This window comes from Myzus persicae, unplaced genomic scaffold (genome assembly GCF_001856785.1).
Source record: "Myzus persicae strain clone G006 unplaced genomic scaffold, MPER_G0061.0, whole genome shotgun sequence".
Classification (NCBI taxonomy): Eukaryota; Metazoa; Arthropoda; class Insecta; order Hemiptera; family Aphididae; genus Myzus; species Myzus persicae.
This window is the reverse complement of record NW_019101091.1, coordinates 488,492-551,017: the sequence shown is the minus strand read 5'-3', so window position 1 is coordinate 551,017 and position 62,526 is coordinate 488,492. Positions and strand designations below refer to the sequence as shown.

Below are 62,526 nucleotides of genomic sequence, written 5' to 3'. Positions count from 1 at the left end.
GAGATTACTGAATATCTTTAAAATACCTATGATATCTACGATCTACCCATGTAGGTACCTACCCAAACGTTCGCTGATTTACCAGGTAAAATAAATATTATAAAATATCTTTTACTCGATGTGTCCAAACGTTCCGTCTATTTGTACCCACCAAAACCTTGTTGGCTTCTGGGCTTATATATACCTGCGCCCACATACACTGTAATACGACTGAGGTAAAACATCTTACATACCTACTAACTTATCTAAACTAGACCGGTATTTTATAAAATATACCTAGATGTTGTATACACAATAACAATATTAAATATTAATAAAATAACAAATTATAATTTACTGTTAACATGGCAAATTATGCTGAAAAAATTAAGGTGTAAATTACTTACTAGATAATTAGAAAATAGGTAAGATAATGTTAAAATTCTAAATCACGAAAAACTCAAAAACTTGTAAAACGTTTTGATTCTAACAATTAACGATAGATGCAAAACGTTTAAATCGTTTTAGCTCTAAACAGCGTTAGGTAAGTGCAAGACTTTAGACTTGTATGCCGTCTTATTATTTATAAATAATGATAAACTCAAAAAATTGTAATTGCAAATGACGTATCTAAAACGACATATTTTTTTCAAATGCGAGCACTGCATAAGTAACAACATAAAAACGAAGTCGATGTTAGGTCAAAAACTAGTTTTATACTTAAAATTCAAAGTTTTTCAAGACGTTCATGTAAGCTTCTGAGATTTTTTTACTCTGACCCCCAGAGTGCCAAATCGATTCACTTTCCTTCCAAAATATATTATGGTGAAGTAGTAGGTATATTGAAACATTTTTACTGCCCCAAGAGGCGATGACAGACACACAGAAGAAAACATCATTAACGTAATATCTCGTAAAATCACACATTCATCGCTCCGCTCAGAATATCAAAAATTCGATAATTCAAAATATATCTGTTCAGAAATGTTATCGAATTAATAAGTAAAATTTGTTAATACTTAAAAAAAAATAAAAACAAGTAATATTCATGTAGCTAGTTTTGAGCAATTGCCGTAAGGATTGACGATTGACGGACGGACGTGCATAGCGTATGGTTATTGGTTACACTACGATGGTTACGAGGTACAGCTCACCAGTCGCCATCAAATAATAAAAAATCCAGTCTGCAGGATGGGGTGTTGTGGTGAGAACGTTTCTGCATTCATACCATAACTGAGATAACCTAATAGTGCAAAAACCATTTAAATGGTATAATGATTGTACATTTTAATTAAATATTTGAAAAAACAACAATTATTGGTATGTTGTTATTTTTTCTAAGATTATCTTTTCTTATTTTACAAAAGTTTAGTTCACGATTTACCGAATAAATAATAATGTATTGAAATAACAATACTGTTTCATTGTTCTTATAAAACAATACATTTTTTAAATAACGGATATTAATTTGAGAACAAGTTTCAGGCAGTTTTGGTGAGAATTCATATCAAAAACATATTCATAATAATATTGTGTCATTAACATTTCAGTTGTTACTCTGAAAGAGTACTTTTTATTTCCTTTTTTAATTATATATTTATTACATATAAAATATATTTTTGATTTATGCCACTATAATTATTACTAGTGTACAATATCAATATGTAATTTTTTAAATTATAGAAAGATACTAAATTGTATTTTATACATACACATGCAAACAACTTTAAATGCAATTAAAATGCATACTTTCAACAGGATCACCAATAAAAAGTTTTAAAATGTGGCACGGTGTGCATTATATGTAAATATTTTAACCATTTTAATATTAAAATGATTAAAATCCATAAACTTTTTATGACTACACATGATATTCAAAATAAATGTTATCTTTATTATAAAGTTTGATACATAATAATAATTTTGTAAGTACCAAGTAATTACAATTGATGTGCATGCTGCAGTAACCATCTACATTATTATCTACATTATACATATTTATCTATAGTTGACATAGTATATTTTACCTAACTAACTAATTTAATACAACTAGTGAATTATATTGTATACAAAATAAACGTATATACTTATCAATACATGGTTAAAATATATTTGAATTAGGTAAGTTATATAATTTTCTTAGATATGTAATATAATGTATATCTAATTTTAAAAGCTATTAGAGAGAGAAAACTGTCGAAGAAGAGATTTCGGCTGTATTTAATAGCTGTTTCGTATCATTTAACAGGAACTTATAAACATTAATAGTAATACAATATGATTTAATAATAGGCAATAAGTAATTAACAAAATAAGTGTAACAGAAATACTGTAAGGAGACAATACACAATATAAGAAAATAAAACGCATTGTTAATACTGCGTGAGTAATTTGGTATTTTTAAGTACTAAATTTACATAGTTGAGCAACTCGTAGTATTGCAAAAATAAAAAAAAAACACAATTACATAAAAAGATAATAAGGTTAAGCCTAGTTTAAGACTAAGGAGACAGGACATTATGTGGACAAATGTTTGGGAATGCTTGTATCCCTATTATTATATATTTGATGGCACAAAACAATAACTTACATGCAAATAAAAAAAAAATACATTCCATTTATGCTATTTATGGACGGCGGACAAATTATTATAAGGGTGGTTTAAATTAATTGAAAACTTGGTGAGTAAAAATAAAACTAATTAGATAATCTTTTAAAGAAATAATATAAGAATTAGAACTTTTGTTTGTAGGTAGACAAATAATAATTTATATGTTGAGGAAGATAATTTCAACAATAATTTTCATTTATTACAACCTATTTATGGAAAATCATAACAAGAATAAAAATTACAAAAAGTATAAAAGAATGATAAACAATAATAATATATATGTGTGTTTTATAAAGTGGGCTAAGGTGTTTTCCTATAAGGTATTGGAAAAAAAGAGTATACATTTTTCATATAATATAATATGTTGATTTAAGGCACTCGTTTTACTTATGGTAAGTGATTTATTTAATTGTGTAACATTTTATATATGATGAACTTACATAACCTACATTCAACGATTGGATCACATCATATCACAGGAAAATTTAATTTAAAAAATAAAAATGTATCTGAACAATTATAAAATATTTAACAGCAATATTTAATAATCTGTATTTGATATATAATAAAATAATGTTTTAATAAATTTATCATTGCTCAAGCTCTTGAAACTTTTTTTCTTAACCTGATTGGCAAATAATTAAATACTATCTTTGTTCAAACGATAACCCAACTAAGAATTTAAATCAAATACAAAACATGTTTGTGAAGTAATAATCTCATAAAAGTTGAATTAATAATTTAAATAAATGGTTTGGGTTGAGATTTGTCAAAAATTTAGCATAGTATGTTTATAATAATATAAACGACAAAAGCATAAAAAAAAATGATCAATTAAAATATTACTGATGTGATTGAAATATTTACAAATATATGTAAATGTATGTATATAAATACAAAAAATGAGAAAATATACAATAGTTGTTTAAGAAAATAAAAAAACTTTTACGGTTACAATAAGTTGGTAAACATATTAAAGTAAAGGATTCAAATTAAGACTATGTGTGATGATGTAAATAATTAAAATAACCATGAGAAAACACTTTATAGAGGGGGGAATATTGCAACATGGTCAGTGTGTTAAAATTTAAAAAAAAGTAATTTATGTGAGATTAATAATAATTTTTATCAAATAATATTGTTCCTACAAGGAATATTGCATTAAATATCAGGACTTTTTATTATGTGTTTATTATCCCGAATGGTGACTTGGGTTATGTATGGTCCTTGTTGTGGAGAAGACCTTTGCTGTTGCTGTTGCTGTTGTTGTTGATGATGATTGTAATGATGGTACATACCACCGGTATAATTGTTGTTGTTTGTCGGCCCTCTGTGTTGGAGCTGCTGCTGAGGTGTACTGTTTTGGCTTTGAGAATCACTGCTTCCGTACAGTGCATAGTTGGGCGACTTGGTGGCTGGAACAGGATAATGATGCCGAGATAACGACTGTTGCTTTTGACTACGACCAGCACCATTTTTGTTGTTGTTCGTTGCTGCCACAGCCGCAGTTTGAGTAACACTGCCTACTAAACAGGGTAAGAGCGTGTGTGTGTAGGTGTGCGTGAGTGAGAGAGATTGAGTGACAGGCCGGCGGCTAAACATAAGTACGGAGGTTGGTGGGAGAGGGGGACAACTCACCTTGTCTAGTCAACGAGTTAGAATTGTTGTCCACCAGACGCGATGTGCCGCCGGTCGTGTATGGTAGAGATCTCATCACGCTTTCATATTCGTAATAATTAGAACTAGGTCGTGCAACAGTTTCCTTAGGGTCGCGTCTTTGAGAATGATAATGCAACTGTCTACGGCTACAGGAAAAAAAGAAAAAACACAATTAATAAAATTATCTTAATTAGTCATTAAATGTTCAAGCACCAAAAGCCCTAAATATTAAACGTTTAAACAAACTAAAAATAAAAATTTGTAAGTTTTAATAACAATAAAATGTTTTATTAAAGGTCCAAATATTATAAAAAAATTAACTCTATATAAATAGGTTTTGTAAAAATATAGAACATTAAAAATTATAAGAAATTACTTTTAGGATAAAATGTATTAAAAAAATGTGAGATATGTTTTTGGGCTGAGTACATTTTTTTCTTTGACTGTAGTCATTAACTTTGGGTTTTCACCAATAATAACAGATTTTGACAAGACCTGAAGAAAGACTGTCTAAAATGTCTATATAGATGCGCAAATAAATATTTAAATCTGTATATAAAATTGTGATGTCAGATGTACATAAGAATTTTCTAAAATGAGAATATTTACAACAAAGACCCTCAAAATATATTTATGATCATTGATTTTCAAATTCAGCAGCAAAAATATCAAGAAAAAAAACCCTGCTCAATTATATACTATTTCTATTATTAATCTATACAAACTCTATACAAATTCTTTACTTTTTTTTTTATATAATTAGTAATACATATAAATAAAAAAAGTTGTGGAATACCTACAAGTATAATCACACATTGTAAAGGTACACATCACAATCGCAACTAAATGAGTAATGGCATATAAAATTCATAACAGATCAGTCTTCTTATTACTATAATCATGTAAATTATATTATACACTTTTTTTTTTCCAAGAACAATATTTACTGTACAATGGAGCATTCAAGGCAAAACAAAGTGGCAATATGTTCAGTTCTTCAGTGGCTACAGATGTGTGCCAAGACTATGCAGGTTCTGCTAGAGCAACTTATATTTTTTATGCATTATTGAAACCAATGTATGTTATTCTTACTAAAATATTTTTGGATGTGGTGTACCATAATAAAAAACAACATAGCGAGAAATTTGTAAAAATGTATGTACTTTTTAAATGTTATATATTATGCATTGTAACTTTTATGTTTTTAATTATATATTATAATTTTAACTATGGAAATTTAATACATTTTTTGCAATCATCACAAGAAAACCTGGGTAATTTTTGGCTGGAACAATAACCTACCTTTCATCGTCGGTGTCATAATAGCAAGACACGGGTTTTTTTGTTTTGCCGTGATGTCGAAGCTTAACTCCGCGTATTTCATGCATCAAACTACAATCAAAAGTGCAAAGCATGCGTGACATGGAAGAAAAAAATATCAATTAACACCTTATTCGACACCACAATCTATGATTAGTGATGTCTAATCTTAGTTTGTGGTGTCTGACACACATCACCAATAGTTGTAAAAATTATTTATGAGAAAGATGTTCCAGAAGGACTTTTCCCAAACCTCAGTACATTCTTATAATCACAATCAAGTGAACTTATCAACCAACAAATGTGTAACATGCAAGTATGCAATATATATGTATATCATATTGAACAGTTATTGAGATTAAATATTTGAATGTACAAGTTATATTTAACACCATGCAAATGATAATTGTTCAAATCTTGTATAAATATTCAGAATTTTGAAAATATAAATTTAAAAACGCTCATTGATTACTAACATGCAAAACAAATAAACAAATGGTCAGCAAAAATAATGAAAATTCACAATATACATTTAGTGAAATAATAACAAACCTAAGATTCTGCTGTATTTCTTGGAAATTGACGTAATGGTTAAATCGAGAAGAATCAATTATACCTACACGACTGCCAGGTCGATTTATTGCATTTTGAGTATTACCAATGGGCTGAAAAGAATACAAAGTATTAAAATAAAATTCATAGTATTTATAATCAATAATAACATACCTGTCGAACATCAGATTCATAATGATTTTCTTCCCTCTCATCAGGAATAAACTTTCCGCTACGTTCCATGTGTCTTCTTTGATGTTCAGCTCTAAGTTGTTGGATACGATCCATACGAGATTGTTCAGGATTAGACGGTTTTGCAGGCACATTTGTATAATTAGCTGTACTATCATCTATAGCTATGTCTCTACAATGATTTTGTTCTTGCTATAATGTAAAGGTAGGTAATAATAAGTTACTAACATACAATAGTCAATAATAGTTAAATGTAATCATGCAAAATTATCAATTTGAATTCTTAAATATATCATACAGTGTATACATTTGAAAAAAATGTTATAACTATTAGGGCTGGGAGTTTGATGTAACATTTAGTGTGCTCAAGAATTTGCTTAGTTAATTGAAATTGCATTAGGGGATCTAATTGACCACCATTTTCATATTGGTAAATAATTGAAAAGGCGACAATTCATCAATTTTAGAGACTTAAATATTTTTAACTATCTTCTAAAAATAATTCAACATTGTATAACTTGTTTTTGTTTTAATATTTTTAATTTTTAGTAATTAAGTTATAAACGCATTTTATAATACATTGAAATATATAGAGTATACATACATTTTTGTTTATTGAAAAGCATTAAAATCCCATCTTTAGATTGATATTAATTATTTTTTTTATTGAATTAAAATAAATCATTTACATTAAAAATAATTTCAATTAATGATAGCACATTAAATTTTAAATTATCTAAGTTAATGATATATTCTTTAATAATAATTATAAATTAATAATATAAAAATGATAAATTTTACAATTTAATGAAAATGGTCAAAATAATCAAATGGCGAGGGGGTGGAAAATGGGGCAAGTACCCTAGGTAGCAAAAGTTGTAACATTTTAAAAAGCGGTAAGTGTTTCAATGTATATGTTTAATAATAGGGAATGCCAAATATTATTGCCCTGAGGCGCCAAATGAAAGTTTAAAGGGTACTGTAAATCATGTTTTCAGTTACATTGGTTAAGTTATATGTGCCACTTCTGCGACAGCACGTTTCCCTTGCTGGTATAGCGCAAATGAACATAATTGATGTAAACTTAAGACACACGCACACAATTAAATATGTCGCTAATGATATCATGCCCCCATGTGAAACTAGCCTTACGTGTTTTAAAAAGTAATATATCTTTTATCTGATTCGTTACTTTAAATACTATATTAATATTTTTAATAATGCTACATTAAATGACATGTTTAAACTTCATGAACACAATACCATTTCTGCCTGTCGCTGAATTAGTCTTTGGTATTGTTCTTGAATTCTAAGTTGTTCATCACGAGCATTTCTTCTAGCTATTTCTCGCTCACGATCAGCAGAATTATCTTCTTCTGAGCTTAAAGTACCGTTTAAATCTGGTCCCCGACGAGGTTTACTACCAAATCTAAAATATTAATATTAATTAAAAAAAAGAATTATTACTACATTAAAGTAATAACTAACCTAAACATGGAACCAATCCCTTTAAGTAGTCCTGGTTTTTTTTTGTTAACAACGACTGGTGGTGTATTTGGTGCTTTGTAATTTGTCGGAGAATGAAGTGAAGACTGTCTACGGCCAATTGGATGATCATCACTCTCCTTTCCATCTAAAATACATCATTATATACGAATAAATGATAGATTTGAATTTAATAAATTAAGTTAAAAATAATTTTTAACTATTTATGTTATATAATAAAAAAAGAAAAATGCTTATTTAAGTAAACGATAAGCAGTAGATTCTTATTACATCAAACTTTGATATCTCGAATTTCTGTAATTCAAACTCAATTTAAATTCCTTAGAAATAATTTACATTACAATAAAATTTGATATCTCAAATATCCTGTTGCAATTGAGTTTTAACATCCTGAGAGTTGACTGTTTAGACAACATGCATTGCAGCTCACAGGAAACTTAGAAAGACAAATCAATGAGAGTATTGAGTTGGAGGCATCACAAATTACCACTTTTTTATAAATATAAACAATATGGGAAATAGAGTTATGACAAATATAAAAATACTGTAATCAGTAATTATAATATAATGCTTGGATATACACTAAACAATCTTTAAATTGTATCATTTAACCTAACCTAATCAGGTACCTTAATGAAATACTTAAAAATATACATATTAATAAACAAACATGTTTCCAATCGAAGTTCATGTAAAGACAATGGACCATCTTTGTCGATTGCAGCTCTAAAACTTTCATCACATCCTCTACCACGCACTACTTTAACATTGCCCCGTTTTGATCCACCATCGGTCATTTGCACCTCTTGAACCATTGTTTGTAATGATTCCAGACTGGACGATTTTTTCAATCCTAGAGAGGGGCCAAGTTGGTGTTTTGACGGAAAACCATTGCCTAAATAAAATAATTAAGAATACAACTGCATAGACAATATTAATTTGTATTATACTAACGAATTTTGCCATCATCGCCACGCTCTTCACGTAATTTTTTATTTCTTTGATATGTATCAGTATTTTTGGCGTCTAACGTTGCATGTCGTTTTTCAGACATACTTTGCCGCCCAAATGCATCTCTTGAAAATCCTGAGTTGGCATTATCCAATGATAATCTGTATTAGAACAAAATACGCAATTTCATAAAAAATTTTTTTTTAATTTGTGTTATAAGATTAAACATACTGGCTAGCATAAGTAACATCAGTACTAGTTGAACCAGTTCTTGCTGGTGGAGATACAATTGGTGATGGTTTTTCTTCTTCTATTTTTTTCCGGCTAAACAAATAATTTACACAAAATATTCTGAATTAAAATTATAGATATAATAAATTATTTGATTTTACAATCATCTTACTATTTAAAACCAACCAAATATTTAATTTTATAGATCATTAATTCTGGATAACAGTAACCAAAAATATTTACCAGAATACAAGCACGCAACCGTCTTTTAGATGGTTAGAAAATAGTTTAATGTGTAATGAACTTTTTGAACATTCATAGAATATAGAAATCAGTTTAGAGTTGCGTCTAATTTTAGTTTATTACTTATTTTAAATGTCCAGTTAATATTTTGAATTTGTGAAAATTAATCAAAAACAATTTTAAAAGCCTATCTCTTAGACCAGGAAATGTGTACTCTTGGGTAACTCTCAAGACAGAACTAAAATTATAACTATAAAGTATAAAGAAATGATTAATAGTTGAAGGTTGGACAACGACCACTTTAATTTTTATAGAACTTCCCCCTCTTAAATGTTGAACTACTATGTTTTCATCTATATAACAATAAAGATATGTTCAAAAAGATAACAGAAAATATTTTAAATATTTGACTTTGAATTTGTGGTAATTTGTTTAATCTTCATCATTGAATATAATGCATAATAAATATAGACACCAAAAAATAAATTTACAATTCGGTTTTGTTAAAATTGAAATTAACATCAAATATTATACTACATTGATAATAGAACCAAAACATACATTTAAGACCCCAACATAGAACATAAATAAATATATTATTTTTAAACACGACCTAGACTATCAAATTAAGTTCAATTTACATTTAAGATTACATTAATAAAATAGTTATAAATGTATATTGTAAATGAAACTGATATGGATGTAATTTATAATCTAAATTGCTAATGACGAATAATACAAACCCTTACCTAACAGTATTATAAATTGGAGGGTCTTCTTCAATGATTAACATCTCTTCTGATGATGGGTTCACAGTAGGGCTATTCAATTTTTCTTCTTCTTTCAACATAATTGTTGTTTGATGCGTCGCCTGTAATTATTAGTTAATTTGTAATCAAATTACATTTGCAGTGAATTATTATATTTAAGTTTACCTTGTAATAACTTTCATTACGCAATGCATTATAACGATTTGTGTGTCCAGTTAACCTTTCCAAAACTGGATTACGAATTGCAATTCCATCTAAATAAATAATAATTTATTTATGTTAGAACATAATAATTACGTGATAATTAATAAATTAATTTTTAATTATACAAATATTTCTAAAATAATTTTAAAGTTACCTGGAGAAGTAGCTGAAGGTACTGTATTCCGTTTTGAACTCTCCGAACCTTGTCTTTGATGCATAAAGATAACAGTGGTATCAGAGTTTTCACTTGTTCCAGAATTTTCTGCCGTATTTTGAGTACTACTATCACTGCTTTCAGCTCGACTAAATGTTTCAGTGTTTGCTGTTTAAGAAATCATAGATAAATATGTATAATTTCTGTTTAAAATATAAAATATACAAAATAATAATAAATTAGTTACCTGATGAATCTGTAAGTAGACTTGACGAAGAGTCACGACTACGTCTTCTATCTAATGTTGGAGAACTATTACGTCGGCGGGCTACTATTAATGAGATAGCTCCTGGTACTGGCCCAGGGTCAACATTCATCATAGTTCTACGTAACGTTTCCATAGCTGCTGCATTAGTTTGACCAATTAATGACATACCATTTATATACAATAGCTGATCATTAGTTCGTAATCTACCATCCCTAAAATGCATACCAATTTGTTTACCTTAATATTATACAAATATTTATATTAATAAATACCTTGAAGCTGCACCGCCGTGAATAACATTTTTGATAAATATACCTAAGTCTTGAGAGAAATCTTTATCGTTAGAGTTGTTACTAGATGATGTTTTACCTTTAACACTAATACCTAAAAAAGAAATATTTATTAGCATGTAAAAATAATAAATTAAAAGTATTTTACCTAAACCTGCTTTTTCTGAATCATGCACAGGAATGTCAAAGGTCAATATTTCTTTATGTCTCCAAGGAAATGTTTGTGTTTCTTCTAAGCTTTTAACATACTCCTAATAAATAATTATGAATTAAATATACATTTAATTTATACAAACAAAAATTATAATAAATTAAAGAAATGTATCATTTTCAAGCATTTATTAACAATACCTGAACAGTATTACTGTTGGATTTTTCATTTGTTTCTACTGATTGATTGTCTGATGAAATCCCTACTTCTTGTTCATAATTTTCATCTAGATCCTTTAGAAAAGAACCAATTATCATAAAAAACATAAACTTATAAACCCATCACTCTCAGTTAACTCACTTGATTAGATTTCTGGCCAACTTGGCTAATTACTACATCTTCTTGCCTGGAAACAATAATTTTAACTTTTGCACCAGATGGAACTTTCCGCAATACAGCAACTGCTTCAGATTGAGTCTTGCCTGTCAATTCTGTACCATTAACTGCTAATAATCGATCACCTGGCCGTAATCGTCCATCTTCTACAGCAGCTCCCTAAAAAAGTTGAAATGAAATTAGTTAAATTTTTAGACTAACAATTTTTAAATATTACTTTTGGTAACACATTTTTGATGTAAATTGGACAATTTCCACCAGCTGGATTATCTCTTGTTGTTATACTAAATCCAAGCCCATGAGGTCCTTTAGTAAGTTCTAATTCCATTTTCTTTCCAATTTTTCTTGTGTTAGCTACCATCAAGATATTGGAAGCTGTATGTGTTGCAGCTGATATTTTTTTGGTTGGCGAAATGGTGGCAATTTTAGTATTTGAGTTGACTGTAACATTACACAAATAAGTACAAATCAATTTTGAGAACAAATTTTAAAAATGTTAAAATTAAATACTTTTATCTTTATCAGATGATCCTGCAGAGATATTTTCTTTATTACTATAAGTTGCAGTGGTGTTTGAAGATGGTTTAGGAAACACTGGTGGCGGTGGCTGTTTTTTGTTACCAGTAACCGTATTTTGACTAGTTTGAATGTCCATATTATTTTTATGTTTTACTACTCTAAGTCTGAGCTCTGAAGAGTGTAGTGAATCTCGAAATATTTCTTGTATTCTGTTAATGACAAATATTACTAACATTTATCTTAAATATCTATTATGTTTCTTAACTTACGCATTAAATGGTTGATCCAATAATGACCGGCCGTTGATTTCTACAATTCGATCATATACTTTCAATCTGCCATCACAGTGCACCCGACCACCAGGTTCAATTCCTTGAACCAGAAGACCACGTTCTTTGCCAAGAGCATTGTAATCTGGGACAACATGAATGCCTAATGATCCACCACCAGTGCTAAGCACTATAAATTCAGTGCTAACAAAGTAAAATTTTTTATTAATGCATTGTTTAAATTAAATTAGTTAAATTAAATACTTTTGTGATTCAGGTAAGTGACTAGGATTTGTATTAGCTTGGCCCAACGGTTCTTTTCTTCTGTGGTCTCTGGGTAATGATAACGATAAGGCTCGATTATTTGCCAAATCAGCAGCCTCTGCCCACCGAAATCCACTAATAATGTACAGATAAAATATAGTGATTTGTTTCAAATTTAAATAGTTATTAATAACAAAATTAAGATATAAAGTTCAAACCTTGATGACTCTCCTAAGAATTGCATCGATAAACGATTCGAAGAATCACGATGAAATGATGGTGCTAGAAAATGATTGCTAATTGGTGGTTTATCTTTGTCACCTAATTCTAATTCATCTTCATCTTCTTCAGAACACCTCCATTTGTCAGATAAACCAAAACCATTGATTTTTATGTAATCATCCTTAAATGTAAATCTTTAATTAGGTATATGATATAAATTATTAACTTTAAGTTAAACAAGTTCAATGAAATAGTTTTTTTATTTAAACTAAACATATTTAATAACATACGTCATCATTTTTTTATTTATTTTATTTTTATTTAATCAATTTTAAATTACATTAACATTAAAAATATCACATTAATACACATTTACACTTTTACTTCTAAGACACACGCAAACTTAAATTTAATATCAACTTTGAACTAGCATTAATGTGATATAGTTTGTCTGCATGAATGCTATTGTAAAAATATTACTCTGAGTAGAGCATTGATAATGAATATGTTTTAAAAATGTCATATTATAGATTTTATCATTGATTGTAAATTCTATTTAAGTAGATATAATAATGTTTTATTACTAAAAAAAAATATTTTTATTAATATAATTTATTAAAATTGTCATTACGGTTCTTAGTTTTTCTTTAGGGTCGTGAATCATAGGAGCTGCTGACCATCGTTTAGATTGACCCGATGCAGCAGGCCTAGTATTGCTATTTCTTTTGCCCAAATTGTTTGCTATACATATAAAAGAAAAAAAATTTAAAAATCTGAAATTTAAATGTCTTGGTATAGATTATACTTACGACATTCAAGTGGTAATTGATTAAGAGCTGGTTCACTACCTCTACGGACATGTAAAGCTGGGAAACCACAAGCAATTTGTTCATTAGTGACTTCAATATCTGTTTGTAATCCATCTCGGCTCTAAAAATTTAAATATTTAAAATAACTATATTATATAATATACTATATAATATCCTTAATTATTAATCATAATTTGAGTTTATAATAACGAGTCACATAAAACAAAAGATGGTCATGAGAACTACTTAAATGAAAATATACCGTATAACTGTCGTTCTATTTTGTCACGTCCCATTAGAATTGCGTGCATTCCAGTAAGCTGCCTTTGGCGGCAGTTACTGTTGCGACTCGCGTATGAACGGACCCGTCGGCGAGGTCGGATGAAATAAAACTTCATTATACTGTGCGTTACATTACTGTTTTATCAAGTTTTTACTATGGTTTCACAAATCTTTTGTACACACATCGACACATCACATGGAAAATTCTAAATACATCATGGTCGTAGTGTATCATATATGTAACTATATACAAGGCCGTCTGTAGAAATATTTCACAAGGAGGAAGGGGGAGGAGCAACGAAAAATATTTCGTAAATGTTAAATCAGTGATTTAAATAATTGAGTGTTTGTACAACGCGTATATTATTATCGAAGGCGGCGGGGCCGCGGGCCCATTGGTCCCTCCCCCAACAGGCGGCATTGTGTACCTAACTGAGTCTATAGTTATACAAGGAACTTGTAATAATAATACACACGTAAGTCTTATTATAATAAGAGCGACCGACAGATGTGAATCCTACTTCAACCGAATAATCCTGGGAAAACGGGATATGTTTCTGTCGGAATGCGGAAGCGATGAACATTCTCGTGAAGTGCATACATTTGTGCACAAGTGCACATAGGGCCATCAACATCATATAATATTTTATGGTTAGGAATTAATAGTTTTATTATTTAGTGAATATTATGCGTGGATTGCACGGCAAATTCAAAACGGTTCGGTCGAAAGTAGGTCGCGGAGAAAATAGCTTACGCAGACTACTGTTTTTCTAAGACAGTTGGACGACGGGAAATATCGCGATTCCCGGTTACCTGCCCGTGAGCTCCGTATACCATATTGCCATTTATGTGATACTAGCTGCCAGACCTTCCTCCGGAAGAAATTATTTTTTTATAATTTAATTTAAAAACATAAGACTATTTTTTGGCTATACAAATGATACAACGATAATAAAAGAAAAAAAAGAAACAGACATCGTTATCGGTGAATATATGAAAATAATTGGTAATTAGTTAATTATTATTATTTTATTATTATAATGAGGGTTCAAAACCGGTTTCCTTCGTCTCCAAAATCAAGTTAGATTCTTATATATATAGATAGATTATGTAGACCTAATAAGCTCTAACTAGCTTCTTCCAAGTATTAAACTTTTTAGTCAATGTTTTAACCTATTAATCCTTTTTAGCTATTTATTGTTTTATTTGTATTGAACATAATATGACAAACAGATAATATAACTATAATAATTATAATTCAAAGGCAGTTTGTTTTTATTTTGAAATATGCCTTAAAAATGTAATTATTATATACTTAATTCCTTATTGGAGGAAAATGGAAAGTAGAGAAAAACGGCCAAGATGTTTTTTTCATAAGGAAAATGGATTGTGGACACTACTATGCTCTAAAGGCTCGAACACAATCCATGTTATTATATTGTATACATAATACGAGCGAGGAATCACAATATTTCCCATCGGACAGTCTTGGGAAGTTGGGACGATTGTCAACGTCTGTCATTTTTTTCGCGTTCGATTCCCGATCAAACTGTTAGTGCGTCATCGTACGCTGTTGTTTTTATAGAAATATTACAAATGTAATGATATAATTTTACGAAACGATTCTTGGCAGTATATTATACGTATTTACGGGACTCATCACTTCTGCATCCTAAATATTTAGACGTAAAATTTACGTATTAAATAGGTACATTATATTTACAGGTTCCAGGAGTGGAAGGCAGTTAAATCTATAGGTTTCTACGACTGCCATTTAGAATTCATTTTATTCATTAGGTACCTGTTATGTATTATTTATTATATTACTAAAATGTGTGCGTATAAACTGTTATAGAATCCAAGTGAAATCTTGGTAAATTAGTCACGGTATGCGCCATCCGACGATTGTTAGTAAAGCAAAATCTGACGTTTATTATTGTACATTATCGTGGTATATTATTCATGCTTAAGTCCTATATATTCCTATGTACCACGTACATGCCAGATCTGCAACAATATTATACATTTTACCTGATGGAGGTACATAATTCGTCGTTACGAAAAAAAAGGCTATAAAAGTGTTTATTTGCAATATTGACTTCAATATACCTTACAAATGAATATCAACACAACAACTGCATAAGTATGAGCAGGGAAATTTTTTAAGTTTCTCTGTTGCATCGGGTCAATGAGTATTGTTTAAAATTAGTCTTAATATTGGAATTAGGTGTATATAGTGTTGTACCTACTTAATTGATTGACAATGATAAAATATATAAAAAGGTTGTTTAATTTTTATGTTGACCAAAAAGGCGTATACTCGAATGTATTTTTACTAAAATAAATTTAGAAGAAGCCAACAGTCAATAATTATAATAAACTGGTTGGCTGAAATTTTTATTCAGTGGCAGGTGATAAAAAATATAGTCTCGCGAGTCACATCAAATATAAAGGTCTATACATGGCCATTTATGACTATTACCTACTTAGAATTATTAAAAATTAAAAGTAAAGTATGACATATAAATACGTTTTAATTATTTATTAAATTGGTTATGACGGCTGACGACAGTTCAAAGAGCTCCCTACCTTCGTTTTTATTCATCATATTTATAACATTTTATTTAGCATAAAATAAAAAAAACAAAAAATATGGTATATCTTTGTCCTATAGATTAGTTAATGTATTACATTTCCCAATTAATATATAGGCACTTAAACTAGAAAACAATATAATACATAAATAATTATGTTTTGTGAATTAATATCTTACGTGGAATATATCCGGACTAGATGTAACACTAGCTCCATCTCCACCGCCGTGTTGGTGAGGACTATTGCTATCACCGTCGTCATAGAGTGCAACAATTTGCTCTCTATCATCTGCCACATCCCTGAGACGATCATCTGGATCCAAGATCCCACCATCACTCTGAGACTGCAAACTGTGGACGGTCACCCATGAATTGGAGCTCTAGAATATGTAATTAATAATTATAGATTGTTGTAACAAATTTGATATTTAATAAAAAAAAATAAAATATTGGTGATACACTCTTACATCTTATTTCAGTATCCAACACAAAAAATGATGACGAATATAATTTAGACAAAAAATGCAGATTAATATCTACATACAAGAATACAATATTTATTATTTGTATTCATATTTTTTCAGGTTACCTCCCTATCTTCACTTCTTACGTTATGTTTAATATGTTTGGTCATTTATAGTGTTTAGAAAAAAAAGAAACAACCGATAATTAATAATACTAGGTACTTATAGAGTTGTTTCAAGTTGTGTGTTGTTCCAAATTAATAAAAAAATATTTCAGTCGCTCCGTCGTGTTAACATCTGAGATAATTGCACCATATAATTTGTACATAGGTAGTTAAAAAACCCATTAAGTTTTATAAACTGTGAATAAAAGAATAATGGTAAATGGTAAGCACATTCTAATAGATTTATAATGGGGAATCATCAAAATTCCTGTCTCGTTACAAATGTTACACTGTTACAATATTAACGAATGTTGATGCCTACAAATAGAAACCAAATCTAAAATTATAAATATTTAGTACAACATAGTCTATATTTTTAAAATAATTGAACACAAATTAAGTATTTTTAAAGGCTATGTTTAAGTACTTAATCTATTTAATATAGTTCCTGGTGGTTACATTTATTAATACAAAAATAACGTTTAATTAAAAAGGTTTGATAATTATAATATTTTTTTTGTCTCATCGTCCAAAGTTGAATATATCCGACGAGAAAAACTACTAGTGAGATTTTATCACACACCACAACGTTTAGGCAAAAAGCTAGTATTTTATATACATGTAGTAGAATGTATTTATATAATTATACAGCTGCTTTGATGAAATGTATATTTCTATCACTAACTCAATACCTATTTTATGACGATGAACCTGTTTATTGTTTATATAGTCGTATTTTTCAATTGACATATAATACCTTATCAGATTAAGCCCTGGGTTAGATCAGTCAATATACTGAATATACTTGAAAATAGATAAACTAATGCTTCTGATAATAATTATATTATATACTGTGGTACAAGGTTTTAAATAATAGTTAGTCATTTTTGATATAATAAAAGTAGACATTTAATTAAACGTGATGTTATTCAATTACTACATATTATTGTGTAAACAGTCATCATTGTCTTATTAGTATTTTAATATGGCAAAACATTGTTCTTATTTTTTATTTGCAAATGATAATTGCTGTAATTAATTTAATATTGTTACACAACCCATAATCGGATAACGGTTAAAAGGGAAACTTAAGCACCTAATTTATTTTTTTTAAATGTAGATTAGTTGACAGCGATTGATCTAGATTCCTAGACGTTTCCTTCTGAACTCTTCAATAACATAGTTAGACAAATAATATAAAATGGCGTCATAATATTCACCTAAAATAATTAGGTACAGGTCGAGGTAAAGGTACATCAGCCATAAATTAATATTTTATTAAACAAAAATTATTATTTATTTTACAGTTTTAAGTAGGTATGTATAACTTTTGATACTTCTAAATATACAATATACAATAAATATTATTTCATACCTAATAGAAGCCAATGCAATTGTTTTGTAGGAATATTCATAATAATGCGTATAGAAACACATTTTTTAAATGCTGACGTAGAAAAATGATACGAGTTAATAAACTCCCTCATAATATTTATCAGTCATCATCTTACATAAAGTGAAAACAATAATCATAATTATTTATAATATTATAGTGTGTTATAAAAAATATGTATACTTGAGATCTCTGCGAATATTATATCTCTATATTGCATACGAATGCATATTTCATACTTCAATGGGAAATTAATGTTATCGCGGTTTATAATTTATTCAAACATAAAAAAGCATTTTTTCTTTACATAAACCGTGGTTGAAAATCGTTGGATAAGACGTAATGATACAATTATTTAACAGTTTAATTTTAATTAAAATATCAATACATTTACATTACCTATTGAAGTATAACAAGTTTAATATTACTCCAGGTTTGACACAAAAACATTATTGTTTTAGAAAATGTATGTAGGTATCTTAACTTATAAGCATATTGCATATTGATTAGTACCTAGGTACTATAGTAGACTTTCGATATCCCAAATATAGCACCCACTGAGTAAAAAATAATGATGACATAGAGACAATAAAATAAATTGTATTATAATGTTGTTATAGAATTATAAAAACTACGAATATAGAAAAAATTGTTTACTTCTATGCTAGGTACAAACAAATGTGTATTTTAATTTTTACCTATTTAAGGTACCTTAATAAATCTTATCTATGGGTAATAACTAATAATGAATAATATGTATGAGATACCCATGCAGAGAAAACGATTTTTTAACTTGATGTGTTTTAGAATTTACAAAGGTAATACAAAACACAATATAATTCTGAGTAGTTATTCAAAAGTAAAATCTTTTAAAACATTTAGGTGCCTACCTAATAGTTTTTTTTCACTTAAGTGTACACTTTGCATAATTAATTTTATTTGGTTTTAAATAAAACAATAAAAATGTAAATCATAAGAAAAATGTATTTTCATTCTGCTTAATAAAATAGATTCCACGCTTTCGTAATTGCGTATATCTTGAGAAATGTTTATAAAATAAACATAATGATTTTAAAAAATAAGTAGATTATTATAATTTTTGCAGGAAGACAGGTTTAAACGGCACCATTTTATAAAAGTTGATCCATCTCATAATTATTATACATGTAAATTTTTAATGAATTAGTATATTATTGCTTTAAAATCTATGGTAAAAATATTAGATAATAAGAAATCATAGTCTGCAAGGGGTTAATGACACGACGAGCGAAGCGTGACAATGGTCTCAACTCTCGGTTAATGTCTCATTTTACCTTTTAACAATATTGTTATACAATATAGGTCATATTTAATATAACCTATTTGTTAATGGTTTCAATTAAGAAATAATACCTAGTTTAAAATATATTCTGAACGTAATACGTAGTGTACATATGTTATTTGCAATAAATTTGTAACTGTAGAAATACCTCGCCGGGTTCGGTCGATGATACTTTATTGAGTTGTTGAGCTTTTTGAACTTGATAAGTTTTTCTGCGTCCAAATACTTTGGCCAACTTTCCAATGACAGATGCACTTCGTTTACCACAGTTGCAATTTTGATGAGATGTACAATTTTCCAACATGATAATGACATTATCGACAATTTATACAACGATTGTTAAAACCGAACATCTACAACAGCAGAATCGCACACAAAAAACGGACCATACGCGTAAGTAATAAGTATACATAGTTATTTAAAACCTGCACTCTAAATACATAAAGTACAAATGAAATTATTACTATTATTTTTTTTTTTTTTGCTGCTTGCAACGGTTTTTTTTTAACAGACAGGCAAGGACGTATACGAGCTTGAAACAAACAATTACAGTTTATACATGTACCGATACAAGTACCTATACTTTTTCCTATGAAAATAAAAAATATTTTTATTTGTTAACGATAATATTACTCAATTAAGAAATTATCAGTCGAATATAAATCTACGTATTATGTTCGAAAAATAAAGTAAGATACACTTTACGATTAAACTACCTAATAATAAATAATACAACTAACTTTAATACGACAATACGAAAGGATAAAAAGGTTTAATTTAACATTATTCAAAGATATGTAAGTAATATAACACAACTTACATTTTAAGAATAATCGGAATGATTTAGTAGTGAGTGAATTTTCTAATAAAATGTCTGAATTTGATTATCTTGTACAATTTATAAATAAAGTAGGTAGATATATCTCTCAAAATATATAGGTAACTACAACTTACAAATTATTAAATTATCGTTTTGTATACATCGTATTCAAATTAAAAATGTATCTAATATTATTCATATGTTTCAAATTGAATCCCTATTTATAAATTATAATTTTGATCCAGTAAATTTCGATTCTTAACACTTTTATTCAAAACACGTTTAGGTAGATAATTAAATAATACTAGCAAGGTTAGATTTTTACATAATTTTTGTTTACAGCTATATATGACACCAAAGTAGGTACCTACCTACCACACATAATATATGTATACCTATTATTGTATTATCATTTTGTGTTATCACGAAGTAAGCCCCGTTTTAACGAATAATATTTACTAAAAAAAGTTGATTTACATGAATATTTTATACATAGGTATGTAATTTTTGTTTAGAAAGGGATAGTTAATTAGTTTGTTTCACGTAGGTTTAAATTTTTTATTTTGTGTATAGGTTCTAAATGATAATTAAGTACTTCTAGAATTTCTAAAAATGCAAATTAGGTACTAAAAGTGTACTGAAATAATATAAATTTTATAATAATTATACCTTGATTGTTAATATCTCATTTTATTAATTTAATTTTAAAAAAATAATCGAAAATACTGATAAACGAAAATCGCATATTTGCATGCGATAACAATATTTTTGGTTATGCGTAGATGTGAGGTTTTTTTAATTTACGATAACATTGTAATAAATTACAAAACTATGGTGACATTTTTTAAATCAAGTGCACATATTTAACAAAGCATATCATTGTTATATATATATAAGAACCCATGTCACTCATCAGAATACCACACAACTTAACTATTTTTCTAAAACTCATACTCTACTCAAATACGAGTATACAATTGTTTCCACATTTATAGTTTTCAATAGGTTAGATTGAATGTGTATAGCAATACATAATATTATATTTTTATTCATCAAAATACAATACTAGTTGGTTAGGTTAGGTTTACCTACCCACTAAGATGTGAAAATTCATTTTAGAAACAAGAAATATAGTACAATATTGATTAAAAAATTTTATTTGAACACCAACTTATATAGGTACTTAACTATCACTACTAATAATTATTATACTTAACCTTTTCACAGTTCAGATTTTACATCAAAATAAAGAAGATTTTTTTAAATAGAAACGTAATTAAAATCATAATATAAGTACTTTATTTTTTTTCGACACGTCTTAGTTTCTTCGATTGTTCTCATCACAGTAGCCGACGTAGTGATATTGACGTATTGTATACGTCTACTTTTTTACTATTGTTTTTAGAGAAAATTAATATCTGCTAGTAAAGAACCGAATAATTAAGCCTAGCCAAACGTAACAAAACAACAATACCGTATATTATTATATATACGTATACAATTTCTTATAACATTAAGATAACTAATCAGAATCTATAACTATATAATAATCAAAAAAGATACACAAAAATATGTGTAGTGAGATATAAATATTGAGGGTGGGGAAGTTACCAACTTGAACCAGTATAATTTAAATTGTATAGCATTAATCATAATTTTATGTATTATAATAATAAATTAAAAATGATTTAGCTTGCGTAGGTATTGGAAAACTTTACAGTTTGTAAATAAGTAAGCTAGCTGTTTCTAACGAGGAAAAATTACTTGAATCAGGTATGTCTTGTCGTAAATGGTAATAAATCCATGATTACGATTTAATAATTTTATTGAGTTTCAGCTCATACAGTCATCGTCATGCCTATCTGTGTACAGCTCAATAAATATGTCTTAAACTGCAACTACAGCGTTATATTATGTTAGCAATGTTTTTTTTTTATTGATTATAAAATTACTAAAATAAAAGTACTTATGAGTATATAATTACCAGCTATAGCCTAAATGTATTGATATGCACACATACATTTTTAAAATAATACATTTAATGTGATTTCCCAATTTTATTAAAATAAAAAATCGCTATATTTGACCCAGATTTATTCATAAAATCGGGATATAGTTAATCGCACAGTTTCATTAGAGATCATTTTGAAATAATAATATATGTAATACTTTAAGTGAAAGATAAAACACTGATAAAATAATACAAACAAACTAGAACATTAATGCATTAACGACAAATAACCACGTCTGCAACGTGTCACGCACTGAACAACACTAATAACGAGTGCCGAGTGGTACCTACAACAGGCACAGACATCGTGCGTATTACCTACAGCTGTTTGATGATAATACGAATGTTGTGTTCGTTTTACTATTACTAAAGGTAAAAGTTTTTAATTTACATGCATAAGTAAAATATCCATTGGCTGCGAATGTAAATAACGAGAATAATAAGTATAACAATAAATTCCTAAACATTTGTCTATACAATTTGTTAACATGCACACCTCAATTAAAATATACTTAAATAATTATTTAATAACATATAAAAAAAAAATTATAAATAATAGAAACAATTTGTATCAATAAATTAGTTTAAAGAGGACATTTACTGTTTAACAATCAGTGACACAACACATCTACGTATCGGATTCTATTACTACAGTTTATTAATAATTAACATTAGATCAAATATGCATATTAAAAAAATTATAGAGGAGAATATACTTGATGCTCAAGCAAAGTTATTTTCATATTTTTACATTATAATGAGTTCGAGTACTTACTTAAATAACTTTAAAATTTAAAATCTATATGGTTAACTCATTATAAAATAAACATGAAAAAACTCATCGCTCGAGCACAGTAAGTTTATCTCAATCAATTTTATGATATGTAAATTTGCTCTAATATTAACACTATAAATAAACTGTAGTAAGAATCCGGTATGTATGATTGCTGTGTTATGTACGTGTAAGACAGAGACGACACATTCGAGACGATGCCCTCTTAATATATACATTTATACAATCAATACAGAATCATAAATTGCAAATATTTTAGTTACCTATTTGGGAACTTATAATATTATACTCTATACAGTTAAAATCCATACATATATGGGATGGTATTAGGTATTTATATAAATTATGAGTTGAACGAACTTTGCTCGAATTCAACTAAAATAATGTTTTTAATTATACATATAAATATATAATGTATAATGTATTATATCATATGAGTACATAATAATCAGATATATTATCTTATATATTTTTTAGCTAAAAAGAAAATTGTCGACTCTTCAACGAAGGACTCGAAATTAATGGTATGTTGAGAACAAAATCCACTTCAATGTGTCAAACATGTTATTCATAACTCATCTCATCAGGCATAACCCAAAACTAGATAATTTAAACTTGATTCTTTTCCCCTTCAACTTAAACAGTCGATTATATTTGAAAAATGAAATCATCAAAATAATTAAATAGAACAAAAAACAGATGATTAATTATTTTCATATTCATTAACAATAATCAATTGTATATACATATATATATATTTAAGTAACTCAACATATATAATATCATAGGCATTCAAACAAAGACGATAAACAGAGTATTAATCAAGTAACTGTATGTTAAAATTTAAAAATGTATAAGTATTGCGTTACATTCATAATTATTGAAATTATATAGGTACCTAAATAATAATTAATAAGCATAAGGTATGTTTGCAATTTTAACTGATCCGTGCTGACGTGTTTAGAAATAATTTCGACTCTATAAAGAAATTAATCGGATGTTGTATAAACAGTTTAGTTATTATAACAATCATAAATTCATAACATACAATTTAGAAATATAATGTAATATATTATGATTCCAAAAATTTATTGAATATTTAATAAAACATAGATGACTCCTTCTTGGAAATCACTAAGCATGTAAAATGTGCGCAAACATACACAATAATATGCAATTTAGTAAAGACAAATATCGAGGTGAATTGAATATTTAATATTTTTTTCAAAATCAAATAATATTAATATCATAGTGGTTTGGACTTTCAATCAATTTTAAAATAATATAGTGCTAAGTTTGTAAATTATTTTATTTGTTTATTATTAAGTAGTATTAGGTAATAATATAATTTAAAGTTCAGATGAGCTCTAGATCTGAGATGAGTGGAGTGCAGAATGGCAAAAAGATACCTCGCAAAATGATGGTCCACTACTCCAATTATAAAAACATTAAATACTTAAAAATTATAAATTATAAGCTTAAAACTAGGTAATTGATTAGTCTTTAAAATTCGATTTTTATAAATTCAAATTCCTAGAAAAATATTCTGTAATACAAAAAGTAAAAAATGATACTAAAAAAACGTTTTTAAATATGTTTTATTATGAATTTAAATTACGTACCTATATAATAAAAATATTACCAAAAACAAATAATTTTTTTGAAAATGAGTTCACCGTGTTTAAAAATAATTTTTTTTTTTTATTGAACTTAAGCCCGGCGTCTAAGGCCATTAGCTGTTGTAGGGGTTATGAACTGTGGTAGGGGTAAGGTTGGTACTGTAGGTTTTTTTTGACGATTGTTAGGGTTGTTACTGTAGGTAGCAAACACGTGTATGCGTGGCAAGGTTTTTAACTACTATGAACCCGGGTGGTCACCCATCCGGGAGCTAGTAGCTGTGGTCGTTACTTACTCCCAGTCGCATTCCGCAACTGTTAGCAGCTAACGCTCCACGTCAAGCCACTTAAAAATAATTGTTGTATTTCCTACACACTTAAATTGCATTTATTTAAGTTTAACCATAAGCGAGCCATATAGGTAAATTTACTTTTATACTAAAAATTAAACTACACCATTTTGTGATAAGACAAAGTCAGCGAATACATTTTAAACATCTTCACAAACATTTTATTGTTTTTTAATGTTTCACTTCAAAAGTAATTACATCGTACATTATTTTAATTATTGTTTATATGTTGAACACGACGCACATTAAGATTTTTTTTATAATTTTAAAATAAATTGTATTTTTAATTTTTAATGTGTACTATTTATAATATTTTTTGGACCGCGGGTTAATTGCTTCTGTCAATTTCATTATGTTTCAACTATGGGTAAAACAGGATAACAAGATTTAGCCTTGTACATACTACATAATGCTCCTTTTAACATTAGGTATATGCAATATAACATGACTTTGTGTATTCACAATAGCCATCATTACTATATTAGTTTAAAAATAATATGTTGTTTTTAAGAGTATGTCCGCTTTGAAAATATCATGCGACTATACTATTAATTAGGGATTAAACATAGATTGTATTAATAATACTAATTGAATAATTGTTGGTGCACAGTGAATTTTGGGCATTTTGATAAGAAATTGAGTATTTTTTGATAATGTATCTTAAAATGATTCAATATAACTGTAATATTTGCATACTAATTTCAACTATTTTAAAACGTTTGTTGGATTACCTCATTTTTAAGTAAAATGTTTTTCAATTAGAAAATTAAATTTTTAATTTATAAATATAGGTATATACATTAATATATATAATTATATGGTATAATATATAATATACACATTATACAGTGCAAATCTTTTTAGAACATTTTATTCAAGTTTCCTCATAAGTTTGTTTTAGGAAAGTTTAAAAATTAAAGATACACAAGTTACATAAATTAAAATGTTGACAAAACGTATCATAATCTCAAAAATGTTCAAATTATTTTTCAGTAAGAAATTCACAAAAGTTTTTCTTCCTACTTCACATTAGAAATTTTAATAGAAGATTCTCTAAAATGTATTCTACCTTAAACAAAAATTACAATTTACTCGAATAAAACATCAATTTTTTATGGGTAAATTAACGAATTCCCATCTATAAATTCTGATTTTAATATTTTATTGTAATTCCAAAATGATCATATGGATAATCGACATTTAAAAAATATTTAAATTAAAATTTTCGATAAATGGTAGAATTTCAACTCGTTTTGAGATATTTATAACCATACAAATGTTTTAACTTTTGGAGTACCTATATTATTATATTTTAAACACACGGTGATATTTTTTTTTCAAATGCAATTTTTTCGAAAAAAAAAGGAATTCATCCTACAGTAGTATAGGTAGTACACAAGTACTAATGCCTAATAGCAAAATAAATTACTTTAATCACAATAATATCATTAAAAATACATAGTATTATACTAATAATATAGGCAAACAGACATTTTTCGATAAAAATCGTTTTTCGTATACAATAATTTTTTATATCATTGAATTAAAATTTAACACATCCTCATTATAGTGACTCTCAAGACACCTATGTAGGTACAGTAGTGTTACCCACCCACTTCTAAACGTTGTACTTATGAAATTTAATTTCGTGTAACAAATACTCGCAAATACCAATAATACAAATTTTCATAAGCTTATAAATTCAAAGTTTTAGATATACAATTTAAGATACAAGTTTAACTAAATGTTAACTTTTTAATTTAGGTTACCTTAAGTCTAGCAATTCAATTCTCATTGATATATTATTAATGTTTAATACATGGCTTGAAACTACATTTGAAATACAATTGTATTACTTTTAAAAATTGATAGGTATTATTTGAAAATATATAAATAACAGATATCAAAAGTATTAAATATGGAAAAAAATTCGACATAAAAACGTCATGGGAAACTATCGTTATTTCATTATACATTATTATGTTTTACACAATTATTAAGTACCTGAAAAATAAAGAAACGTTAATAGGTACATTTTAGTATAGATGTAAATATTTAGAACACCGTGTATTTTATTTTGTATTAGATATTATATACATAGGTTAATTTTACTAGATATAAATACAGTTTGTTTAAACAGAATTTATAGTTTTAGATACTCAGATTTTACATTAGGTATAATAAAACAAAATTACGTATTTTTTTTACATCAATACGTAATTAACTTTCCAAGGTCACGTGTCAATTGTATGAGCTCTTCACGCAGAAGTTTATGTATCAATTTAATTTTTTAGATTCTGAGCGTAGCGATGAATGTATTGTTTTTACAATGATGTGTGTTTTTTTCTGTTTATCATCAGCATTTATGGTACCTAGTTAATGCTCCAATTTTCAACATCATAATATTTTCTGAAAGAAAAGTGAATCTATAGTTGGAGATGTTGAAAGTCAAAATTGAAAATTTTCATCAATGTTTAATAGAGCTGGGGTGAAAATATTTTGACTATTTTTAAGATATTAATAGAAAATATATTTAAATGCATTTTAACTTCAAATTTTAACAAAATACACCAAAATCACGAACATTTGAAATTTTAATAGAAGATTTCAAATAAGGCCTTTTATTACTTTTACCAAAAAAAAAAATAAACAAAATACTTTTAAATTACTAGAAAATAACTAAAATCGTTATTCTAGGTTTGAATATATAATTAAGAAAAATGTTTAATTTAAAATAAATATTTGAAAAAAACTGCTAATATATTTTTAAAATCTTTTTTTTACAAAATTAACTATTTACATGCAATCTAGTTTTAACATTTCAATCCTTAGGTATAAAAGTTTAAAATTTTTAACAACAAAATAATTAATAAATTCTAATAAATGTTGTTTAAATTTGAACTTAAAATTATTATAAAAAAAGAGTACATATAAGTATTTGTAATATTTTTCAACTTCTATCGTAGCAATATATCAAAACCTTTTATCAAAACAAAAATGTATTGACATCTATAGAAAAAAAAAATTAAATAATTAGAAATTGAAAATGTCCGTAAACACCTCAAAACGAGTCAAAATATTTTTAAAAAAAATTCCAGTACAGATAATGATAAAACAAACATTTTGTATACATTTCAAATACTTATGTTAATTTGTTTTTCAATTGCAATAAAATAAGATAATTGTTCAATGAGAAATCGAGTGAAAAAACTTCAAACATTCATAAAAGTATTGAGTATCCGGTAAATATTTTTTTTTTGATAAAGGAATACAAACTTATAAAGAATCTTGTATTAAATTATCAAATCTTAGATTTAAAAAAAAAATTTGTTATGAATATCTAACTCAAAATAATCTGCACATTTTCTTGATTTTTACGTATCTTGTCAAAATTTGAAATTCAGCCACTCATAGAAAATTATTGAGGATTACGCTTTTTTTTATATTTCTACCAACATCAACTTACAAAGAACCTTGTATTACATTTTCAAGTTTTTTGATCCAGCGGAAATGTTTCTATCGTCGTTAATTTAAAAATACTAAAAATCAAAAATTGTATAAATAGCTCAACACGATTCAAAATATTTTGAAAATTGTATGTAGTATAGAAAATTCTAAATCATAAATTTAGAGAACATTTATGTTATTACAGTTATTTGTTTTCGATTCAAACCAAAAACCAAAATCGATTTTGTCAAAAACCAATTTTGCATAAAAATTCCAGTTTTTTTTAAAAAAATTTTGTTTGTTTTTCCCTAAGCTTTTGAAAATGGCTGGAAATTTTAAATTTTGATCTTCCGAATGCAAAAAGTAGATTTACTTTCCCACCGAAAAAGATACTGAAGTTGAAAATCGAAACATTGTTTCAACTACCTACTTATTGAGTATACAGACACCAAAAAAACACATTACATCATTGCAAAATGAATATATTTGCTCCGCTCACAATCTAAAAAAAGACCAAACGGGTAATAATAATGATAATAATGATAATAATAATAATAATAATAACAATAATAATAATAACGCTAAGCTGTACATTAACTGTCCAGGGTATAGTCACTGTAATGGATGTAATAAATATGAATTCAATTATGTACAAATTCGTGAACATTTAAAGTATCTAAAGTTATTATTTTTTGAGTAACATCATTTAAACGAAGTCGACTTGGTCAAAACTGGTTTTATACGTAAATTTTTTTTCTTTTGACCTCCCGAAGTACCAACTCGATTCACTTATTTCCTATCAGAACATACGGTAAAGTAGTAAATTATTGTAGCATTTTTTCTGCCCCAAAAGTCGATGACAGACACACAAAAAGAACATTATTGTAAAACCTGGTAAATTCATTGCTCCGCTCAGAATATCTAAAATTCGATAATTTAATAATGTTAGTTCTAAGCAAACTGAATGAAGAATTCAAAATATATTTATTCAGAAATGTTAACGAATTAATAGGTACGTTAATAGTTGATATACTTGTAACCAAAAAAACCAAATAATAATCGTGGAGCTATAGTTTTGACTGCCGTTCACGTGCGGTTGTACTCTGCTACTTATTCTACACACAGTCACTCACAGAAATGATAACTTAGGTACTACACACACATTTACACAACCTACACGCCTGAACTTTGAAAATTGCCTATATTTAACTCCTTAAAAACAGCGGGTATCGAGAATTCCCATAACATTTTATTCTAATTCTGTGTTAATACCTATATAATCTTAATTTTTAGCTGGTAGGTATTTAATAATAATAAAAATATTAACTCTCGAATATTGATTTAAATGTAAATAGTATTATACGCATAAGTGTAAAACTAGTAAGGTTTCGAAATTCAATTCTACATAGCAATAAAAACATACGACGGAATAATAAAAATTTTGACTAGGTATAAATAAACGATAAATAATTATTCCTTTAAATGGGTATTTAATTAATAATTAGTATATAAAGACTAGAGTTAAGATAATATTAAAGTTTTTATGAAAATATAAAAACATATAATAGGTACTCAGTGAAAAGTAGACTAGTAGGTACTAAGTCGTGTTATTGGTACTATATAAATGAGAACTACTGGAATAGTGTTTGTAACAATTTCATATTGGAGATTTTCAACAAAAATCTTAAAACAATTAACAAATAGTAAAAACATCAAAATTCCAATTAGATTCACTTCTCTACCAGAAAAGATGCCGCTGAAGAAATTCGAAGCATTTATACGGCCACAAAAGGTGACAAGCACAAAAAAAAACACATCATCGCTCTGCTCTGAATCTAAAATGTAACTAATTGTCATATAGTACACCAGAGTTGGCAATTAAGATCAATACAAAAATTAATAATTAATAGGTACCTATGCGTTATAAAATAGATAAATTTAATTTAAAATTCCAATATTCCTAAATAATGATTTCAATGGTAACCTATATAGTAACCAATATACGTATAATATTAATCATATTATATTCATATAGGTAACGTAGGTGCATCAACCAATTTAATATTAACCCAATTATTATATATGTAATATAGTAGGTTTCCGAATAGTAGATGTAGATATACAAGTATAATATAACCATATAAAACAAATTTGCTTTCAAGATTAAATCGTGTTTTACATAATAAAACCAAAAGTTATTTAGTTCTATATATTATATACATATATACATGTATTTAATATTATACATACTACGTAAATACATTTTTATCGAGATTTTGTTTGTCACACATCCCTATGAGTGAATTATGGTTAACCTAACCTGGTTGTATTATGCATTTATTAATTTCGACTTAAAAACATCACTAATCATAAAAAAATAGTTGTAGTCGAGTCATGAAATGTCTTAAATATTAAATTTTACTGTTAAACTTCATTTAGATCTAATAATAGTTCCATTACCTATCCATTTTCAGTGACAATATTGGCGTCATCGATTCCCTGTCGGCGTCAGTTCAAAAAAAAAATAGGTTAGTACCTACATGACGTAATAGTACGACAGTTACAATGATTTAATATTTATCTAATTAATAATAGAATAAAATATATGTATTTACGATACTATTCTCGTAGAACAATAGACAACAAAACGAAATATTAGTATCAGTAAAAACATGATAGTTCTTAATATCGTGTGCTAACTGCTAATAATGTTACACGTGGAGATGTAGGGTATACCTATATATATATATGTGTATGTAGGTATATGTACATATCAAGCTTATTAGACGTTTACTGAATTAGCGAATTCTAAGAGACCTTGTACTAGACGATACATGCATATTGCATATATATGTAGGCGTGAGCACATGCAGTATATGTATACATTCAATAATATATTATATTATGTACTGTACGTGCATGGCCAGTTTTGCAGAACAAGAACGATCATCTACACAAACCAATAACGACCTTGCTGACTTTCATAATGTAAAATGTATGACTCCTAGAATATTTTAGGTAGTAAGAAAAAACAACAATATTTTTTGGACAAAAATCAGTCGTTTATTTTGAGAAAATACTTAGTGTCTATTCTATGTAATTATTAATTAATAAAACATAATATTGACTATTTTAATGTCGATCAAATTCTAATATATTTCAATCAACTATACATTTAGTCAAGACCCCTGAAAACCCTATCAATTTTTCATCATAATGGCCTTAGAGACTGACAAAAATTAAGGAAGTTAAAAGTGGTTTTATTTAAAAAATGTAGATGATTAAAAGATTAGGATAAAAAAAAAATTTACTTTGCATCGGTCGGAACATATATTCAATATGTATAACAAAAATAAAAATCGATAAAATTTGAAATATTTATTCCGTCAATAATTTGAAAATGTGCTCAGACGGATGCAAAGAAATCTTGTTTGTGCATTCAAACATTTTAACATTTTTAAATCGTACCTTTAGAAGCACTACACTTTTTATCAGGCGTACCTATAGAATTGCTTTTACTCGTCGAGAAATTGATTTCGTATATTTTGATCTAATGACTGACTGACATGTGCATGAGGATACGTAAAATGTATGATGTCGGTTATTGGTGGGGATCATAAACACACTAATGATAATTTACCACACACACAAAGACAAGCAGTGACCGCAAGGAACAAAAGAATTGCCTTAACACGGCTTCTTAAAATGACACGTTTCTATGGGCATTAAGAATTTTGTTGAAGAAATGCTCTACAGAAAATAATTAATCTACAGACAACAGGGGTCATGTATTGACTGAAAAGTGAAGACGTACTATGAACTGTAATAGCTTGAAGGTTAATAGCCCCTCGAATGTAAACAGAACACCGATAATACTCGTAATATGATATGTACATTAAATATAGAATTTGTAGGATTTTTGAAGAAAAAAACCTTTTAAAGTGAAACAAACTGTTAAATTAAGTAGGTTATACTTAAATTGGGATTTAATCATATATTCATATCATGTTCTAGCAACTAATAAATTGATAATTCTAAAGAACGAATTAGACGTGTTAGAAATTTTAAACGTTTTTAACATTTTAAAGACTTACAGAAAATATACACTTTTGAAAACTTTAACAAATAGGTACTTTTGTCTCTTTAAAAGTAGGTATACAATTTTGATGTCAACAATTTACAATCGTCTTTTTCTGTTTTTAATCAAAAACCTTACAACTTTAGTGTTCAACTATTCTTTTAAAAAAATACCAAAGTTTTACCTAATGACTAGCTACTTGTAATTTTTCTTACAAGTGTTAACAATTTGAAAAATTATAATAGTTTTACTATCTAACTGTGAAGAAATAATAAATTCACATTATAGTATCCTGCAATTTTAGGAAATATGTTAATATTTCACATTATATGTTTTATGATTTATTTGGACTTTTATTTGAAATACTGCTATTTTATTTGTATACACTAAACACACATATTTTGTTTTATTTACGCCCATGAACACAATATGTTAGTTACTTTATCTGTATTGTATACATCTTATCATTAATAAATTATATTTTATATTTTTTTTTATTATAGCTCTAATTATCAATTTACTATTTGAGTCATAATATTCTGTTATTGATACTATTTAAACTATCTGAGTTCTTGTTGTTCATGATTTGTCATTGCTTTCAAATATATACCAGGTCCCAAAAATACAAATATGCAGTAGATACTTACAAGGATATTAGCTAGTGTTGAGTTAAGTAAAACAAATACAATCCTCTCCAAAAATATTTACATTCATATCTAATTAAACGATTTTTTAATGTAGGTAATAATAATATGTGTAACTGTATTTACCAGAGTATGTATAAATAAGAAATATAAAGTAAATCGAGCTATTCATTTTCATGAATTAATAGACAAGCTCTAGTTATTTGAAAATTATCTGTAAATACTAGAAGTAGGTATAGACTAGAGGATAAATAGGCTCCTATGAAAATATATTACCAATATTGTACCTACAACAAAAAAGTTCAAATTGTCGTTTATATAAACACGTTCTAACATAATATACCAATATAAAATATTTGGATATAATATCAATATTTTTAGTCTTAGGTTCTCACCCAACAATACTTAAAATAATTTATAATATGTACAATATAATAGTTTCAATTCTGTTTAAAATACTTAATAATAAAAGGATTTAGTTATATGGGTGATGATGAGGGCCATAAATCATATAATCAATAAGTAGATACCTACCTGCCTACAAATTATAATATACGAGGAAAAAATATTTTAGTAAGTAGGTATAACAATAAAGATAACAATATTTTGTGATTTTAAACAAAATATTGTAAATAAATGCAGGCAACAAGGTAGGCATTTGGAAAAATTAAGCAAGGTAGGTAAATATTTACTATTATATTTTATACAAAACTATCTGCAAGTTTTTAAAAAAGATTATTTGTCATTATTGTTACTATTATAAGAACCTCTTAGAAAAAATATATAATTAATAAGAGTTGGTATGATGTTTAGTTTTATTTGGCTATTACAACATATTATTCCAAATATTACTTATTAGATTCGTAAACAGCTTTACACTCACAATTTGAACTGTTTTATTAATATATGTATAAAAAAGCATAGATACCTAGCGGGTTGAGGCTAATAATGTTTAACATTGTTCAACTTATATATTTTTTTTTAATATTTAGGTTTACATTTGGGTCCACATCATATTATCATTTTTTTAAACATACTCACATTTATTTTCTAATAAATGCCTTGATTATAAGCTGAATTATAAATGTATACATTTGTTATGAGTAATAATTAAGTAAATAACATGATATTAACAATGAGTAGATAAGTACCTACTAAAAAACATAATATTTTAGATGAGTAATATTTCAATTACAACTATATCAGTACCCATGTTAAAATCCTTGATACAGTGCACTTGATGTTTTCCTGTAACATAATCTTATATGACCATCTTACTCAGCTTGTAGACTACCATTTATGGTTTATAAAAACAGATGTTTTGGTAGTTACTCACTATTTTTATACATTCCTAGAATAGCAATCATAAATTAAAGCTAGTGAACAATTCTTCTACTATTTTGTAAGAGTTTATCAAGCTTTCAATCATTATTTAATTTTAGATTAAAAAGTAATTAGAACTTAGGACTTCACAAGGAACTATATAATTCATTAAAGTTATTGCACATTCAATTTTTTTTCTGTATCAATCATATACCTTCTTAGGTTATATTTTGAAATATCAAATATCTAGTACCTATCCGAATACAAAATATAAGACAGTAAGTATTATTTAAGAATCTATAATAATACTTGACAATCTTGTTGAAAATCAATAAAATGTATTTGTTTCATTAAATTTCAAATGTATGTAAAGATACCAAGGAAAATACCTACTGTAGGTTATATAGTACCCACATAATCTGGTAGACAGTTACTCTAACTTCTGGTAGAAATATAAATTATTACACAATACCTGCTAGAATGCCAAAGGCTACAACCTCGGCTACAACTTATTATTTAAATCTAATGATTTGAAAAGTTTGTTGGATAAGTAGGTATGCAGTTAATAAATTAATGTCAAGTTGCACAAACAATCCCTTGGAAAACATTTAATGAATCAATGGTGAGCTAATAGTCTCTTAAACTCAAGCTCAAACTATATCATTGTAGTGGTTCATAATTGGCACTAGAATTGGTCCATTGAATTTTAGTTCTAATTTAAATGAATCTTAAAATTAATAAATTTTCTAAAATGTAACTTTGTAACTGCCTTAAACTGAATAATCTCCTCGGTGCATCAGAATTACACTATTAAATTAATAACTTGATAAATAAGATAGCAACTAATCAAGCGTAATAGATAATGTCGGGTCTATGTGGATTGTTTTTGATACATTGGTTCTAAGTACTAACTCCATTGCCTAATGGTCAATATCTATAACAAAAACCACTGGGTAGCTTGAAACAAAAAGAAAGATGAATAAGTATGGTGGTGCTATTAAATGACTTAGTGACTTAAAATGAGAAGAAATGGTAAACCATGCAGGATGTAGGTACTAATTGTATGATAGTATTTTTATAAATACCAAGATATTTATTTTAAATTAGGTTGGTCTAAGGAATAGGGATCTAATTAAAGGTATACATTTTGTAACATAAATTCTTTCTTATCAAGAATAGTGTACCAGAATATTAATTAATATGAAACTATCCTAACTTAAAACGTAACTTTCCTACTAAAGTAAATAAAAATTTCCAAGCAATTTTTACTCTTAAATAGGTATATGAAAATATATTTAGTTTCTATTTGTCCATATTACAGAAGATAATATACTTGTTTAACAGACATAAAATTACATTTTACATCATTCTTTAAGCCTTTTATCTTGTTTAAGACAAATTGCAACTGTTATTTGTTAATTGATATTATTATAGATACCTATCCGGATACCTACAACCTTCCTACAATTATGTGATCACTTATCAGTTTAAATATACATCACAAAAATTCAATATAATATAATCAATTTTTAATAATGCATCATGCCTATTAGCAAGCCTATTAGATAGATCGGCCAGATAGGGGTACTTCATAATATGGTTTACCTACCTACCTACCTACCTACCTACCTATAAATAATGTGTAATATTGCAACAGCAGAAATCTCGGTTGACTGTTGAATAGATCCAGATCACTCTAACCACAATACGAAGGCAGATGTTGTTACCTAGATTTAGATACCTATATGATTGTACCTACCTAAATCAGTTACTCAAACATTGTTTTCTGACATAACATTGTTAATGTTAAAGTAGTCAAATATCCATACATTTGGCAGTTATAGAGAATGTTGGATTGACAAAAAGAACACTACCTATTCTCTCTAATATCCACAACAAAACCATACACCACATAAACATATTAAGCACCTATCCATACGTAAACGTAGAAATGACTGTTAGTGACTATCTATTGCGATAACATTGAGATGTTAGTACTGTGTGACTCACCTTTCCAGTGGCTTTCTTGTATCTAGTGATGGCCTGTTGAATTAGATCTCTGACCAATATTTCTCCACGTCCACAGGGGACGATGACCCTAGTTGAACCGAAGCAGACGGTGACTTTCATTGTGTCGCAGTCGCATCACCGGCGTCTTGAGCACAGCAACAGTGCGATGTGACGATAACACTGTTCTAATCGAAGAGACCGACGACGGCCACATCGCCGCGTCGATTCGCGGCCCGTCGACAAGCCACCACCGTGCTCGACATTGGCGGGCACCCGAGAGCAGCTGCGGTCGGAGAAGTAGAAGCGGTGGGTCGCAGCAGTCGTTGCGGCGTTTTCACGTTGTCGGAGGCGAATCGGACACGGTCGGAAAATGCGGCAAGTACCAGCCCGAGTGGGTGCCTCAAACGTATTTGACTAATAATAATATTGTCGCGATGTGCGGGCACAGTCGATTTTGCTCCCGACGACGGGCACTACCTCCACCACCGAACGATAACGATAACGACGATAATAAAATATGATAATGAACCACCGACGACGACCGGCTAAGCGGGGACAACAAACGATAGAACGATATTGTTACGATCGTTTCCGGACGGTTCGGAGTATCGTCGACCGACGGGGTAAAACGGCGCGGACGAGAAAAAAAAAACGGTTGGAAAAAGCGAACGGGGCAAACGTTGCGGCGGCGGCGGCGGCGGCGGCGACAACGGCTATCATCTGTGTACGGACTACGGACGGCCGTGGTAGTAAACAAAGACCCATCCGGTGTGCAGTCGACGCGTGTGTGCCTGTGCGTGTGTGTGCGGTCCGTGGTGGCTTCGTCGTCGGCCGGTGACGGGGAGAGGGGGAAAACGGCCGCAGATAAAATTACGAGGGAACCGCCGCCGCCGCCGCCGCCGCCGCCGCCGCCACTCGCTCGCCTCTAAAACCGTTCGCGGCGGTTTCTGGTGATGCGGATCGGCCGCCGCCGCCGCCGCCGAAACCGGTTTATTGATGTGTGCACTGTGCGGCAGACGCGAGACGTCGACCGTCCCGTCAGACGGCTCATTTCAATAATAAATAATAATAATGATGACGATGTAGATGATAAATATTGCGTCCTCGCAGCGAAAATTCGTCAACCGGTCGCCGCCGCCGAAAGTCTATATTATAATAATATACCATTATACCGGGTGATCCATTTTTGTATTACTCCGATATATTATATTATATGTAAATCAAATTTTGGACGAGGTGTTTGAAGTGTACGACTTAAAGTAGGCTAGGGACGCTCAGAGAAAAACGCTCCACCTGCAAAAAAAATTTCAATAATTTGGACTTTTCATATAAATAATATCGCTCCCGATATCGTGTCTAAATCAATGAAATTTTGAAATGCCGAAGATTAAACCATCGTTTTACTCTCAATTAAGTAGGTACTCGAGTGCCTATGGAAAAAAAATTAAGATAATTTTTTTATTTCATTATTACATTGAAGAGGCATATTCTATAGGTATCTTCTAGATCATGGATGGTTATTTTTCAAATAATATTTTGATAGTTTTTAGGTTATTTGAATTTGGGCATTATATAGTTTAAGTGTTTAAGAGTGCTGAGTGGATAGTGGAGTGGTGTAGGATATCCCACAAAATATTGTTCCAATATTCTACTCATCTAACCTAGAATATTACCATCCTTAAATCTTATTATAATGAACCTCTTGTTAGTTGTTCGATATTTGATTTTTATGGATCGATTTTCTATAAATATTGAATAAGATTGTGCCTTGGAATATGAAATTGAATAGGTACTTTTGTTGTCATTTAAAAAAGTAAAAATCATTTCAGTACATGATACCTAATGATAAAAAATAGTGAAATATACTATTTTTTCTAAAAAAGGTGGTTTTGTGAAGACCTGAGATTACGCAAGACGAATATCTTCAAAAACGTTATTGTGCAGTTTTTTAAAATACCTACTGAATATCTTATATAAAATGTATCACCCCGTATAACCTACTTCGTAATCATTGATGATATAAACAAGATAGCAGTATATATACATATATTATACTAATATCGTTTACATATATTTTTTTTTTTTTTTTGCAAAAGGTTTAATGAGTTGTTTTTTATATATACCTACCACAATAATAGTGTAATATTGCAGTATAATATTTTGTAAATATAATTTTAATTGTTACTTATTTAAATATTATGTTGCATACATACAGGTGTATCATATATATGCGAGACCGTTATTATTTATCTTGGACATTTAAAGGCGTCTTAATTATTATGAAATACCTACCAAATGTAGGCAGGTATAGGAGTAAGGAAAAAACCAGTAGGCAGCTATGTGGTTTAATATTGCGATATAATATTATTTATAATAATAAAGCCATCGTAGTATTAATTTGTAGTTTAAATACAGCTGTAATAATACTAATAGTAGACCCACCTACCTAGCTTGTAGCCAGTGGCTACTTCAATCTACTTATTTTGTTGTTAAATAAAATAATTGAGTTAAACGTTAAAGTAGTACCTAAAATTGTTTTTAAATAGTAGTATTTATAACCAATGGCAGTACTTACAACTATTTTAATATAATTTTTATATATTTTGTAGTATGAACATTCAAAGAAGATTCAAATAAAATATGTAATATAATAAAGTTGGTCTAAATATCCATTTAAGTGTGCTAAGCTAAGAGTATTTATCCTTTTCCTTAATTGGTGGTGCAATTCATAAAAATCTAAGAATCCGTAGAATTAAATTACTTACATCAAGATTTGTTAAATTTAATACAGTGAAATTAATTTATTAGTACTTGTGGTGTACCTAATATTATTATATTTTAACTGCAGTTAAGAATTGTAACAATTATAGATATAGGTGTAATACACGCCTGGTGTAATACACCTGGTGTGTCTACCTACATATATATTTCATAATATTACTTATAGTCATTTTTCTTTAACGTACAATTTATATTCATTATACTTTATTATTAGGGTTAGTATCTTAGAAAAATATAATTAATCATAAAACTGAAATTGAGTTTGCACCTGTGTAGCTGTATTTTATACCGATTATATTATAAAAACAGTCACTTATGTTTTGTCAGGAATTCTATATTGATACTCAGAGATATACCATATAATGTTAGATGAGCTTGTAATTATATATATATATATATATATATGTATTTAAATAATTTCTTTTTAATATTCATTGAAAAATTAAAATTAAAAATATTTGTTTGTTGTTTCATGCATATATTTAGCTTTTTATTTATTACATCAGTACATACATATTTATTTATTTTTTTAGTGCACAGACATTATAACTCTAGAATCTAGATATTATACTAATAAGATTAAGTCAGCGCACTGTCATAGTGTCATTGTCATCTATTATTGGCGCATCGCACATCAACCTGGAAGGCTTGGAGTAAGTCTGGCCCACCCGGCTACACGGTGATTGCCGGGGGCCAATAGTCAAATGGGAAAATAAATATTTAATAAATAATTCACGTCTAATGAGCCGAGAGTGAGACATTTCATACTCTTTTTGGTATAACGAAAAAGTCTGGTTATTCATCGCATTGTGCATAGCGTTCAAATACATTCTTATTATAATTCCGTGCACACATCAAGTAAAGCGTTAACAAATATCTTCAAAACCTAAAATGTTCTTAAATTGTTGGATCTTAGATAAAACAACAACATCTGGATCATTTGACTTGTCTATTTGTTTAAGGAGAGTAGGAGACATCATTAGATAATCAATTTATAAACATAAACTCTGGAAGGGCTAAGCACTCCTAAGCCCCCTCCGTGGATGTATTGCTAAAACTATTCATGCTTACCCATTTATATATAAATCTAATAAATAAATAATAACAATTTTTTAATACACATTTTTAGTTTAAACGTAGACGAACTTCGATATTTAAACGAAGAATAACGATTGAAGTTACTTTGTAGGTATTGTGGTTCAACAATATTATTTGCTGAGGATTACATTTACATGTACTTTTTATTATATTTTACAATATGCGTTATGTTATAACATTTCCAAAATATTTGGATTAGTTTTATAACGGGTACCGTTGACTATTAATTATACCATGAACATAATATCATCCACACCGTTATACGGCAGGTCGATGTCGACTCAAACTCGAATAATAATAATATTATATGATACAAAATATATATTAATATAATATATTACTATATTAAAACAAATGCAATATCTCTGTCAAAAATTAATTCATCATATTATACCGTATTAATATTAAAATAGAATACTACATAATAGCATTATATTATATTACGTTTAATAAAATATACTTAGTATGATAACTAATAAGGTTGAAGGACCGATTTTAACCTATTTTACGGTGTCGTATAGATATAACATTATACCTATTGTATAATATTGATTATTGATGTATTTCAATCTAACAGTCACGCCGATTATCGCTATTCTTTATAAGTTATAACCTATATTCCAGTATTTGAGGCAAAATATTATGGTCTGTCTACGTTTATAGTAGTGCTTTATTATATACCTACTTATACATATTGTTTAAATATTAGGTATTGTCTAGTCTCTAGTGTCTACGACGTCCAAATAAATTTTTTAAAACGTCTACGCATCAGCAATAGGTAAAATCGTTGCATATTTATACAATAACGGCAAAACATTTTAAATAGGACTAAATATATCACACTATATAGGTATACTATAGTCATAGTTCTAAAAACTAAACAACTTAACTGTCAAAAATATTGTTTCTATAATGTTAACAAGGTAAGTATTATATTTCGTGGGAGGTACCTATAGAAATATATGTAATATAAATAAAGTGTATAATAATAATAAAAAATATGAATGATTCCCAAAAAGTGATGAGTTATACATAATAATATTATGTTTAACTAACATATATTAAAATATCTGAAAATAAAAAAAAAATTAAAATAACATATTATTATTATAAATACATGAAAATAAATATTATATAACGATCAATCACAATAATAATAAAACAATGGTTACAAAACAATTACATACTTATAGTTAAATCTTTCAACAAATCTTTTAAAAATACGCTTAAATTTTTATTCATGAGCTTCCCCTAGACAAAGGCCCGTGAATTTGCAGACATTGCACCCATGTATGACAAATGACATTCACATTAGTTAAAAGAGAATCGAAGAAAAACTTGAGATCTAAATTCTCGGTTTCTAAAACTAAAAACGATTTTGTAATCTTTATATTTTGATAACTATGTTTTAATACTGACTAGTATGAATATAAAATTTAAAATGCCCATATTTTTTTTTTTTATTGATCTTAAGCTTCGGCAACTGAGGCCATTAGCTGTAGTAGGATTTGTATTGTAGGTTTGTATTGTATATTTTTGGGACGGTAGGGGGGAACACGTGTGTGTTTGTTTTTGGCAGAATTTCGAATGGGGCACCCGTAGGTTTCTGCCATGCCCCGGGGGTGGGGGATGGCAGACGAATATTTTTATATTTTTGTTTTCTGCAGGTTAGTATGAATTTACTTCGAATAGCACCGTTATAAAATTATTTGTTTATTCAACATTACACTATAATATAAAAATATTTGTATTAATAATAGTTAGTACCAATCCTAGGCATAAACGAGATAAAAAGTTAAAGTTGAATCAATTTTAAATATTCAGAGGCTTGGTTAATGTTCCAGTTATACGAATTTCTTGTTTTTTGTTTTGTATTATGAATACTAATATTAAAATAGAAATTAGTAATTTGGATTCAACATAGCTCCCTGTTATAATGACAAGTAAATAATCAATTTTGAAGGATAAGTAATTAGTTGTAAGTGAGACCTACTTATTAATATCAAAGAAGCGGGTCATTGGTGGTTAAATTGGGGAGGGGATGAGGGGGATAGATCCCTCATGATCCTTTTTTCAATATTTTCAAGTGTATTTCTAATATGTAATTACTCGGTCATCAGAAATAGCATATTTTTAATGATGAAATAGTGATTGTTAAAAAATCAGCCACATACCCACTTCTCCATAACAACCATTATACTGCTACTGCATGAAAGGAACTACGTTTTACAAATTATGTTCATTGACAGAACTGTGCGTTAATTACTACTATGTTTCTATAAAAAATAATTCTATATGTTCCAGATTAAAAAAAATGTCTAAGTTAAAGAAATAATTGAAAAATTTAATAGGACAAATGAAATAATTTAGTTACTCCACAGACAATATCAACAATTCTAATTATATATTGGTAACTGACAGACAGAGGGCGGATGGATGGGCAAACACAACATATGGATATAAGCCATAAGGTGTTTTAAACTTTTGTTTATAAGGCTAAAAGTTTATTATGACAATAATATGAAATAGTCTATAACCAAAAATAGTAACAAAAAGTTCAAAAAAAAAATAAGAGATTAAAATGTGACGTGTTTCGAGTAAAAGCATGAAAAAAAACATAAGTAGTATTATGATATTAGTTGTTTTTATATAGAAATTATTATGTAATAAGAACAATTTGAACCGAATGGTTAAGTAATAAATAACAATCTAATAAAATAATAATTTTATTTAATAATTTTTTATAAATTAACATCTATTTTCGGCATCCGATAAAATGCATTGTCTTGCCGATAGCGTTACCGCCGTGTCCATTTTTATCGGTCGCCGTCAAAAAGCTAATCTAATCTAATCGAATATTTAAACTTGTTTGATGCAATAAAATGTCTGGCTGCTGACTAATTTTATTTAAGATGCCCCCCCCCTAAATACGTTCTAGATCCATGCCTGGCTGTCTGTCACATTCATCGTCGTCCGATTACATAGACAAGTGGTAGGTACTTCGAAGCTGTACATTCAAACTTAACTGACCGATAATAGCTTGTAAACCAACCTCCTATCGACACAATTACTAATGGTTCGTTCGGAGATCTTAAGCCTGTTTCTAAAATCAGTTGATCATTAACCGTGGTTTACAAATAAATTAAATAATTATTTATTATTATTATACATTTATACCTAAAAGGACAAGAAAATAACTTTTTTTTGTACTAGAGAATGGTTGGTATGAAAATATATTATAAACAATTTTGACGAAAATATTAGTATTTTATTTAATCTTTTAACATTGAATTTTGAACATCTCCTAGATGATTTTCACAGTTTTTAATTTTAATATATTTTTTTCATTATACAATTACCGTGTAACTACTGTAGATCGACGCAAGTCCATTTAAAACATTTGATGGTATAAAATAGTAGATTAAAAACCCGAATTCGTCAAGGAAAAAATAACGAATGTAAAATACGACACTATGTATCTCAGGTTGAGTGTACCTATCTCAGTTTTAATGTACCTCCGAACACGAAAAAATCGTCGTCAGTGTACCTAATTAGTTTTGTGAAATAATTTGACCTAGATGGCCTACGGTAAGTTAGAATTTATAAACTAAGGTACTCTCTAAAATTTTCTGATATCCCTGAAATCAATATTTAAGATTTTTGTCAAAATCAATCGTGTAGTACTGTAGCTCATATGTATGTATTCGATTTTAAGACATATATTCTTTATATCTAGAGTGGAGACCATATAAACGAGATGATTTGATGCATACATTTACCTCATCTGCCAGAGTAACGGTAAACCAATGGCAAAAATTATACACACAACAAAATAGAAATACAGATGCAGTGCATTATGTGATAACTTTTACATTATTTAACAATAAGTTACTTATTTTTCATTTTATATAATATCAGCAGCATATTGCTCAATTTTGGAGGACCTGATGATATGAAGATCCATGTACGGCTATTATACGATCCGTTGAACCACTATTATTTATGGATCTTACCATTATTAACCACCAAAAATAAACATCATCGTTTTTATTTTAAGGTCATCATACACAATCATAGGTACTTAACTTCTTCAGTGAGTTGAGATCATAAAATTAGGTATTTCAGTAAGTATAAGAAACTATTTCAGCTGTATTAGAAACAATGCAAAGTGTGATGTATATTATGATTATAATTAATGGGTAATATAAAAATGACCTTCCAAGATGGGCTGACTTTATTGTTATTATCAGCTATCAGCTATGCCCATGAACGTCATACGATAGTAATACAAAGTCAAATTTTTAATGTAAGTAATAAAGAATTTGCATTATGTTTATTTGCTTATGTAGTTACCTAGCTGGTTAATATATATAAACCTGTACTTCACACTTTATAGCCAAACACAGCTAATCTAATATCGCACTACAATATATTGTTAATATTTAAATACACATTTGTTATTATAAAATACAAATCAAAACTACTTATGATTTGTAAATATAACTTTGGGGGAAATACTGGTTTCAATAATTGTATTATACTTAGGTACCTATACTGCACTCTTTTAAAAGTAGTTTAATCCAATCAAACTGTTACTACTTATACAATATATTATATAATATAGCTAGTTACCTATTAAATAACAACGATAATAATACATAGGTAGTTCAATATTTAATGGAAATAAGGCTTAAGTTTTATAACTTAAACAACTGAACAAAAACAAAAGTAAAATATCTACTCATCCTAAAAGCTGATAATCGTTTGTTAAAACGATAAAGATTTTTACTGAAGATTTCAATACATTTGGGGGCGAATTTATCATAATGATTTGTTCGGGTATATTTTATATAAAAAAAAATTAGTAATTCGACTGTTTATTTGATTTATTTTAAACTTCACACTTTTCAGTAATTCAGGACAATCAATCCTAACCTATCTTATAAAAAAATATTGATTTTAGCAGTATTACCGTTTTTATAACGTTAACAGCTTAAAGAAATTTATTGTGACGTTGTAGAGAAAATGAGGAACTCTATACACATGACATAGAGAACTTAAAAATCTGATGAAGTTATTTTGGATTTTGTTGAAATATTATTTCTGTGTTATCAAATATGGATGCCAAATAAGTAGTGCAGTACCAAAATGAGAACCCACTACCGAACAGTTTAAATACATTTATTTTTGTAGATTTATCTCTAAACAATCAACAAATAACTTATACCTTTAAAAATACTAATTTTGCAGAATATTTTTTCTAATATAATTAATATGATCCTTAAATGTAAGTTTGGTATCAAATTTTACTCCTAGATCATATTATATTGTTTTTACTCTTAATAATTTTACATTTTATTTTGTGCAAAAAAATCTCTTATTAAATTGTACAGGTATTCTTTTATATTCTTTTTATTTATTTTTAAAGGGAAAGCACTAGATAATAGTAGAACATTTGATTAGATTTGAGAACATACGATTTTTGTTACAACTTTTGTAAATATTATTTGAATCAGTTAAATAAAATAGGGGTATCTTATTGTTTGTAACTTGGCTATATTGATCGCAATTCCATTAAGTTTTTTTTCTTATATTTTATTTTTTTTAGGGATAGCAAATGTTCCACTCGTCGTACCCCTCATTGACGGCTCTGCTTGTCAGTCACTGTGATATGATTGTGCTATTTGTGGTCTGTTGACGCTTGGCAAATAAACACTTGATGTCGTTCTTTCGTTAAATTCCCCAAAGGGAACGATGAATTTTTTATGAGTGTTAGAATTTAGACTTTCGATAAAATTCTTAAAAATCATGAATATTGGCAAATTATTTTGAGTTTGGAATGAATAAAAAAATTCATTTTTATACCTAAGATTTTAGAACTTTATACAAGATTCTTATAAGTTTGTCTATCTTCTTTAAAAATAAAATTTCTGCCGCAAAGTCGAATTAAATTTTTAAGAGTGTTTGAAGTTTAAAATTTTGTAGCAAGGATATCCCTCGATTCCTAATGTAGTGATTTTCTTATTTTGTTTTAATTTAAAAACGAATAATTTTAGATACTTGAAATTTGCACCATATGATTATTTTATGAATATGTATACTTCATAAGATTTTCAAAATATTTTGACTTGTTTTGAGCTGTTTAAACATTTGTTTAGCTTTCTTTTTTATAAATGTCAATGCAATTTTATTTGTTGGGTCAAAAAACATGAAAATTGAATACAAGGATCCTGATTTATTGTAAAATATCAGCTGAAAAATATTGAAAATACGTTGACTTGATTTTTTTTATAAGCATTTAAAGTTCAAATTTTAAATTTTTAGCAACATTTATATAATCCAAAATTTACAAATAATTGTATAGTTCAAATTAGTTTTAAATTTTCAACTTCTATAATACTGGGTTGAATATTTAAAACAAGGTTCCATGTAACTAGGTTATTCTGTGAGTATAAAATCTAAAAATATAATATATGCACAGTTTTTTTTTATAGTTGTTTTATGTTCAAGTGTGGACGAAATTACATAATATTCAATAACCAAGAATAAATTATTTTTAGTTATATTGTTGAAATTAAAAAAATATCACTCGTAAATACCTACTTGAAATTTTCAGAGTATATAGGTAATTATGCTTTATACAAAGAATGACTTTTCAAATTTATTTTTTTTTGGCGAGAATGAATTTAATCTACTGTAGTACTAATGCTTCATAGTAAAATAAATTACTTTTAACACAGTAATATATGCTGAACACAAAATATACTAAACTATTAAGTAATATTAAAGGCTAAGTAATATTATAGGATCGCTCAGAATCGTTTTTTGTATACAATTATTGAACATAGTTGAATTCAAAACATACTGTAGATACAGCAGAGCGATATCCACTTAACCGCTTTTTTGTTTATTGAAATAAGAAGGCAAACATTGAAACATGCACCATAATATTGGTTTCATATTGTATAATAACTAATAGGTAATATTTTACTATTTTTATTTATTAGAATTGTCACATTTGTATAGGCACTCATGATAATGATTATATATAGTTATTAATAATTAATCATTGCCCAGATAGTTTGTCATTATTAAAAGTGGCTAGGAAATTTTGTTAGATGTTAACTCAGCAATATTATTGTCATTGTCATTATTGTCTACCCACCTAGTAATTCATTAAATTGACTAAATATTGGGCAGTACTGGTTTGCGCACAAATACCAAAAAGACAACTTTTTTGGGCACAAAACTACCACTCGTTTGGGAACAGTTGAGCCGTAAACATGCACATGGTTTGCGCACAGTTACCTTTTGGCCTGACCTTTTAATACCATCTTAATAAGTAAATTATTAAAGTACCTACATACATTTTCCTTCTCACTTAACAGACTTAGGACTGTCTATGAATATATTCATAGGTGTGGTTAAAAATGTATGTTAATACTTGCTTATTATTAATAATAATTGTTAATAAATTATGTTAAAAATGCATATAATATAATGTTTGTGTAAAATGAGTTAATTTTAATTTTAATATAGTGATATAGACCTATAGTCGATATGATTGGGAAACGTGTCTATTATTTTCCGTAATAACAGTATCCCATTATTTATAAGTACTGATTCTATTGACTCCTTACGGCGATAATTATTTATACTTTTGTTGATTGATGTTATTTTTAAATCTGATTCCGTTTGTATTTTAAGAATAATAAAATAATAAAACTTCACTAATTTCTAAATCCATGTTCAGTAAATATAGGTTAGAGTCACAAATTCTATGTATGCACACTATAAGTTATCGAGACGTACTGATTGTAAGGAATTTAATAACATTTCCGTACTCTTTATCGATGATTATCATTGCCTACTAAATTTAGTTATTTTCCGGTGGAAGACATAAGCACCAAAATGAGATAAGAAAAAAAAAGTCGTATCGTACAAAAGCGCCAAAATCGTGTATCGTACATAAACTCATACTCCAAGTTCATACTCAAAAGTTTAATCTTAATCGACAAATGTATAAGCTGATTGTCACATAGACAGTTGTGTGTGAGCAGTTTTGTGTTGTAACATATTGTTATAGTACCTATTTCGTAAGCATTCGTTAAAATGGATTTTACAAAAATTGTTACGAATGAAGGTGTTGTGTGTATTTTGTTTAAAGAGCAAAAATATAGAAAATATTCTATATTCTAATATTCTATATAAAAATATTCTTATAAGACAGCAATTTTCAAATTACTATTTATAGAAAATAATATTAATATAATATAGTATACATATATAATATCATTTTTATAAGATATATCAATTTAGAAAAACTACTTATATAAAATATTTATTTTGGCGCAAATGATATGTCATTTTTAACAGTTAAAAGTTAAGTTAATGAAAAGCCAAAAGTAACTAGTTAAGTTAAAAAGTTAATATATAATTAACTTATTAACTTAACTTTAACTTTTTAACTCGTTATTGCCCAGCCTTGCATTTTTGCACCTTTGGCGCTTATGTCATATAGCCTTATTTTCGTGTGCGCAAACCAGTTGTACATTTAGGATAACCGTGTGCGCAAATGAGTTCCTATTTTTCAGGTAAAAATTATAAAATGTGCGCAAACAAGTTGCAGCCTAAATATTAACGTTATCGGAAACGCATACATGTGTATAGATAGATTTAACTTTAACTGGATTGCACGTCGACAACAAATAGCGGAGCATGGGCAGGTACTTAATACCTATTGAACTAAATCGAAGTGTACGTACCTGGTTAGTCGTTGGTTATTTACATTAGATAAGACGGCATAACTCAGCATACTATTGTATGCACTTATTATATACCTACGAAAGTGAAAAATATATGTCAGATAGGAAAGTGGAGTGGGGGGAGGGGGGTAACTTTGGACTACATTTTGATGAAAGGTCGCAAGCTAAATTGGATAAATGTATTGTGTCGTGTTAATCGTGCACGTCGCAAAGGTTAGAAACTATTTGTACCTTAGGACACGTCGAGATTATTATATACTAACCAGGTGAGGTGCAGTGGTGCAAGTTTATATTATATTATAGTTGTCCCGAGAATATGTGCCCAGTGGGCGGTCCCGGTTTGAGCCAAATACCAAAAAGACAACTTGTTACAACTTGTTTGAGCACAAGACTACCTATACCTCACTTTACACTCATTTGGAAGTAGTTTTAACTTTAATATAGGCGTACATGGTTTGCAGCGGTTGCATCATAAGTAAACTTCCATTTTAGTACCCACATAATAAGGTACTAATTAGTAATTTCTAGAGATGTGAGTTCGTACTATAGGTATGGTGGTATAAAATTGTATTATACGAGGTATTTTAGACACGGTTAATAATTGACACTAAAAAATTATTTTATAGATGTTGTAAAAAAAAATGTTGGTTAATATTATTATAAAATTGATTTGATATTTAAGAATATAATTTACAATTAATTTTAACTACATTTTTCAAACTTAAAATAACGATGTACAATAGTTTTATAACCTATGTTAAATGTCTGATAATTTAAGGTAATTTAAGGTAGGTAGGTAAGTACTGCTAGGTTGTATACGGTATTATACAAAAAAAAAAAAGTACTAGATTTTAACATCTCTATTAATTTCAAAATATAACATCTGGCTTACTAACTACTATATAGGCTTATTAGGACAGTCAATGAAAATATTTTCCACTGGTGTGGTTAAAAATGTATAGGTACGTAAACTATTACTCGTAAAATAACTTAATACGCCTATCCGTTCACGAGTTTAAACTTTTAAGAACCTATAGTGTAACAATGACTGTGTATATGTACTTAAACTAATTACTAGAGAATACTAATTACTGTAGTTATGGTTAATATATGGTTGTTTTCCTCTTGTAGAAGCAATCGCCCATTAATTATATTTGTATGCCATCTGGCAATTTATTCCAGATGCATGTTTTCTCTAAAAAATAATTTTATGTTTGAGTATGATTCAGTGATTTAAATGACTACTCTTTTAAACGGTAATAATTATTTGTAATAGCGATACTGTAATTGATAATATTTCTAATTCTGTTTCAGCTTTAATACGGCGTAGAATTAAGTATATAATATATTAAGACACAGATCTTAAAATATATAGTGGTTCGTGGGTCAGTGATCTCAGCACAGATACTATTTCGAAGGTTCCATGATAACTTAAATAATTATAATATTTTTTCTTGTATTACATAGACGCAATCAAAGGTGGTGGATAATAATATAAAGTTATTGGAAAAAAAGGAAGAAACCGATTTGCCGCGAGTGTGGGTATACCTACTGCAATAGTTTAGGTGTCGAGTGTACCTCGTCATTCAGAAATAGTCACCTTTGTAATGCACGTGTTAAATCTGAATTCAGTCATTTTATTGCGGTTGCAGCGTACCAAAAAATGATTCCGAGTAAAGTCTGTCAGTCAATTGTCAATATATTTTATGATATATTTAATATTTACAGTGGCAATAATGTGGCATATTGTTATTTAAGTTATTTATTTATTTACTATTAGTTGTATCTGTATGGCAATTTGCAAAGGTGGGCATTAACTAGTTAGTTTGTTTTCTAATTAACTTATGAACTCAACTAGTTTAATTCACAGTTGAAATAACTTAGCTATTCTCAGTTGATTTAAAACAAAACCAATAAGTTAAAACATTTTGAAATTTTTTGTTCATACGTAAATATTACTATATCAGTATAAAATAAATATAATCCAATACTATAATAACACAAACATTTCTGTACTTTTTCTTGATAACATAATTTTGTGTATATTAATATATTTATTTTATAGTTTAATTTAATAAATAATAAAAAAGTAAAAGGGTATACAGTGCACATTATGATAAAAGTTAAATTAAATTGATTTATAATTTATAAATTAGAAACTAGAAAGACACATTCACTCTTTATGTGATTTACTTAAAAAAAAAAATAGATTAACTTTTTTTAAACTGAGTTAAGTTAATTTTTTTTTCTATATTAACTTTTAACTTATCGAGTTAAGTTTATAATTTGTTAACTGTTAACTTTTAACTCATCGATCTTGTGTCCTCTTAACTTAACTTAACTCGAGTTAATTATTTTCATTAACTTGCCCACCTTTGGCAATTTGAATCAATTTTCACAGCAAACATTTTGTGTGTATAATATTATATATCAGTATAAGTTCAAAGTTCAAAGTTTAAAGGGCCCCTGAGTAATATTTTTAAATTACAATTAAGTGGTACCTACTAGTGGCTACAAAAAAAAATTTGGACAATAATCGTTTGTGCCAAATACGTGTCGATCCATTGAATAAAATTCAATATTCAGACGAATAATCTAAATCAAAAATCCGAATCATTATTTTCACTGATACCAATAGATACACATGATATTATTTTTACGTCACCGATTTCGAAATCCGTTTTTCTATAACAATAATATTATATTGTATTATAAATCCGTAAGAAAAAACGCGTTTGTCGTTTGACATTTAATTCAATAATAATATTATAATATCATGTATAGCCATATAGGTATATAGGCACACTTGCTAATAATAATAATAATAATAACAAAGTCACTACAAGTCCTCGAGTAGGAACCTATATGCAATAGTGTTGCAACTGTTTTTCAGGAAATGTACCTATATACATATATATATATGCTATATTATATTTTCTGTTTTCGTCACAAGACTATATACTTGATCAACGGCTACCTATCGCACATTCGCGCGAGCACAAAGATAAGAAATAATTACCGTGCGAGCGATCGAGTTGTAGGTGCCTACGTATAATCTTATCACGTGTCGTATGGTCTTTTCCAGTAAAAAATTGCAGCAGATTGTTCGAAAACGAGTTACAGCTGCCGTGCGTGTGACACGTCGAGGTAATTTTTCCTCGCAAACCTCCGCCATAGTATAGTAGGTCCTAGTATAGTGTACTCGCGCAGTGGGCACGTCCCACGGTGAACCTTCGGGCCACAACCGCGGTATAATATCATGACGTAGCCTGCATTAAATTAATAGGTGTACGTAGGCAGGTCATTTCTGTAGAATTATTTATGCCTCCGAGAAACTATAACACCGTCTGCCGGCACCGCGCTGTACAAAATAATAATAATAATATGTACCTATACCTATCTATAATATTATTATATGTCGACTAAACGCACAGGACTGCTATAATATGCCTACTGCTTAAATTCCAGTACACAATGTGTCCCGTCGTTTAGTGCGATCGGCATAGCTAGTGGGTATGCATAAAGAGTTATAAAAAAAACTTTTGAAATATGGGGGGGGGGGAGGAGGATCTTTGGGATTTTAATTTATAAAAATAATTAGTTTATTAATTCTGGTGAAACCATGTATGTTAGTCGATGGCTCACTAAAATGGCTTTAACATTTTTCAAAAAATACGATTAAAAGTTTAGAAGTTTTATTGAGGATGTACCAGGAAATGTGTGGTAGGTTTGGTTTTTTCAGGCTGATGTATTAGATGCCTGCGGAGATACTGTCCTTGAATGACGGTGAAGAGAGGATTACGCTGCAGCACAATTGAGGTCGACGGGCTGAGAGACGTGCTTCGAAGATCGACTGAGTGGGTACGTCACTACCAAGAGCGGCTGGCTAAGGCAGAGTGGACCTCCAGCTAAGGTTTCTGTCAACAAATGCATTGACATGTCGTCATTGGAGTTGAAAGAGGGTATCCTGGGTATCCTGGGCATATCCTGTCTATCCCTTATTGGCCAAAAGTCAGTTGTAAAAACTAAATGTACACTCCCAGAGTATCAGTTTGCCCGGAGTATATACATACACATCAATGCTTGAGAGTCGATTTTAAATATCAACAAAAATCGTTTAGAACCATCTAAGAAATCAAAAGTGAAATCAAAATCAAATATTTCTTAAGAAATATATGGAAATCGAAAAAAAATGTAATTCAATAATTTATAACACAATAATGATCGTTTGATATTAAAAAAAAAAATTGGTTTAAATTTAAAATTCAACAATAGGTATATTTTATAATAGGTAATTGGTTAACATGGTGTTTGTAAGTAATGATGAATAATTAATATTTTGTTTTCTTTGGTATGTTACACAACCACGGAAACGACAACAGGTTTCTCGTAGTTAGAAATCAGAAATGAAATCGTAAAAATGTAAAATGAATATTTTAAATCGAAAAAAAAAGAAAAATTATGTTAAAAATCTAATCGAAAATCATAAAATGATCATATTAATATATTATCAATCAATGTATAAGTCAGAAAAAAAAACAAACATTGATGTGTGAAATTGAAATTAAAATCAAAATGTTTCATTTTCACAGACACGCGTCACATAAGCTATAGCGACCGCTATGGCAAGTTGTCTCCGGCTTCCTGAGAGTTTCGTAAATTGTTCTATGTCATTAATAGTAATTAGCTAATAAACGATGGAGGCTTTGCCAAGTAATTCGCGAGAACTTTGGGCTCCACTGTCGATACCTAAAGAAAAAAAAAGTTTGTCTTTGTTTGAAAATAAATTAAATTGCCAAAACTAAAGTACCATCAGATGACGCCGGTCGGTCACTTCTCACAGAGACACTTTGCATAACATTTTAATTAGATCGGCTATTTTCGGCCATAGTAGTATATTTTACACTTATAATAATGCAAATGTAGGCTAAAAATTTTGTTGTTGAAGTCTCAATAAACTTTATAAAAAAAAAAAAAAATATTGATACTTAGCAAGCTCTTAAGTCTTATAATAGTATCATACCTAAAAATCTCATATTTTTTTAGGTACCTATAGGTATATCATCCTGTTGGCAGTTTTGGAATATTTATTTCGATGAACTATTTCAAATACATCATTGTGTGGGACGAAAGTAAACATTTCCGTTTTTCCTTAATTTATTTTTTGTTCTTACCGACGCTTTTGAAAAGTATTAGGAATTTTCAATTTTTACCACCTAAGAGTACCAACTAGATAAAATGTTCTATTAGAAACCACTCTCAATGTGAGAAAATCAAATATTTATTTAGATTAATTCTCGTTTATACATAGATACTCACAAAAAAAGCACACACACACACATCATTTTAAAATCAATATATTCATCGAAAAATGTGTATTGGACATAACTTTTTTCACAAAATTTATTGAATTTCTAATTATAATGAAATTAGTTATTTCAACAAAAGAGAATGATCTAATAGGTTTTTTTTTGTTGTATTTCAGAACTTTTTAATCGTTGCAGCGACTTTTGCATTTACGTATTTGTCATTATTGTTCAAACCGCTTTAAAAATTTAATAATATATTAACAATATTACTAATTTTAAGCTATTTATTTCTATCACATTATCACAAACTAATTTACTTCTTTCATAATAGACAATAGTCTAACTATTCAATTATAAGTTATCATAGTCAATATTCGGTATTATATAATCGATTTTCGAGCGGCCTTGGAAGTATTGTGTACATTTGTGTGATCAATGAAATAAAATAAATATGTTATAAATATCCTAAGGTGAAAGACTGTCTTCGCTCATAATTGGCTAAAATGTACATTCACTTTACGAACATGTTTTGTTAACATTTTAATAGAATTATTAAAATAAGTGTTTGGTAACCTCGGTTACCGAAAAGTTAGACCGTCTTTACATATATGGTGTATTTTTGTTTATAAATGTTTATAAAATATTTTCCACTTGGTCAAAAAGATTAAAAAATGAACACAGGGTCCTTCGTAGATTATAAGTATACCTACTTGACTTTGAAAAAAACTCATTTTTTTATGATCGTTAGAAGACAGAATTTCAACGAATGTATAAGTTAACAAGCTGAATAACCCGGGAACCCGTTTTTCAGTTTTTTTTCGGCAAATCCTATATAGTTTATAAGCTGGTTATTTGTATCTCAGTTTGGGTGTATCTTAGTTTTAGTGTACCTCAGTTCACAAAAATTCGATACTAGCTCTGTGAAATAATTTGACCTAGATGGGAAACTGCAAGTCACGTATTGGATTTAGCATTTGGTATATTTTTTAACTTTGTTCAAACTATTTACTCACTTAACTTTTCTGATATCATCAAACAATATCTCTAAGATTTGTATCAAAACCAATTTGCATCTAATGTTAGCTATAAGAAAAAGAATACGTGTACGAATTTCAGACTGAAAATAGCTTGCACATTTTTGGGATTCGGATGAATTTTTTTAACGTTTGAACTTAAAATGCATACAAAAAAAACTTTTCCAATTTGTATGTTTTATATTTTTGAACTACTATTAAAGCATTTTATGAGGACCATTGAACTTCATTTTCAAGCTGAAGTTGATTAGAATTATTTCGAAAATGTTATCATATATGGAAGATGCCAATGTAAATATTAAGTGAAAAATATTTCAAGTGTCTACGGTTATTGATTTTTAAGTTACACCAAAAAAATAAAATTTATTTTGTCAAAAAATTCGTTTTGCCTAAAAATTACCATTATTCTTTTTTTTTGTTTTTCCCAATGCTTTCAAAAACTACATTGAGTTTTCAATTTTGAAATAAACATATTGTGACAGTTCGATCGTGGACCGATCCAACAAAACTGTTTAATTGAACTGCCCCCGTGGCCGACCGCCGTTTTTTAGAAAGGTCGCCAACCACGAGCCGAGACCTGTATAGGCCGGAGCACCGTGGATTTGATTGTTCATAATAATAAATGCATACACCAGGAAGAGTTAATAACGAGGGTAATACTAATAATAATAATAATAATAACTCAAGACACAGAAGTTAGGTGCGAAAGCTGATACATTGGAAGTTGGTGCCGAGAAAGCTCAACAGGGCGTAAAACTCGGACATAATAAAAATAGTTTACACAACGAGCAAACGACGAGGCACAACAGATACTTATAGTATAATAATAAAATGTGTTTAACAACCATGCCTAGATCCCAATGGCTCCACTGGACGGTTACCGGTCAACATGGCGAAATAAAATATGTACAACGATAATTACAATAATAAATAAAATGTTTACCAGCCATGCCTAGACCCCAATGGCTCCACTGGACGGTTACCGGCCAACATGGCGAAATATAATATGTACAACGATAATAACAATAATAAATAAAATGTTTACCAGCCAGATATGTACAGTTTTTTTTATGTTACCAATACACACATCCGGTATCACCGGCATTGCCGGGGAGGATTTCAGCTGTCGCTACCCCATCGTCCACAAATAAGGCAGCTTAATCAAAATAGATACGTGAACTTGTTCGTTCGGCAGCAGCAAGCCAAGAGAAGAGAAAAAAACGAGAACACAGGCCGGCAGTAGCCGGTCGCCGCCGCTGAAACGGGTGGTGCGAAAAAGTATAATTATTCCAACATCGATTAGAATAGTTAGGTATTGTGATTAAGGTGTCGCCTGCGATGTGATTGCGAACAGAGGTGGTGTGGTGTGCGGGTGGTGGTGCGGGGGATCTTAGGTGTATAGTATACGCGGCGTATTTCATATATTCTACTCATTATCAGGAGGTATTTTTGTTACTTTACAATATTATTTTTAATATAATACATTTATCTACAGTCATATCATGAAAATATAAACTCAGGCCGAAATATAGAATCAGTTTCGTATTCGATCGGAATTGTTTTTCGTATTCAATGATTTATCGGTTCTGGGTGAATGAATTTCATTGACTTTGCATTTATATGCCTTATTTTTTGTTTGTATATATACGATAAGTAGTCAAAGACTATCTGAAATCACGAAAATTGCAAATTATTTTGAGTTAAAAATTCATAAAATTGTTTCAATTTTTATCTAAGATTTGATCTAAGATCCTCGTAATTTATCCTATCTATAACAAACAAAAAAAAGTTCGACAGAAATTCAAACTAATTTTGTTATGAGATTTTAAAAGTATAATGTTTTTTCACATTGGATTTTCATTCGTAAATTAACAAATTCTCATCAAACGATTTTCTTATTTTGTTGTAATTCAGCAACGAATAATCGAAGATACTCGACATTTTTTAAAAACTTTTTTATTATTCTCTTAATAGTTCGATACTTATAGAACTATGGTTCTATGCATGATAAATTCTCCTAAATATTTTTTCCTTGTTTTTAATTATTTTTAGTTTTTTCTTATAAATGGCAATAAAATGTTTAACTTTGAGTCTAGTCAAATAGCTTGAATATTTAAACAAGGTTTTTCATATGATTTTATAAAAAAATTTAAAAAGTTTAAATGATTCATAGCCACGAATCGTTTTGATAAGCATTCAAAGTTAAAAATTGGACCAAATTAACAAGGTAGCATCCGCCTTTTATTATATTAAGTTGAGTGTTAGGATTTGTTTTACTTATTTATTTATAACACATTAAAAAAAAAATACATTCAATATGTCAACATTTCTAGTACAGTATAACAATGAAACTTTGATATAGTCATATAGGTACCTACCTAATAAGGTCAAAAACCTATATTGGAAGATGATTGTGAATACCGGCCATTTCCTTCCCAATACGGGAATTCCTTGTTTCCGCCAAAACACATTTTTCGTTTTCACCAACTATTGTTTGCACCAAAGTAAAAAAGGTGTAATATTTGTTTCCCCCAAATCTAGGATAATCTCGCTGTTTTCAAAAATTAAATACTATTAATAATTTTAGTTTCATATTTAACTATTGTAGTTGAGTGTTAATTAGCATTTTATTAAATATTTTCGGTATTTAGATTTTTAATTTTAAACTGTTTATTTATATTTGCAATAGTCTGAACACTTTGAATTACAATTTTTTTTTTAATATAATAATATGATGCGATCTGTAGAAAGATTTGTTGAATTATGCATAGAATGATTCGCAGTTAGTTGTTGTTAAAATATAGGTGCCTACTTATTTTTGGAAATGTAAATTTCAGAATACCATAAAACAATAACCAGAGCTACGACTAGAGGTTTTCGAATCTCAAAAGACAGTTTTAAAAAAATAATGCTTTAGCAGAAACAAAAACAAAACAATTTTTTCATTTTTGACAAAACTAAAATTTTGTTTTTTTTTTGCAGAAACTATGCATGCTCCCCATTGGCTAATAGACATTGTAAATTAACATATTTTCATACAACGATTTTCTCATTTTGTTGTTATTCAAATACTTATAATCGTAAATATTTGAAATTTTCATAAAATGTGTTAATTTTATTATTTTTTATACATTGTCTATGCATAATGACTCGATTTAAGTTTTTTTTTAAACATTTAAAATTTAAAATTTTTTGAGTTTTGTTTTCTATAGTAAAATTAATTTCATCAAAATTTTTTTCGTCAAAGTCAAAATGATTGAAAATTTATTAAATGGTTCTTCATAAGTATTTATAATAGCAGTTGAGAAATATTAAAATCAATAAGTAGGATTTATTTTCATAAGTATTTAAAGTTCAAATTTTGACAAAAATTATCAAATCCCTAAAATTCTAATACTACTTTGTAGTTAAAAAATGATAAAATGTTCAGTTTTTATAGCTAAGGTTTGAAAATGTAAAATATGGTTTCTCATATTAAGTAGTTTATGCTGTAACCCTAAAAACCTTAAAATGTATTCAGCAGTTATTTTTTCTCTAATTTTAAGTTCAAATTTGGACGAAATTACATGTTAAAACCAAGAATAACGGTTCTGGTAATTTTGGTAATTCAACAATTAATATTATTCGTGGGTATATGAAACTTTGAGACTATATTATAATATTTTTTACATACGATGAAATTTTTAAATATATTGTTTTTGGCAAAAATGAATTTAACATACTGCGTTGTACTAATAACTAATAGTAAAATAAATTACTTTAATCACAAAAATATTATCAAACATACTTAGTTATATTATGGGGCATGGGCGGATAGTTCGTCTTTGTTCAGAATATTTTTTCGTATACCTACAGGCTACAGTGATTTTATACCATTTAATTCTAATTCGACACATCCATAACAGTGACTCTCCATAGACACTTATTGGTTAGCAGAACGTTACCCACTCATTCCTATGACCATAGGTATAGAGGTACCTTCCCATGTATGGACCATAACTTACCATAGGTACAATGTTTATCTATGTTTTATTACTTGGCATATGGCGTCTCAATAATAAATAATCGTATGAAGATTAAGGTTCTAATTCAACAAAATAAATATAGGTACTTAGTCGCACGGACTTGTTGTTTTTGTGGCACACGCTTCCTATATTGACTCGGTTTGGTCAAAACCAGCGCTGGGGGTGAAAATGTATACCACCTAAATGTATTAAATGTCGGTCAAGCATCGTTAGTGTGTTTATGTGAAGTGGTTTAATTTTTAAGTGCAGAACCAATCGATAGCATAGTGCTTAAATGTATTGGGTATGTACTGCAAACCTTTAATGGGTAGATGAGAGGGGATGTGAGCCTAACCTACAGCTTTTTGATCAAAGTGAGTTACTAAATTCGACACAGGGTACGTACAAAGGTGAACAGATTAATGAAAATAATTCAATTGAGTTAGTTACGTCAAGTCAACGTTAAGAACATCAAAGTATAAGTTTATAGTTCACAAACTAGTGTTTGTGATTATATTATTTGATTTTGAAAGTTTTAAATACCTATATAGTAAAACAGTTTCGATGTGTGAATTTTGTAAATGTGGACGTAGTAAATGAACATTAATGTGAGTGATATTTTTTGGTCGAGTCTGATTGACATCGCGAAGCAAATTATTTCGGTAAAATTTTGCAAACAATGAGAATTTAAAAAAATAGAATAATTGATGGTAACGGACGCATAATTATATGATATAAGTTACATGGCCAGCGAATATTTTTCTACTAAATATTGATCAATAATATTGAGATTTTTTGGAGAATATATTAATATAGCACAAAATATTGACCTAATATTATTGATCTTATTGGGGTCATCTTAAAGAAATAATGGATCGCATTACGTGCACACTCGTATGAATAACGCACTTCATAAATATTAATTATTTTGTTTTTTTGGTAAAAAATATCATCCGATCTCGATTCGATTTCTAAAAAACATCATATGCAATTTAACAATAATATATAAATTCAAAATGCGATTTATCTCTAAAATTTTTAAAATTAATTTTTCAATACCCCATTATAATTATTAAAATTGCAACAGTCTTAGAATAAAAAATTAAAACATCTTATTTTTAATTGTTAAATTCAAGTTACCTTCACGAAAAATTCAAATATGTTTTCAAAAGTTTTTCCGATGACTAGGATAGAAGTTGCAATCGGCATAATATAGGTTTATTTTGGTAGAATCACAGACGTGATCATATTCCCTTCAATTAGGAGTTAGAGTGGGTAGCACAGGGAAACTCAGCCTCATACTTCGGACGGCGGTTAAAATACATTCACTTTAACGTTAATTAAAGTGCACATAAAATAATTTACAATTTGAACATGTGTCAAGTTTTTTTTTAAAATATTAACTCTTAGTACAACATAATTAGATTGTTTAAGATTAAAAGTGAGAACACTTTTGAAATCACTATTTATGCATTACACATAATTTCATTGGACATTTTACATTTTACATTTTACAAAATATAGCTTACAACTATAAATGGAGACATGAGTACTCCCGAGAATTTTTTCCCGCTCTAAGTCTTCCCCTTTATTACAATAATAATTATTATACCCACTTAACTATAATCATTATAGATAAGTCGTATGTAATGGATACTTTAATTATCTAGTTAAGTTATTAAGTAAATATTTGAAAATTAATCTATAAGTACCATAGCCCACTCGACAATGCAAATATTATTTATATATAATATAATTTGTATGTTGTATTAAAATATTAACATTAAATAAATATTGTATTCTAGTGGTTTTTTAGTGAGTTTTATATTTAAGATGTATGGTGACAATGTGGGTCGGCAAGACGATCATATTACCACAGCATGTTCTAAGTTCTTCCTTTATTATTAAAACATATTCTCACTTTAATGTGTCAATATTTCCAATGTATATTATGAACATATGTAGTACTATATTGTTACAATATTACTAAAAATATTATAAATATATTTTTTTATTACATTATACTAATATTGTCTTGAAGTTATTTTCTTATTACATTATATCAATATTTTGAACATATTATAATAATATGCTTGTAAAAATAAATTATTGAAAACAAAAATTACCTATGAATATAAAAAGGACATGATAACACTTTTTAATTTATAAATAAATTTAATCAAGGAAAAAAAACATAATAAAGTAATGAAGATAGTTTATATAAATATTTATTTTAATTGCAAAATTAAAAACTAAAACAAAACATTTTCCTTATGCATCAACAGCTACTAGTTAGTATAGTACATTATTTAAAAATGAAAAAAAAACATTTTCCTTATCAACAGTAGTCAGCAGTTACATAGAAAATAGTTTAAAAATTAAAAATAATATTTTTTCTTCCACCAGGCTCTATGTCTTATATAGTAAATTATTTAAAAATACAGAGAAAACCTTTCTACACTCGGAATTTACATTTAGATAGAATTTACACTTTAAAACCAGATTATTAATGTGTGAAGGAAATAGGTTGAGTAATAATTGAAGAAGAATTATTTTTTTATTTATTTTTTATTCTATTGGATGCTTGTGCTAACCAATTCTTTATCCCATGAGACATGTCTTGATCACAATAATATTTGAATTTTTTAATCTTTCTTATTGAATC

The 62,526-nt window shown here is 28.2% G+C and overlaps 1 protein-coding gene across 5 annotated transcripts; it reads right to left on the bottom strand.

The window, feature by feature from the left end:
- Window positions 1–1,850: 1,850 nt before the first annotated feature.
- LOC111027683 (partitioning defective 3 homolog) lies at window positions 1,851–37,621 on the bottom strand. Of its 5 annotated transcripts, none has more exons than XM_022306083.1 (28): window positions 22,583–22,877; window positions 19,927–20,131; window positions 16,616–16,816; window positions 13,561–13,681; window positions 13,383–13,492; window positions 12,748–12,932; window positions 12,530–12,664; window positions 12,266–12,469; window positions 11,988–12,205; window positions 11,695–11,918; window positions 11,442–11,636; window positions 11,282–11,374; window positions 11,079–11,181; window positions 10,913–11,024; window positions 10,620–10,852; window positions 10,373–10,540; window positions 10,180–10,268; window positions 9,994–10,115; window positions 9,002–9,094; window positions 8,774–8,931; window positions 8,490–8,714; window positions 7,802–7,946; window positions 7,577–7,742; window positions 6,296–6,505; window positions 6,122–6,234; window positions 5,552–5,641; window positions 4,229–4,395; window positions 1,851–4,113 (listed from the first exon to the last, which is right to left on the bottom strand). In XM_022306083.1, exons 2-28 carry the CDS (start codon window positions 20,080–20,082, stop codon window positions 3,752–3,754), a joined length of 4,398 nt encoding a protein of 1,465 aa, XP_022161775.1. In that variant the 5' UTR covers window positions 20,083–20,131; window positions 22,583–22,877; the 3' UTR covers window positions 1,851–3,751. The 5 variants fall into 5 exon arrangements, with proteins under 5 accessions (XP_022161775.1, XP_022161774.1, XP_022161776.1 ...); XM_022306082.1 differs by having other exon boundaries at window positions 1,851–4,116; window positions 22,583–22,876; XM_022306084.1 differs by having other exon boundaries at window positions 1,851–4,116; window positions 10,620–10,843; window positions 22,583–22,876.
- Window positions 37,622–62,526: the final 24,905 nt, after the last annotated feature.

Excerpts from the sequence above, each read along its gene's own strand:
- LOC111027683 (XM_022306082.1), bottom strand. The coding sequence starts at position 20,082 with ATGTTGGAAAATTGTACATCTCATCAAAATTGCAACTGTGGTAAACGA. Across the intron at positions 11,919-11,987 it reads ATCATCTGATAAAGATAAAA|TCAACTCAAATACTAAAATT; the intron begins GTATTTAATTTT and ends GTAATGTTACAG. Across the intron at positions 11,182-11,281 it reads CCAACAGTAATACTGTTCAG|GAGTATGTTAAAAGCTTAGA; the intron begins GTATTGTTAATA and ends ATTATTTATTAG.